Source organism: Micromys minutus (genome assembly GCF_963924665.1).
Source record: "Micromys minutus genome assembly, chromosome: 5".
NCBI classification, from domain to species: Eukaryota; Metazoa; Chordata; class Mammalia; order Rodentia; family Muridae; genus Micromys; species Micromys minutus.
This window is the reverse complement of record NC_137974.1, coordinates 29,577,363-29,649,451: the sequence shown is the minus strand read 5'-3', so window position 1 is coordinate 29,649,451 and position 72,089 is coordinate 29,577,363.

Below are 72,089 nucleotides of genomic sequence, written 5' to 3'. Positions count from 1 at the left end.
ATACTTAAATCGCAAGGAACAAAAGTTCATTTAATGTGGCAGTTTGAAGGCAGGATCAGTATTTATGGCAAAGCCCAGTGTTGTGTGGATCAAAAGGAAGAAGGGCAGAACAACTATTTGGTGACTTAGTTAGATGCATGAGGAAAAAACCAAATACAGTGTAAAGCAGGCTACATTAAGATCCACACCTAGAGTTGCAAGACATTAGGTCTTGTGTGATCATAGTTAAGGGACAAAGAGATTTCAAAATTAGAATAAATTATACAGAAGCAGGTTTGTGAAGTTAAACTTAGTGAGTTAGTAACTGGATGGACACCTAGATGAAATTTATTTATTTATTTATTATTTAATTAATCCATTTGGGTATTTTGTCCGAATGTATGTGTACACACCATGTATTTGGAGTATGCAATGAGGACAGAAGATGGTTTCAGATCACAATAAAGGTCTGTGAGCCACCATGTGGGTGCTGTGAATTAAAGCCAGGTCCTTTGGAAGAACAGCAAGTACTTTTAGCCATTGAGCCATCTTCTATCTCCAAGATTTATTATTAATTTCAACAAGTTAAATTATGATTAAAATTAATACCCTTTCCTCCAACATTTGCATTGAAAAAAATATTTTTTTGGTATGGTGTATTCTGATTATGGTTTCTCTCTCCTCATGACACTTCCTGTCTCCTTCCCATTTCTCCATCCATATAACTCAATGTCTTCTTCCTCTCTCGTTAGAGAATAACCAGGCTAATAAAAATAACAAATAAACCAGTAGTTTTAAAAGAAAAAAAACCCACAAGAAACACTCACTCACTCACACACACTCACACAAACACTCACTTGAAATTCATAGTACATAAGCAAAACCCAGTAAAATAAGAACACCCAAGCAAAATAATACAAGACAAAAAAAATGTACAAAAGTACTATTGAACTTGTTCTATGTTAGCCATTTACTGCTGGGCATGGATTCTCCCGTTATAAGTGGTTTTATACCCAGTAAGACTCCGTAAATGATTATAATTGTGAGTATTATGTTTGAGAGCATATAATATTTATTATCTATGATTCTCAACCTTCTGAAAAATTCTTGGGATGAAGAAAAAAATGTTTTGCTTTCCTTTCGTGTTGCCATACAGAATAATTTTCTGAATTTATCATTTTTATAGAGTGCTATTTAAATATGAGTATTTGATAAGTTAATGGCAAATTTCATAAGTGTACTAGTTATGGAAAGCATACTAGAGCCAAATACATTTTTGTAATTAAAGATAGAATGCAAAGAAAATACTTTTATATCTTCTCTCTTATGATGATTCATCCACATTTATTTCTTCCCGAAGTACAGCATTAATGCCTGCAGTTATTCAACGGAATGACTTCACATTCACTTCTTTCAAGATACTTTATCTTGGAACTACCAACACAACCATCAGACCCGTCATCCCCATTACCACCATCACCATCACCACCATCACTACCATCATCCTCATCACTAGCACCATTACCACCATCACCACCATCACCATCACCACCATCATCTTCATCACTAGCACCATTACCACCATCATCACCATTATCCCTTAAGCTTGTGAAGTGCAGCTTATACTTTACAAGTTCTCCTACATACCATCTTTTCCTTCAAATTAAGTGACTGAAAATTTAGGGCTGGGAAGTGGTATGCTTGAGTCTGGATCTATCCACTGACTCATTGCCTAGTTTTCATATATACATTGTTTTATTTTGCACATTGTTGACAGATACAGCTGTGCCATGTTTATCTTTTTACTAGTAATGGGTGTTACAATGTTGAATGATTCAGATAGGCAGATGGACTATTTGATATTGAAACATTCGTGATCATCACCATACAATTTACCATATTTGGGACTTGGAACCAGTCTAGATATTTGTCACCAGACAGAGGGCAAACATGCTACACACATACTATGGAGTTTTATTCCACTATAGAGAAAAAAATGAAAAAAAAAAAAAAGGGTTGGAACGATGACTCAACAGTTAAAAGCACATACTGATTCACAGCTTTTGCAAAGGACCCGAGTTCAGTTTCCAGTACCCACGTCAGATGGTTCACAACTACCTGTAACTCCCATTTTAAGGGATCCAACAGCCTGTCACTTCCTTGGGCTCCTGTAAGCCTATGGGGTGTATAATCTCATGCAGGCACACTTATGTTCACATGTTTAAAAACTTCTTTATAAAAGAAAAATGAAATCATGGTATTTTCAGGTAATTGCATGGAACTGGACATTATTATGTTAACCAAGAAAACCTAGAATGAGAAAGACAAATACCACATGTTCTATCAAACATATTTCCCTGGATTAGTTTCTGTTGCTGTTATAAAGTACCATGACCAAAATTAGCTTAGAGAGGGAATGGGTTTATTTATCTTCTGTGCTTTTATTACTGTTCATCATGATGGGAAGTTGGGGCAGAGACCTGAGTCAGAAACTGAAGGAGAGGCCATGGAGTAATGCTATTTGCCAGGGTACTTCCTTTCTGTGGCTTCCTTAGCCCCCTTTCTTCTACTGCTCAAGACAACCTGCCCAGGGGTGGCGCTGCTCCTCGGGAGCTGGGCCCTCCCACATTAATCAGTAATCAAGAAAGTGCCCTACAGACTTGTCTATAGGCCATACAATAGAGACATTGTCTCAATTTTTGTTCCTCTTTCCAGATAAATCCAGCTTGTGACAAGTTGAAAAAAGATCTTATATTTTAATTTTTATGTGGATATAAGTGTTTGTGGGTCATAAAAAAAAAGAAAAGGAGTCAAGAAAGGAGCAAACAAGGTCTTAAGTGGAGAGGAAGAGGAGGATAAAAGAACACACTTGCCATGAATGTAGATGCTCAGGAGCCTATGGGAAGAGGGTGTGGTGGAATGCAGGTGGAATTGGAGAAGAATGACCGGGAGAAGACAACATAAACTATGTATATACAAATATGCCACCACAAAACCTACTGCTTTGTATGCTGACATAAAACATGTAAAAATTGGAATAACTTTTTTAAATTAGTGCATATCAATTGAACAACATTGTAGGTTCCACCAAGATATTTTTACATATGTGAATACAATATTTTGGTTGTATTTACTAGGCCCACTTACTACTCACATTTAGGTGCCTTTTGATAAACTGAAACAACTCAAGTGTAAAGAAAAGAAAACAGGAATATCTTTTTTCTTTTCTTTTATTGAGTATTTTCTTTATTTACATTTTAAGAGGTATCCCCTTTTCTGCTTTTCCCTCTGGAAACCCCCTATCCCTCCCCCCTCACCCTGCTTCTATGAGAGTGCTCCCGCACCCACCTATCTACCCTCTCTTGCCTCCTCTTCTGGCATTCCTCTGTGCTGGGGCATTGAGCCTTCACAGGACCTAGGGCCTCTCCTCCCATTGATGCAGAGCAAGGCCATCCTCTGCTACACATACAGCTGGAGCCATGGGTCTGTCCATGTGCACTCCTTGGTCAGTGGTTTAGTCCCTGGGAGCTCTGGGGCATCTGGTTGGTTGATATTGTTGTTCTTCCTATGGGTTACAAACCCCTTAAGCTCCTTCAGTCCTTTATCTAACTCTTCCATTGGGGACCCCATTCTAACTCCGATGGTGGTTTGAGAACATATGACTCTATTTCTTAGGCTCTGGCAGAGCCTCTCAGGAGACAGCCTTATCAGGCTCCTGTCAGCATGCACTTCTCGACATTCTCAATAGTCTCTAGGTTTGGTGACAGTACAGATCTACAGGTGAGTCTGTCTCTGGATGGCCTTTCCTTCAGTCTCTGCTCCATACTTTGTCTCCATATTTCCTCCTGTGAATATTTTGTTCCCCCTTCTAAGAAGAACTGAAGTATACACACTTTGGCCATCCTTCTTTTTAAACTTCATGTAGTCTGTGAATTGTATCTTGAGTATTCAAAGATTTTGGGTTAACATCTACTTATCAGTGAGTGCATACCATGTGTGTTCTTCTGTGATTGGATTACTTCACTCAGGATGATATTTTCTAGGTCCATCTATTTGCCAAAGAATTTCATGAAGTCATTGTTTTTAATAGTTAAGTAGTACTCCACTGTGTAAATATACCACAATTTCTGTATCCATCCCTCTGTTGAAGGATATCTGGGTTCTTCACTATGAACATAGTGGAGCATGTGCCCTTGTTATATGTTGGAGCATCTTTTGGATATGTGCCCAGGAGTGTTATATCTGAGTCCTCAAGTAGTACTTGGTTCAGTTTTTTTGAGGAACTGCCAGACTGATTTCCAGAGTGGTTATACCAGCTTGCAATCCCAGAAAACAGAGATGTCTTAAGTGTCTATGTTTTACTTTTATGTTGTAGTATTAAACAGAAAAATGCAAGTACCGTTAGGGTCTTTCCTGGCAATAAGCTTATGGCCTAACTTTCTGCAACAATAATGAGTCACTTCATGTTCTAGCTCAAAGCATTTTAATACTAGAAAAACAGGAATATTTATCACTCTAAGTTATGCCTATTCATTAATTACAATTCAATTCAAATTCTGATTGATGGTGTAATCTGTGTTGAAGAGTTGTTTTTGTGAAAATATATTTAGTAGTAACTGCTCTGAGGTATATAAGAGCAGACAAAGTCAGGTCCTTGTGAAAGACCAGGATAAAGCCTGACACCCTAACAGGTAAAGTAGAAGACCCCTAGCAGGTAGAGTAAAGCCAAAAATGTAGGTTAGCCAGTTCTGCAATACTATTCTTCTATTCTAGGAACTGGTTGACCATAAAATAATTTATGGCCCTAAGGTCAGGGTGACTTTGTTTCAGAAACTGACTGACCATAAAAACATAAAAGTTAAATAACACATTATAAACAATCTTGAGAAACCGGATATTCCCCTTGTGCTTATTCACTGGTAATTTTTACCTTATAAACAATCTTGAGCAACCGGATGTTCCCCTTGCGATTCTTCACTGGCAATTTTTACCTTCTAGGCAATCTTGAGAAACCAGGTATATCCCTTACAATTCTTCACTGGTATTTTTGGTATTCTCCAATGACATACTCCCTCCCCACTCCAGGTTGTGGTTTGTTTTCCTTAAAAACCCCTTCACTCTACCCCTGCATGTGATATGAGTCTTGACCCGAGTGTACTGGTTCATTAAAAAACCTCGTATAATTGCAGCAAGAATGGTCTCTTGTGAGTTCTTGGGGGGTCATGTTATCCTGAGACTTGACTGAGGGTCTCCCCTCCTCAGGAGTCTTTCACTTGTTAAAAGATGATTTTGAGTTTGTGGAACCCTAATTGTGCTGTTACTTGGCCCCTGTTCAGAGTTGGCTATCTGTGGCCTGGCTGACCTAGCTTTGAACCTCTGGTTCACCATCTAACGAGAATTCCCAGGCTTCAGTAATGGAGTTGTTTCTATTGTATTCTGAACTATGAAGAATTTTATCCTCATATGAACATTTTAGATATACAGCAAATATTTGTTATAAAAATCACTAAATACACAATTTCTTAGCAAACACGCTCACAAGCACAGAAACAACATGACTCTTGGATGGCTGTGAAAGAGCCTGTTATTTTTCCTTATAGAGATTTCCTAGGTTCTGTGATGCACTCTGTTCGCTCCTGCATGGGTGTGATAGAGTGAGCATGAAACCCTCGCACTTACGCTTAGGGGTACTCAGTATTTCTACTGAGCTTCCCCTTCAATGGGCCAAGAGGGAAGACCAGCACCTTGTTCCCAGTGTACAAGGAACTGGGACTAGGAAACTGATCCAGCAGTGGAAGTGATTCAGTTATGGTCATTCATTAGGCTCACCAAGGAGGGAGCTTTATCTGAACTCTTGAGATGATCTTCTTTCTCCAGCGGGCTCAGAGTTTTGGAACTTGCTCACCTGGCATTTTCTACATATGCACTGACATAGGCCTAACATCTTGGAACGATATAAATTCAAATGTCCCTATTTCTTGAAAATGTTAGCTAAGCAGATCACTATTGGTTGGGAGAATTCTGAATAGCCCTTCTATATGGCCTTTGATGACCTTTCAAACTCTGCTCAGAAAGATTATTTTCAGGGCTCCAAGGTCTTTGAGGTCATTCTTGGTCTCCAAGGAAGTTTTTTTCCCCCTCACAGGCTTGTTCTTGGAGACCAGATCGTGTTTATTAGAGTCTGCATTTAGGGATCTGTGGAGATGGCTGGGTTGGAAAAATGTCTGCCACCCTTAAGTATGAGAACCGGAGGTTAGAGTTCAGAAGGCATGTGGAGCAAAACGGGCATGGGGACAGGGTGTGCTTGTGATCTCAGAGCAGAGACAGGAGGAATTGTGGCATTTGCTGACCAGCTACTCTAGCCACCTGGTGAGCTCAAGGTTCAGTGACTCCCTGTCTTAAAAAAGTAAAGTGGACGGTGATAGGGGACAGCCCATGCTGATCTCTCTACTACATAAATGAACATACCCACACATATATGTACATATACACTCATGCATAGACAGATAACAATAATTAATCTCCTCTTTAGACTCTTATTGATTAAAATAAACAAAGTATCATAAACTTTTTGTTTTCTTATCACAAGGCCATGGGTCAACCTGAAGGCAGGAGCTGATGAAGCAGATGAAGAAAGGATGTTTACAGCCTTGCTTCTCATGGTTTGCTCAGCCTGTTTTGTTTGTTTGTTTGTTTTGTTTTTGTTTTTTTAAAGAACCCAGGACTGCTAGCCCAGGGTTGTCTGTAAACCCTTATCAATCACCAATTAAGAAAATACTGTTGCCCACAGCCTGCTCTTGTGGAGGCATTTTCTCAATTGAGGTTCCCTCCTCTTAGATAACTTTAGCTTGTGTTAAGTTGACATAAAAAGAGCCAGGACAAATTTTTATCACTGTGCAGAAGGTGTATCCCGTTTATACCCCCTAGCATACTGGATGTACTTTTGATTTTGCATTTATAACATTATGGTGGGTATCATGTAGTATAAAATGTTGATACTTTGGGTCTCTACGATCCTGGAGTACCTCTGCTCTATCTTGGACACAATAGTAAATGTTCCTTAGTAAAAGAATCACTTAAGTCTTTTTTGTCTTTTATAAAGGTCAAACCTTCCATTCCTTCAAAAGACAGCAACAGAAGTGGAGTTGAAAAGAGCAAAATGAATTGAGGATTTTTTTCTTTTCCTAAAGTTCCCTTTTTGTTTTATGTAATGCTGGGCTTCATATTTAGTTATTAGACACCACACAATCCTTAATGAATTTCTCTCAATTTGATAATACTATTGGGTACATCTCCCTATTAAAATTATTTTAGATTCTGATTATGAATAAATGTAATACTTAATATTCATAAATATTTGATGATTACCTTTGGTTCACTTGTTCCATCAACTCAGGCAAAGAGGAGCTGTTTTGAACTCAATACTCAATCTGAGATGTGAGCAGAAATAATTTAGAATGTTTATTTTATACTACATAATGCAAATGTAACCTAGTTAAGTTATCTAAGGTTTAAAAAGAATCAATAAATGTTTTGAAATTCAGGGAGAATTTTAATACATCCTCTTATGCTGTTGGATACCGTGAAATCAAATATGCTTTGCTATTTCCAGGAATTCTTTTGTGGGCCTCAAGAAGGGCTTGGTTATCTCAGCCTGATGGTTGAACCCTTTTGGGAGGTGGTATGGTTGGATCCAGCCAGCTCTATCTCCTGAGTATCTCCTTATTCTCAATTAGCTAGACAGTAAGGAGAAAGCAGGTGTCCATCCTTCGAGAGAAGCTGTCCTCTCTGGGTATCTTGGACCTTCCCCTCCACTCTCTCTTCCTCTTCATTTTGGTATTGATCTGTGTCTCACTGGGTTTACTAATTAGGGCCTTAGAGATAACTCAGCTTCCTTGGTAATTAGCTGTGTATTTTCTTGGTTGTTTCTAGCAAATCATCTAAGGATACATAAACCGCTACAGTACAACCTCAATAAGAGGTAATGTTCAGGGAGTGGTTAACTGATTTGAGCTGTGTAAAACGTCGACACTTTTACCTTTGAAAAAGATACATGCTTGCATAACTGTATTTAACATCTTGCATAACTTTCCCGTTTGTGGCCAATATAATAAGTTATAGTAGGTCAACGAAGCATCCGAACGTTGCATGTAATGGAGGAAGTGTAGTAGATGTGTCCATTCAGGATGTTTGTTTAATCAAGACATGAATCCTTAAATCCCCACAGAGTGACTCACTAACAAAATGAATGAGGGGGTGAAGTAGCAATTCAGCTGCCCCTGTCCTGTTCTGAGAACCTGCTCAGAATTTGCTGCTGTTTGCTTTAAATGTTAAACCCTGGTTATCTGATTATTTGGTTTGCTCTTTACAGTGTAAGAAAAGACGGGTGCACAAAGCTGCGTTGATGGACTCATTAGTTATTTAGCCTTAAGAATTAGCTTTTAAAAAATCAAGATGAGAAATGGGAATCACAATGGCCTCTTTTGTTAATGTTTTGAGTGTGATGGAGTCCAGGTGCTGTTGCCTATGTTAATCGAGTACTTCACTGTGAATATACCCTAAGCTCCACAATTTGTCTGTTTTAAATGATGGTCTTGCCAAATTCAGCATAAGTTTAAGTTCCCTAACCTCTCTTTTTAGCTTTGGTTGTGAGCCTAGCCTTTAATAGCTGAGTCATCTCTTTAGCCCTTTGAGTCGCCTTTTTAATGAAATTCTCTTTTGTATTTATTTAACAAATGTGATGTGACTGAACATTCTCTGTTAAATGGGGCTTGATGGCAACTGTCATTGTAAAGATTAAATGAGGTAATCTAACCAATGGCCAGGACTGAGATCTGATGGTAGCTGTCATTGTCGTTAACCTCTACGATTAGAGCTCAGGACTGAGATCTGATGATAGCTGTCATTGTCATTAACCTCTATGATTAGAGCTCAGTACTTCTCTCTGGGTCAGACTTGAGGAATGACTGAGTGCTTTGTACCATGTCCCCACATTCCCATAGCCAAGGGATGCCATTAAGAGAGACATTTGACTTAAGTCATTCTAACAGAACAGGAACTTGACCTGTTAACAGATGAATCCTGGCTTGTTAAGGGTTAAAGTTGTGACATTTCACCCCTCTGCCTCACCATGGGTTAATCTCATGTTCATATTGTGGCTGACACAGAACTAAAGACACTGCTTATATTTCCTTCTCAGATTTATGGAATCTGTAGACTTACTTCAGATTCAATTATCTAATTTCTCAACTATCCTATTTTTAATTTCTCATTTGTGCTGTCCCCTGACACCACAAACCTCTTCTCCAAGCAAAGACACTAGAATCTTAAATACACACTTATTGAAGAGGGGGGGAGGGAGAGAGGGAAGGAGGGAGAGAGAGAGAGAGAGAGAGAGAGAGAGGGAGGGAGGGAGGGAGGGAGGGAGGGAGGGAGGGAGGGAGGGAGAGAGAGAGAGAGAGAGAGAGAGAGAGAGAGAGAGAAGAGAGAGAGAGAGAGAGAGAGAGAGGGAGAGAACTAGGATGTGGAAGATGTAACCGCAGACATGTATTGTTTCCCCGATCTGTGGTAGTGGTGCAGCATTTAAGCTTTGGTGATGAAGGGAACTGACCATGGTGCTCAGCTCTATGGATGCGTATAACAAGGTCCTGCCTTGATCAGAGAAGAAAATCATTTCCCCCACCTTCACATCTATAACTCTACAAGGATCATAGTCTGTTCTCTGGGGTTCTACTTCTTCCTGTTTTCAGAGATTATAGCTTTATAATATATGTGAGAAACGGCGGGGGAAAAAAACCTCTCATTCAAAAGATCGGTGTTGGAGCAAGGGACACTTGGGTAGGTGCATTCTCCTGTGCATTCTTATCCATTTCCTTATCTTTAAAAAGATTCATTCTTCACTGCTTATCAAAGACACTTTTGGAGAAAAGAAAAGGTATAATACTAACACATGTGTCATAGGACTATAAGAGCAAAACCAACATTGACACATTTAGTTTATGCATCTGTCTGTACATCTGTCCATCTACCCACCCACCCATCCATCATTTATCCATCAATTCACCCACCCATCATCTACCCATCCATCCATCTACATATCATTCATCCATTCTTCTAGCCGTCCACCCACCCACCCACCCATCATCCACTTCCACCCATCATCCACTCACTTGTGGGACTGTAATGGCCCAGGATTATAGAGGAAGGGTGGAGGAACTTCAACCAGGGTCATCTCAAATATGAGGATGGCAGTATTGACTACCTCCCCTACTAACTTGGCACCATAAAGCTGGCACCCCACCATCATCCCCTATATGACTTGTTTGACCTTATACGGTCTCCCCAACACTCAGCCTTTGAGTCGTATGTGCATAAAGCATCTTCTAACAGCCTGCCCTGGCCAATGATATTCAGCTCCACAAATCTTGCCCCAGAGACCTTGGCTACCTTCCCAAGGACATAAACTTCTCTTCCCCTCCTTCAATACACCTAACCAGTTCTCTGAAGCTATTCCCCAGTATATTAATTGCCCATGCACTCGTTGCCTACTGAGATCCTGAATTGTGCTCACTGGCCCCCTACTAAGCTTCCTTCCCTCCAGGCCTGACTGGTGTGCAACTAACTATCTGGTACCCTGATAAAGAAATGAATCTGAGGCAGCACCTACCCATCTATTCGTCTATCTATGAGGTCTAGGTCTTCTATTTTTTGATCAGTATTTCTGATATCCTACTTATGTGTCAGAGATTATGCATGGCATCCTGATGTGCAGAACAACAGAATTCACAGTATTACCTTTTCCCCTAACTCCTTTTGTAGTAGCATGCTTAAGTTCCATGAAAAAAATTATTTTAAGAGCCCCAAATAAGAAACAAATTAATATCTAGAATCTTCATCTATCTTCGCCTAACCATGTATGTTAACCTTGGGAAGGGTTCATAAGAATCAACATTTTCTTGTATTACGACAGGTCCTCTACCTTTCCTCAATTAGTCCAAGAATGACAGTAACATTGAATGGTAACATCAACAGATCTGAAATTCTCCTAGGAGTAAAACTGGGAAAGTAAGTACGCGACTTTTGAGGGAATCGATGCCCCATGAGAGGCACTGTGCAAAGGCCTGAAGCTTTTAGGCTCATATGGCCTAGGGCAAAAATGTGGATCTGACTGACATTGTTTTCCACCTACTGGCCTGGGTCTTATTTTCTGCCCCTCCCCAGCTCTCAATGCATGCTGCTTAGCATCCTTGGGGTACCCAGAAGAAACTAAAAGTGCTTTACTTCTCAGCAGCATGCTCTTAGTGAGATCAACACCTTTCAGAGTAACTTTAGGATCACACCAGTTAAAAGAAAAGAACAGAGATCTCCAGTACACTCCTCTGTGTCATAGTTCCCTCGGTACCAATGTTCCCCACCAAAGTAGCACACTTACTTCAGTTGGCGACTCTGGCGTGTAGCAAAGAAGCAAGGCATGTAGTTTGTATGAGGATGTGTTCTATGTGTTGTACATCTGTGGGCTTGGACAAATGTCTAACTACATATCTAATAATAGAGGACAGTTTTATTGCTTTAAAAAATCTGTGTTTTTCCTATTTAGTTTGCTCTCCCCATTAGCTCACAGCATCCATTGATTTTTCTTCACTTCTTCCGTATTCTTGAAATGGCCTACAATATGGTGTTGCCTCTAATCTGGATTTATTTGAGATCTTAGCATGGAATAGTAGGAAAGGCTAAATTGTCAGAAACAAGGAGCTGGGAAATGTTGGTATAGGGAGGAGCACATTCTTCCCTTTTTTCTCCTCTTCTCTGTGTCATGTAGCATATGGTCGTTTAATTGTGTTAGGATTTAGGTGACCATTACCTCCCTTAGGAACATATTCACCATCTTCCAGGCATGGTAGCTGCAGTCTCTGGCTTCCAAAGCCTGTGTCCTTCCAAAGCCTTCCAAAGCCTTCCAAAGCCTCCATCTACCTTTTTGGATGGAAGTAGTGCTAAATGAGGGAAATAAAAATAAATACTGCTCAGGATATTGCTGGATGATTCTTCCACACAAAACACTGTTGGAATAATCTCTAGGTAAATGACCCAGGGGAGCATTTAACTTTTCTTCTACATCTGGAACAAACTACCTCATGAAACGAACATCTAATAAGATCTGCCATGTCCCAGGAGAGCATTCAGAACTTCTGTCTCTACTTTTGAAGCATGCTCCCCCTGTTGGGAAGAAGAGTGGGATGGTAATTGGGCCCTTCCTTCTGTCAGCAACGGCATGCTAAGGGACTGAGTGGCTGGGGTTTTAGATTCTCCTCATTGTGCCTGGAAATGCCAGTGTGGAGCGTTTCATAGACTCAAATCTTATTTGAAAAATATAACTAGTATAATTTTTAAACTCTGAGAAAAGAAAATATTTTCATGACAACTCACTTGTGGTTTTGAAGTGTGCTTTAAGTGGTAAGATCACAGTAAGTAATTTAGCTGAAGTGTAATAATTGGGCTCTAAGTGTTATGATTGATACATTTCATTGAAAAGAGCACCCTGAGGTTTTTTTCAAATTAAAGATGAAATCTAAATACAACCTTAAATAACCCAAGTGGAAATACTTTATTGTAGTTAATAACCAAGCAAAAATATGCTTATTTTTATCTGTAGACTTGTGCCAACACATTTACCTATTGTTGTTTCCATTCAAAAGGCATAACACTGGCTTATGTAAAAATAATAGCATCCCTAACTATTAATAGCAAATAAGAGAGGCATTTATGGACATTCATACATCATTTATAAATGACCCTTATGAATAAAGCGTTAGAGAGATTTCCATTTGCATAGTTCCACAATTATGGACTGCAAAAGAGCCATGTTTTTCTTTCTTGAATACACATATAAAAATAATCTATCATTCACTTTGCTGAAACCTTATCCATAACACTTCAACGCATTTCCCTGCTACTAAATGAGTTTAAGATGAAATATGTAGACACACACATGTTCTATTGGGTATGTGGGGGTTTGCAAGGCCTTCAAAAGGTACTTGAGCAGACATGTGACCCTGGTACTATTTGCTCCTGAGATGGAAATTTGGAATGAGATTGAGGTTTCAGGACTGGCTTGGCCAAGCAGATAGGAAATTAGTCTTCTTAAAGGAATATTGATCTTGTTTTGTTTTGCTTCTTTTTTTTAAAAGCTTATCTTTATTCAGAATCTGAGGCACTAGCTTCTTCCTTATAAGGATTATCAAACTTTGTGGTAAATTTCTAGGTAATATTTAAACAGACATCTCTTTGTTATAAAGAACGGGGATTAATACTTTCTGAGCTCATTCTTTGTGACAGGTGCCGAATGCTCATGGTATTGCGAATTCTTCATAACCATCCCAAACAAGCACCTATCTATAGCAGCCCATTATATGTTTCTGTCCAGTTGAAGAAACCAGAACTCAAAGAAGTTGAATAAGTTGTTCTGGACCACATATAACACAGCAGAAAGGGTTTGATATGAACTTATACCTCTAGTCCAATAGCATCTAAATTTAGTTAAAGTCTCTTGATCTCTCTTTATTGACCCTTGGAAGCTATGATTCTTCTTTGAACAGGGGGCATTTTATACAGGACATCATAATGAATTTTTTTTGCTGTGACATGGTGACTGAGTTAGAGAGCTCAAGCTGAAAACGTTGGCAGAAAGGAAGCACATCCTCAGGGTACACATGTATCAGCTGCTGCTGGCCCCTGTCAGTCCTTCAGTTACCTAGCCAGGTCTTGTGTGGTGGGGGATGCTGTATCTGTGGCAACACCATTTTCACCAACAGCTTTGTCTCTCCATCTGTCAATTTTCTTGAAGGGAGGGCGATGGGTCAACCATGAGTTCCTTTTCTAAGTACATTCAGTGACTTTCGTATGGGCCTTGTGAATGGAAGCATTTAAAAACCAAGTACTTCTTATTCAAAACAAACAAACCAACTAATTAAAATAAGGAAACGATTCATGAAGAAGAGTGGAGGAGGACCCTGTGTGCCTAGAAATCTGAGCAACAGTGTTCAGAAGTTGAAGGCGATTATTTGTTTCACTTCTGACATTTGTACAGACAACATGCATGTAGGGTTTCAGAGACCACATGGATTTAGACCTGGATTTTGTCCTCTTGAGGCTCTGCCACTTACAATAGTGTAATGCCAAGCAATGATTCCCTCAATAGTCCTGAAATTCAACATCTGAAAAATGCAGATAACACTGGTGCTTGTCACATAGCAACTTCGTGTGGTTTGATAGAAACAATTTCTGATGGAAAGAAAATCTTTTGTATTTTGTACCTAGTAGTAGAAGTAGTATTTGCTGGTCCAATTGAGATGATGCAAACAGCTGAGTAACAACTGTGCCTAGGTCTTCTGTTTCAACCAATCTAGTTTTTCTTGTTTATTTCAAGAAGTGATCTATATTTTAATATCAGCATGAACTCAAACTGTTGAAACAGTTACAGCTGACCAGGAAAACCAAGCTGAGAGCATCATCTTTACTAATGCAGCTTTGTTAAATATCTTTTCTTGTTGCCTGGTAGCGGCCACACTTGCCATCTCAGGGTTCCAACTTTACGTCAGTATTTGACCCAATTTGGAAAATATTCATTGTTACCTATATTATCATCTACCAAAATATATTCTACATGGACCACATCACATTGGCATACTACGTAGTTCTCAAAGAATTTGTTATGCCAAAATCTTGCTTTTCCCTACCCTGGAGAAAACGAAGGAGTCAGAGAATCTTTGCTGAAGAGAGTGATGGGACAAACGAGTGTGGGTATTGTATACCCCAGGGAAACTCTGATGGTATTGGGACAATCAATTCTAACTTTACAGATAGTTGATCCTTTATTTCTGATATATAAACTTAATTCCAAGAAAATAAAGTTTTTAATGAGAGTCATGTTTTTCCATGACGTTTATTGATGAATAAAATGAGAGTGTGGACAAAGAATCACTATTTTAATCCCCTATAAAATTCAAGGTAACATATGTCTTTCATGTCCTCAAGAACCTTTAAGGCTAATGAATTCTAAAGCAAAAAACACCTCCTTTGTAAAGAAATGGGAATTGGTATGAAATTTTAAGGTTAACTGTGTTTATATGCATGAGCGATTATTGTATAAGGACATTAATAATAAATTACAGGGATTTATAAATAAGTTATCTATAGTAAACTAAGCCAGGACTTCTAAATTCCCCATTTTCTTTGCATACATTAAGCTGTTATTTAGCTATGAGCTACTTTACAATTAACTACAGATGTTTTCTAAATTTTATGGATCTCTGCTGGAGACACATGCACGCAGATATCCATTATGGAAATTATGATTTCTAAGACCTTTCTTTATAATCAACAATTTGTTAGGGATCTTGGTTGTTTCTTAGACATCAAGTTAGAAAGATTTGTCTGTGACTGTCAGACATCATAATTATACTTTTTTAAAAATCTTATTAATGTGACAGGCATTCCGTTAGCAGATCAGCACAAACCACATGCATATGACAGCAGACCTTCAAACAGTTTTCAAAAACCACCAGACCTGAAAAAGACCATTTACTCTCATAATTGAAACTGAATTGCTGGTTAACCCAGCTCCCTTTGGCTCTTTCCGATCTGATCTCAACAACTCTGGGAGAATAAAATGCCCACCTGCTTCCAGTGCATCCTGTTAACTCAGGATTTTTATAAAAAAATGTCTTAGGAAAGGGGTAGATGATCTAAAGATACTACAATTGTGGAAGCCCAGTGTCTGGTTTTTATAATGTCTCCTCCGATTTGCACTAATCGTGCGTGTCGTGCATTGGGTACAATATTTATCGTTACACTTGGATTCCTTTATGAGACAGAGGGCTGCCAATTTTGTAGTAAATTGAGTGTGTCAAAGTCTTGGATGAATGCCAGCACTGAGAGTCACAGAAAAACGTGCTCTTCCTGCAGGTGAGGAGAGACTAGACCAACTCGTATTGTTTCTGTCAGCTCTATGATAATTAATTTCAACCATATTATCTGAATTAAAATGTGACAATTATTTATTCCCCAAACTGGCTTCCTGGAAGCTGTCCAATTTTCCTATCCTATTTTGTAAAAAGCACAGCTAAAATATGAACAAATCATTAAGAATTGATGCCCGGATGATGTACATATTCATATGAAAGATGACACCTTTAAGTCCCGATTTTAAAACTACATTAGTAAGGAGGGAAATGTATAGGAGAATAGGCCGTAACTCTCCCCTGCACAGCTGGAGCGCTTAGGATGAAGAGGAGAAAGAGCCAACTATTAGCTGGCCTTTCGGGCCTGCCGTATGGATATTCGTCTCTCACACAAGTCCGTGTTGGCTCGTTTGCTGATCGCTGTGATTGACTGTTGGGTCATATTATCCCCTGCTGTTCCCATCCCTCACTTCTGGGGATATCAGCAGCAGGAATTGTCAGTCAGGGCTCAATTGATTCTTCTCAAAATTTGCTCCTGCTATTGACCATAATGGGGAAAAAAATCATGCCTCTGAATTATTCAGAATGAAAATATACACAGAAAGAAATCGATAAGGCACATCTCATATTAAAGACAAATTAAAACAGTCAGTAGAAGGGGGCTTGAGGCAGCCGCTATGTACAAAGAAGGTAGCCTTTTGTACATACAGGAAAATGTTTTTTTTTCTTTAAAAAAAGATGTTATAGCTGTCACAGCTTTTCAAAATTAACAGCTATATTAACAGAGGCATTAAGGTTTCCTGGCCAGTTTGTTCTTTATAACTGTTGGCATTGTACTTGAGACTCTGGCCCAGTAATTTCTTTATTAGAGTCCCACAGTCTTTTAAGCTTAACGGAAACCGATCACACTGGCAGAATGAATTACTAGGGATACCCCCAGGTCTAACCCCAAACAAACAAACAAACAGAACCTGCCATTAGGCCTGATAGATGTTGACAGGAGTTAGAGATTAAGCAACTGAGAAAACCCTGGCCTGCCTGTGATCATATATGTGAGATACACACTTGCTTTGCACTATTGGCCTGGAGCTTCTGGGCTCCTTCACAGTGTTGGGTGCCAGGGTGGAGGACGTGTGGGAAATTTCTGAATAGAAACATGCTTAACAGTTTAATCTTGGGGAGACAGTCATGCTGCCACGCAAGTGAACTTCTCAGTTCCCAACAGCTAGAAATCTGCTTTCTTTTGGGGGAGCCAATGAGCTCCATCTACCTCCCTTTTCCCTTCATCAAATGATGTTGCGATTCTCATTTTAGTCTTCGTTTTCTTCTGCAGGAGACAAATTTGGCTGGTAGGCCAAAGAATTCAAAACAACCCCGCCCCACCCCCACCCCCACTTCAATGGTCAGCTTGAAGCACAAGGATCTTCATTTACTAGGTGGGTGGCAATAATCTCCTCTCTTCTTGGTTGAAATGTCATTTAAGAGCCTCCCCCTGGACAGCTGACTAGAGAGAGTTCTCCTGGGACTCTTCCATTCTCCAGCCCAACTTCTGAAGTGAACCCTGGGAGGCAGGGAAAGAGTTCCTTCCTCTGAAATTAGCAGGACAGTTAAACATCACAGAGTGTCCCTTGCTCTGTCAAACCCAGCTCCTTTTCTTTGCTATAGACTCCCTTGTCTGTTCTCTTTCTGAGAAAAGACACACTCATGCACACACACACACCACGCACACGCACCAGTGCTTAGAATTAGATGCTTAACTCTGAGCTAAAATCTGAGAACTTCCCAGATAAAGAACAAAAGAGAACATCAGCCAGTTCTCTCTGTTCCAACTTCCGGTCTTGCTTTTTTGTATTTTGCCCACATACTGTTTCCTTTTGGGCATCTCCCTTGCTCTCCCTGATTCTCTCTCACACTCTGGAAGAGACCATTTCACTCTCTCCTCTCTCATTAAAATCCCAACATCCGTGAAACTCAGACACACTTGCTCTTGTTTGTGAACCTGCGTCTGGTTTGGTGGGAAATAAAGAGCGATCAGAGATTTTGCTGGTGTGCTTGCTCACAGCATCTGCACAAGTGCACCTGCCCTTCTGGTCTGCAGGCATACTTCCACGGGGGCAGCGGCTGCTGTCCTCTCCCCAGGCATGGGCCCTGCCCCAGCCATCTGCTCCCTGCACCAGCAACGTTTCTCTTCCTGATTCCCACTGGTCAACAGAGGTGGTGTTTCTTTTAGCTTAAAATACAGGAGAGAACCAGAACCAAACAGAAAACTTTGCTGGCTGGGTTTCCTAGTGCTACCACTCATTTCTTTTCTAGCTTTCCAAGAAAACTCTCCTCACCCTCCACTCCTGCAGGCTTTCTAATGTTTTAGTCCAACAACGTCAGACTTTCAGAAAACTTGCAATTAGTGTCTTCTAGTGTTAATAGTTCACGTAGCCATAGCCCAGTGATTAAAGAAAGGAGATCTCCCGTTTACCCTTGAACTCAGTTATACTCTGGCCTGCAAACAGGATTGTAATGATCTCCACATCGGTGAACTGACAGTTCACACGTGAGACCCTATCTTACTTTGCCTCCACTTGGATGTTGTATGATTGAAGATTACTTGGTTTTCTAGGTTCCCCCTCTCTTCCCCCTATTTTCTTCTCAACCCATACTCACTCTCAGTGTTATTTATAAATCTCTCGACCTTTTTAAATGGGGAGCCCCAGAGGGGAGTCCTTATCTCTTTCCAACTCTTCTCTCTTCCTCGGTCTCTACGACTCTCACTGTTTTCAGCACGATCTACACCTTGCGTACTTTTGAACTTCGGTTGGCATTTCTCCCCAAATGGTTGCACCAAATGGTTGGCTTAAAAGTCAAGCTATGCATTATTAACATTTATTTGAATATTTAAAGTTGCTATATTAAGCATGAAACTTCCAAATTATTTCTCCAACTCCATGTCTTATGTATAGCAAGAAGAACTTCAGCTTTCTAATTGGGAAGAGAAAAGCATTGGGAAAAGATGCTTTTCTTTTTCTCACGTCTCACACTAAATACCTCTGAAAATTCCAGTAACAATATCATTAAAACGTAGTTGGAGGCCAGTCATTTTTTCAGTACTTTCTCGGTTAGAACTCTGGCCCCAAGCCATTGTAGTTGCTTCCTTAGAAAACAGAAATTTCTGTTTCCTTGCTTCTGCTTCTTCTATGCCAGATCTATTTTCCACCTGCAGTGGTCTTAGTAAAGGATGGAGAGGTTAAGTTACAGCTCTGTTTGCAATGGCTTTGGTCTGCCCAGAATAAACCCGAAGCCCCATGACAGCACACAATTTTTCTAATGAGTTATATCAGTTATCTTTCTCTTCTCACGGCCCAGCCAATTTCAACTGCCTTCTCCACCCTGATGTCCGTGGAGTGCTGCAGCCTGCTTTCTCCTCAGTCTTTACACAGTGCTGATCTCTCACCTGTGGAGACCCCTTCTTTAACTGTTCTCATGATTGCCTGTCTGGTGTCCTTCAGGCTTTCACTCAAATGTCAATTCTCAGCAAAGCCTATTTTGATCATACTTAAAATTACCCCATTTCTCCCAAATACAGCCTATCTTAAGACCATTTAACTACTGACTTAACTCTTCCAGCCTATTCTTGTTGGAAGGAAGTAAGCATGTGTAACTTCAGTATAAGGAAAGGGAGTTATTCTCATCTCTTTGAGAGAACAGAAAAGCCATATACATTATTTGGGATTCTTCACAGGACATTTGTCTTTTACTTTTATCTGTCTGTCTGTCTATCTATCTATCTATCTATCTATCTATCTATCTATCATCTAATTGATCTATCATCTCTCATCTATATCTATCAATCATCTATCATCTATTTGTGTTTCATTTATCAATCAAATACCTACCAATCATCAATCAATAAGCTCTATCTATATATTGATCAATCATCAATCTATTACATCTATTGATATTCATCTTCATAATTGTCTATCATCTAAGTATCTATGTGTCTATCATTTATCTATCTATCTACTTGTCACTCTTCTATCTACTGTCTATGTTTCATCTATTGATTGTCTACCTATCTATCCATTCACTCTATATTCACAGAAAACTATTATATACATGTTTGAGATATGATCCAACAATATTTTTTTACCCAAAATATTTTATCTGTGGCCATTTTCTGATTTGTCCCTATGTTTTTTTTGACATATCTTATCATTGTGGTTTTGTTTTTTCAATAATATGATACATGTATTCACACATATGCACACACACATATATATATATGTGTGTGTCTGTGTGTAAATAAATTGTTTTATGTGGTATTTAGCATAGAGCTGTGTATCTGTATTTCATAAAAAAACTAGTGGCTGGTTTTATCACTACCAGGATCCTTTTCTTGCTTATATAAATATTCACTCTAAGAGCAAGCATTTGAAATCTATATTATCATTTAGCTGTCTAATTCCAGTTGGTATACATAGTAATTTTAGAATTATTAACCTATGTCCTTGTGTAAAAGAACTATCAGATAGCAATATTTATTATTTATCTATGGCTTTTTAGATTATCACCTTATTATCGATGAGTTGTGCTCTATTACATGAACATGTAAGTTTGTTACATATTTACCTATTAAAATACACCTTAGGTCTGGGAGTACAACTTAGTGGTAGAACCCTTTCCTAACAATATGAGGTCTTGCTTGAGCCCCAACACTGCAAAACAAACAATTACCAACAACAAAAATACATGAAATAAAACAAAGTCACACAACATGGTTGCTCTAATTTTAAGTCAATATGAGTAAGTAGAAATCCATATTTAAGTACAGGGTTCATGTGGACTTAAGTTTTCAGATTACTTGAATAAACAGCAAAAAATCATAAGGATTATGTTTAGTTTTGTAGAAATATTGGTTGGCTATGTTTTACAGTGGGTATCATTTTGTACCCCAACCCGAAGTACATGAGCCTTTCTGTTATTACATATATTACATACCCAAGCTTTCAATTGGCATTTCCAGTTTTCATTTTAGATATGCCAAAAGGCATAAAGTGGTATCTCACTATTATAATCGAATGTTTTAGATAACAACGAACATAGATCAGCTTTTTATCTACTTATTTAGAAAGACCACCCCCTACACACATGTCTTTTCTGTGTAGCCCTGGTTGTCCTGGAACTCACTTTAGTCCTGGATGACCTAAAACTCAGAGATTCATGTGTTTCTGCTTCCCAAGGGTTAAACACCCAGAGACTTATTTTTATTTTTGACCTAGGATCTTATGCATCCCAACTGGCCTTGAACATCTCATGTAGCTGAAAAGGACCTTGAATTCTGATCTTTCAGCTCCTACCTCTCAAGTGCTATGGTTCCAGTCCTATGCCAGCACTGTTACGTTCAGTGCTAGGGAATGGAATTAAAGCCCTGTGCCTGCTAGACACTCTGCCCACTGAGTTACTCCTCAGCTACCAGAGGGCCAGGCTCACAGGGTATCAACAGCCTTACCTGATGTGAACTGCTACTCTTGTGCTGCGAGTTCATCACTATTGAATCTGAGTTTGTAGAAACTGAGAGATGAGAGTTTTTTTTTTTTTTTTTTTTTTTTTTTTCAAGATACTTTCTACCTTGAAATTCAAAATGGCTGAAAAGAATTCTAATATTATTATAAAATGAGCAAGGAAGAGATGACAATGTCCTAACTGACAATGACTCTGTTCTATATCATGTTTTATAACAAAGTATATTTGTTGCCTAGATAACATTAATTCATTTTGGGGGGTGTTGAGGTCATCAATTTTCAAAGTTCCCCGCTAACGATTTATACAACCCCACCTCACCTCAACCTGTCCTTATCACTCAGATTAAAGAGCACTGGACAATTTCAAGGGCCACTTTCTAGACTCATAATGCTTCTGGCTTTAATATTCTGAGCTAGATCCATAGAACTCTCTTAGAGATGTTCAGCATTCAATCCTGAAGCTCCACTTCATCACCAGGTAATTAGTATTTTCATTAACTTGCTTATTGTCAAGGAAAATGAGCCTTGATCATCTAATTTTTCCTCAATGAGTTGAATATTGTAATATATCTATAATTAATGTGCTTTATGCCACAACCGTGTAATGGAGTGGAAATCTCAGGCTGCTCCCAGCAGTCACTGTCAGTAAATGTTTGATGAATAAACAGAGGCTTTCTAATGGGAAATGGTGGTGACTTTTATAAGCAGACACAATAAAGACTTTATTAACATACTTAAGAAGCATTCTGGGAAATAGAATGGAATGCATTATTACTGTTGGCTCCTTTCGTGAAAAGTAAACTTTACTGTCCCCATAACAAATGTTCACTTGTTTGTTGCAAGTTGTAGTACTAGTATTTTATGGTGTATTCTTGGGTTTAATTGAATGAAGCTTAAATTAGATACACATTCCTTAAGGATCTGAGATTTCCAAGAGAACAAAAACAACCAACAATTCTTTTAGTCACTCATTTGCATACCTGGCTTATATGGAAAAGAAGGGGTTCCAATATCAGAAAAATTTAAAAGTTCAATGATGAATTTCTAAGCAGTAGGCTAGCTAATAAATAGAAGAAACAATAAATATGCTCTCAGTTTTTCATGGAGTTCAAATTGTAAGTAGTAGCTTAACAGGGGAAGGGAAAAATGAGAGTGTATGTGCCTTTTAATGTCTGCATCTTACTGTTTTCTTTGCTTACAGAAGCATAGAGTGGTATGGCATGGGAGTTATTCTTTCTTTATGATCTGTTTAGACAGAATCAGAAAATCAAAGGAACTGCCCACTGCTTGATCTTCAGGATGACAGTGAAGGCATTAGCAATAGAATGGTATCAATTTATTTTTTCATGGTTTCATAGCTCTATAGTGGTTGCATGGTAACTTAGGCCTTGGTGACCCTGATTGTCTTACTGAGCACATTGCACTAGGTGTGGGCTTGCCTGTACTTGACCTCCTTACCTCTATCACCTTCTACGAGGGCATAAAAAGCTGAACCTTACATGGCCATACAAAACCTATGCCCAGCTTCATACAGTCATGGTGCTAAGCCTTCTGTAAAGACAAAAAGAAAATAAATCTGAAGAAGGAGAAGTGTAGAGAGACATTCTAATTATGGATACCAGGGAACTGACCCACCCTTAGTCCTTACTTTTCTGAAGACAAAAACTTCCTGAAAGGATTAGGTGATCAAATCATTTTCAGCTTAAGTCCCTTGATGGCTTCCCATTTCTCTTGGTTTAAAGGCCATAGTTTTTATAAAATTTATTCAGGTCTCTGCCTGTGGAAAGGGTGTCCTAACACCCACTCGGTACATCTTCCTAGCCACATGGTTCTTCGCTGGTCATTTGATATGCATGCTTCTCTTTAGCAGGGACCCTTGTCCTGGTGGCTGTTACAACCCTCCACACTTTGGTTGTTTTCCTGGAGATGCTTCCTCCTGGACAAGTCAGTTTTTTTTTCCTGTGCTATTAGAACTCCAAACTGTTTTCTTCTCTTGGAACCCAGTCTTTTCTGTGTACTCATTTACGTGCTATCTGTCTGCTTACTAGTAACCAGAGAGTTTGTTTGTCCAGATTTATGTGTATCTGTAAGAACGCTGGGAGTAAAAAGATATATCTGGTTTGAATGTTGTCTTCTTAGTGGTAACACAGTTCCTGGAACACTGGAATTGCTCAAACATGCATATTTGAGAGCGATGGTGCCATGACTCATGGATTATTGAAATGTGTCTACATTTCAACATCAATTCAGAATCTGCAGTGTGCAGAGAACAAGACACTGGAATGGACTTTTGAAACCCCAACCCCTCCTCCACCAAAGCACCGCCTATAACATGGCCACACCGCCTAATACTTCCCAAACTGTTTGACTAATTGGGAACCATGCATTCAAACCTCTGGATCTATGTGGGCCATATTTTTTTTTCAAACCATCCCAGACCCTCTGACCAAAGTTAAAATAAAGAGATATTTATAGTCCTCAGTCTCCAGCTGCTTGTGTAAGAGTTTCATTGGACTAGTTCTACCTTTGGCATGCAGAGGAGAATATGGTGTGAACACAGGTAATAGATGGCAAGAATTAGCTGCCCTTATTTGTTACTTATTTAAAAATGCATGTGAGCGTGTGTATGTGTGTGTGTGTGTGTGTGTGTGTGTGTGTTGTGTGAGCATGTGTGATGTATTGTGTGAGCATGTATGTGTGTGTGCCATATGAATACAGTGCCTGCAGTGGTCAGAAAAGGGCAATGGAGTCCTTTAGCTAGAATTAGAGTTGATTGTAAGCTGCTCGTCACTGGTGTTGGGGACTGAACTCCATCTGCTGGAAGAGCTGCGACCACACTTAAGCTTTGAGCCCCAGCTCCCTCCGCCCCAAATTTATTAACAACTGAGACTTATAAAAAAATTAAAATTTTTATTTTATGTGTGTGGTTGTTCCACGAGCATCCCTAGTGCCCTTAAAAGACAGAGAGGATGTTAGATCCCCTGGGGCAGGAGTTATTTATAAACAGTTGTGAGCTGTTACATAGGTGCAGGGGGTCAGAGTCCGATTCCCTGGGAGAGAAGCCAGTGTTCTTAATCAAGGAGCCAAACTCCCATCCTCAGATGAGATCTTCAGATCAAGGTTTCCAAATTAGTTATGCAACACAAATATATATATGTATGTATGTATGTATTTACAACTTGCTTTACACCAGCACACACTGTAGCCCAAGTAGCAACATTAGCAATTTCAAATGTATGATGCTAACTAAATTAATTTTATTGGCTTTTAGTGCACTGAAAAATAGTATGACAACATTTAAGAAGTTATTGTGTTTCCCTTTTCCTCTCTATATGTGTATATATGTGCACTTGCATGCGATTATTTCACATGTTTGAAAGTTAGAGGACACCTTTGTATTCTGCCGTTTACTCTTTTCTCTAAATGACCCATATTGATTATTACAATTATGTTTATTTTAGCCAATATTTTTGAACTGTTATTTTAATTATTTGAGAATCTCATATATTTATACATTGTATTTTGATCATATCTATCTCCTAACCCTCTCTAATTTCTCCCAAGTCCCCAATATCCCCTCCCAGCTTCACTGTAAATGTTTATTTTATTCCCCTGCAAATAATTGTCATCTCGGAGGCTTCCTGCCCCCTACTGCTCACCTAGGTCTAATCCCGGGAACTCCCAACCTTCATGTACTCTTATCTAGGCCTAGAATATTTTCAGCCTCTGAGACTTGCTGCTGAATAAACTCATCCCTTCCTAGTTCTTTCTGAGCTCTGGCTGGCTCAGAACACTTAGCTTTTCTGGTTCAAACACCCCTCTAAGTTGACTGATTCAATCTGGATTCTCTCTTGGCCTCTGACTGAATTGCTCTTCTTGGTCTTAAGTAACCTCCTTTTCTCTCTATTCTTGTAAGAATTGGGCATATCCTATTTTATCAAATCTTTGTCTGATTCATTGATTAAACACCACCACCACTCAATTAAACATCACTTTTAAACATGGTGCTTCCTTTTACAAACTAACTTTAACTTCATTTTAATTTTGGATTAAATGTGTATACTAAGGGTATATCTGTATTCCAGTCAGAGGAATGAAAGGTGTGTGCTAAAGGCTGAGCCACACTACAACTAGAAACAGTTTTTTTTTTTCCCCCTCAGTCAATAGCACAATCTCCGGGTTCACAGTGTAATCATTCCTGCAACATCTCATGTCATCTTTTATTTCTGTAAAACACACTGAGTCCAATTAGAGCTGCTCATAATTGCAATGGGTGAAGAATCATTCACTGGAACATGGGCAACCTGCCAGAGGTCACAACCCTAAAGAAAACTGACTCCTCCACCCTCAACCCTCTTAAACTGGCAAGAGTTGTCAGCTGGGGTGTTTTCACTCTTATTTTTAGGACTTTATACCCTTATTCACCATGATCTGTTGAAGACACTAATGCCCTATGAGGGTATTATGATGATAGAAGGCTCTCAAATGCACCTGGGTTAGAGTGTGTGAAATACAATGGGAAGAGGTGTCAACACGTGGTGTGTGTACTAGGATTGTAACACCTGTTAGTGCTAACTTTCTCTTTATCTCAGTACTTGGTAATTAAGGTCTAATATTTACTTCCTAAGGAGTAGATGGCTGTGTGTGTGAGTGTGTGTGTTTGTGTGTGTGTGTGTGTGTGTGTGTGTGTTTGTGTCTAGGGTTGGGAGATACTCATGAAGCTCTGAGTTTGACAGTCACAGTTCAACTGTAGCTCTCCCTCAGTGGTTAACTAGCCAGAGATACTGTTTTCTTGACTGTAAGGTGAGACTAATGGCATGAGCCTCTTGTACAAACAAACATTCTGAGAAAGCTTTGGGTGAAGCAAAGGTGGATGCTATCAAGAGTGCAGGCCTGGAGAGAGCTCAGTAGCTGTTCTTCTCAAGAATCTGAGTTCAATCCCTAGTTCACCACCAACCTAATTCCACTTCCGGGGAATCTGATGCCCTATCCTGACCTCCGAGGTCACAGAGCATATACATGGTACATAGACATAAGTGCAGGCAAAATGAAAAAATACACGGGCAAAAATTTTAAAACAATACAAAGGAAAATTGATATTTACACACTTATTAATAATATGCCTGATTAATTTAGAAGAATGATAATAGTTAAAAAAACTTCCATAGATCAAATATTATTCCAGCTAATGTAGAGTTAAGTTTTTCATTGTGTCTATTTCCTCTGAGATGCTATCTATACATTGATAGAAGCACGGGAGATGATTTAATGTCCCTGTAGTCTCTACACTGTAATCTCTTCCTAATAAATGATACCATGTTACTCTTCCTTGCCTTCCGTTTTTCTTACATGCAACTAAGAACTGTATTTATTTTAACAGCTTCACTTGAAACAAGCATTTTAATAATTAGACATTATGAATATAGACCAAGAGAAAAAATAGATTTCTATTCATGTGAAACGAAAACAAAATCTTGAACATAATCATAGCTGGAAAATCAACTGAAAATTTATACATAGAATTTCAAGGAGCAAGAGAAGTTTCTTTTTCTTTTTTTTAAAAAAGAAAGAAATATTTTAAATATTTGCTTGCTTCCTAGAAATGCAACTTTTGCCTCCTAAGGTGAGAATTAGATGAAAAATGCATCACTTAAAAATCACTAACTCGATTATAAAATTTTAAAATAGTGCTCTGCCTTTTTGCTCATTTCTGTGTAAATATCTTACCGGATACACAGAAAACATCTTACATTCATGCAGTTAGGTGCAAAGGTGTCACCAATTGTCCTTTCTCTCCTTCGGCTCTACACAATACAGTTCTTGTGCTAATAAAACATTGTAACTAAATAGGTGAATGATGTAAAGCATATCCCAACAATGACCATGGGCATATTTAGAGCAGGTCGTGCTGTCTATACAAATGGTAACGTCACTGTGGACCTTTGATGACAAAAGACCACATGCGTTGTTCCTTTCTAATGCCTTGCTAAATGATGGCCCTAGATTTTTATTGATTGCATCTCTCTGCTTTAACTTTTGAAACTTAAACAAGCCCAGGAACACCGAAAGACTTCAGGAGAGTCGCACCAAAGAGAGCCACAATTAAAGAACAAAACTCATAAAGTCTTTTTTGAAAACCTGGAATTAAAGTTCAGAAACCACGATGCTATTCTCCTGGATGAAGATAGAGAACAAAGCAGCAGAGCCATCCATGTGAAGAAGTCTGCATCCTAAGGCGTAGTGACACTTCCTTAATGGACTGCAGAGCACATAAAAATAATTAATCATGTGGGGGAGGCACTGCCAAGGTTAAGACTGAGGTCTCTGGTTTTTAATGGAAATGTTCCGAGTCTGAGCTAAAAGAACATCTTCCCTCTCTCGAGCACTAGGGCATCTGTCATACTTAGCTCAGAATAGTTCAGGAGTTCAGTAAAATATCAGATAGAGTTCAGCACTTTTATTTCTCAGGGTATTAAAACTATATATAATAAGGAAAAAAAGGGGGTTATGATGAACTACTCGACATCATGGGTGGAACATCAAAGAGGTTAAGCTTAGAGTTTCTGAAACAGAAGGAAAAATATTCTCCTATTGTAGCTATTTTTGTGTGTTTTTTAAAAGTTCTTTTATTTGTGCTTCTGAAGGCACTGACGGAGACTCTAGGTGAACACATAAGGAAAGACACAGGCTCCATCCAAAGAAGGGAGAACTGTGTCATTGTCATTGCTCAACTTAACAGACCAGGTTAATACACACATTTATTTCTGCTCTGGGAGAGAGTGTCAACAGGTAGAAGCAAGGTCTCTGAGGGAGCAGCTCACTCTTAATTGAATGATTCTTCTCCCTGTGACTATTTATGGAAAAACACATCCTCTTAATCTCTGGGTGCTCATGGGGAATATGCTTGTCCAGTGACCAGGAGCAAAAACAGTAGAATGGATCCCTGGAAAAGCATGCCCTGTTATCAGGGGGCAAAAGACACACTTACTAAGACTGGCTTTCCTTGGTCCATGAAAGCCAATGAGCACTCTATCATCATGCAATAACAAATCAAATTCTCTCCATCTGTAGATGATTTGATTCCTGCAAAAAGCTAATACACGTATACTCGGAGATTGTGTTCAAAAACAAGATACTGTGGAGATAAAACCAAAGGTGGAATGGAGGTTGTCATAGTTAGGGTTTTACTGCCCTGAGCAGACACCATGATCAAGGCAAGTCTTACAAAGGACAACATTTAATTAAGGCTGGCTTACAGGTTCAGAAGTTCAGTCCATTATCATCAAAGCGGGAGCATGGCATTTATCCAGGCAGACATAGCGCAGGTGGAGCTGAGAGTTCTACATCTTTACCTGAAGGAAGCAGGAAGAGACTGGGCATCCTCTGGCATCGAGGAGGAACATCTCCAAGCCCATCCCCACAGTGACACACTTCCTCCAACTAGGCCACACCTTTTAATAGTGCCACTCCCTGGGATGAGCATATGCAAGCCATCACAGAGGTGTTAGTCAATGAAGGGCTGATGGCACTTAGGGTCCTCAGCTATAAATTTGAAAGAGGAGTATGGACAAATTCTTAACATGGAGGTTATAGTATCTGATAGTTACTGTGCTAGTAGATGTTCTAAGTCTAAGCTGATTTCATGAACCTAAACTGTTAACCTCAGAAGTACATATCACGTTTGGATGAAAATAATTAAAGCTTTCAGGACTAACCTTGGTGATTTAGAGATATTTTTCCAACTGAGACTACGCAGCATGTCTGTTTCTGTATCCACAACCTCTCAAGAGGTGGAGAGATGCAGGTTGGAGGAACTCTGTGGTCACATCCAAGTGGTCACTTCAGTTCATAAGCAGTTTCGTTGACTGAATGGTCTGCATCCCTAGGGCACGAACAGTCTTCCTTTCTTTATAGATCTCTGACTCTTGCCTCTCTGTGGTTTTGTTGAGATTATTGATGATTATAGTGGGAAGGAAAAGTGTTTCTTTTTAGAATCAAAGGCACCCAGAGAATAGCACATGGTTCACATACACTTTGATTTGAAGAACTAGCAAGCCCCAAAGTACATCTACGAGGAAAGAGAAGGCGTGATCAATCCTTCCACCCAATAATCAGCCACATTTCTGTGGTTCCATGTCTCCCTGTATGGCCATATCTTTAGCTCAGTGGATATTACAAATTAATGTCTTGCCCGGGCTATGGAGACCTGGTTCAACGATCCAGGAAGAAACACAAGAGGATTGGCCTGGACTTTCACAGCCTGGGTCTTTGAAATACTTTGAGTTTTCCAAAGTGTCAATTAGCTCAGATAAAAATGCAAATCAAAGAAAAACTTTCCCAATCTTTCATAATATGAATTCATAACTCAGTTTCCCGGCCCATCTTTTAGGTGCTCCCACCTCTGGTACTCCTACAAGCATGGTGCATTTTAGTTTTCATTTACATACCATTTTTAGAAATGGTTTAGAGTTTTTTTTTTTTAAATAGTTTTTTATTGGCTATTCTCTGTATTTACATTTCAAATGTTATCCCCTTTCCTACCACTCCCATTCACCCTCAACCTCCACTTTCTTTCATGAAGGTGCTCCCTCTCCCAATCATCCGCTCCAGTGCCTTGGCATTCCCCTACACCGGGAGAACAAGCCTTCACTGGACCAAAGCCTCTTCTTCCCTTGATGCCAGACACTGCCATCCTCTGCTACATATGTACCTGGAGCCATGAGTCTCTCCATGTGTGCTCAGTGGTTGGTGTTTTAGTCCCTGGGAGTTCTGGAGGGTTTGGATGATTGATAATGTTCTTCTCATGGGGTTGCAAACCCATTTTGCTCCTTCAGTCCTTTCTCTATCTCCCTCATCGGGATCCCCGAGCTCAGTCCAATAGTTAACTGTAAGGATCCTCAACTGTATCTGTATGACTCTGGCAGAGCCTTTGAGGAGGCATCCATATCAGGTTCTTGCAAGTAAGCACTTCTTGGAATCATAAATAGTGCCTGGGTTTGGTGACTGCATTGGGGTGGATCCCCAAGTGAGGCAGTCTCTGGGTTTTTTCTTCAATCCCTGCTCCTCTATTAGTCCCTGTATTTCCTCCCTTGGGTGTTTTGTTCTCCCTTCTAAGAAGGACTGAAGCATCCACATTCTGGCCTTCCTTCTTTTTGAGCTTCATAAGATCTGTGAATTGTTTCTTGGTATTCAGAGCTTTTTGGGACAAGTATCCACTTATCCATGAGTGCATACCATGTGTGTTCTTTTGTGACTGGATTACCTCACTCAGGATGATAGCTTCTAGCTCTACCCCTTTGCCTAGGAATTTCATAAAGTCATTATTTCTAATAGCTGAGTATTTATCCACTGCATAAATGTACCACATTTTCTGAATCCATTCCTCTGTTGAGGGACATCTGGGTTCTTTTCAGCTTCTGGCTATTATAAATAAGGCTTCTATGAACACGGTGTAGCTTGTGTCCTTGTTATATGTTGGAGTGTCTTTTGTGCCCAGGATTGGTATAGCTGGGTCCTCAGGTAATATTATGTCCCATTTTCTGAGGAACCACCAGACTGATTTCCAGAGTAGTTGTGCCAGCTTACAATCCCATCAACAGTGGAGGAGTGTTCCTCTTTCTCCACATCCTCACCAGCATCTACTGTCACCTGAGTTTTGATCCTAGCCATACTGACTGGTGTGAGATGGAATCTCAGGGTTGTTTTGATTTGCATTTCCCTGATGACTAGGGATGTTGAGCATAGAAATGGTTTTTAAACCCCCCACCCCCTGTGAATCAGCTTCTTGAGTCTGCACCAGGTTCTCAGTGTTTTAGCATGGCATTTTTATGGGACTCTTTGCCTCCTGTTAGGTTGCTGTGTCCAGATTTATCATGTATTTTATTTTTCCATGTTTGGTTGTTATCTCTTAGATGCCTGTTCTTTTCTTATGAGAGACAAAAAGGGGGTGGACCCTGGGAGGTTGAGAGGAAGGAGGAAGAGGGAGGGGAAGCAGCATATATTGTATGAGAAAATCTATTTTCAATAAAAGAGAGAAATGAAAAACTACTATTTTAAATATGGATGTATGTAGAAAATTTTTACAAAGAACCTTGGCATGCTAGGTGCACAACTCTTTATATTTTATTTAAATCTTACTGGGATAAACACTACAGTCCCTTTCTCGGAACTAGCAGGAATTTATTTCTCTGACTCTGCTTTTCATATGTAAGACAATGTGTTCCGGTAACACCATTACAGGCAGACAAGGAGGGGTAAATCTGAAATGAGCGGCAAGCTTTTAAGTTCCTGCGAATAGTTTTCGAAGTCTCAGATATTGTTATGATTGTAATTATTTTTATTTCTCAGATCTGCTGCAGTCATTTCTCTATTCTCAACCTTAAAAACAGTCTTCAGTCCTCCAGTTCACTAGAGAGTAAACTGAGCTGGTCACAGGCATAGTCCCTTCCCCATTATTATTGCTAAGATCTTCCTCTGACTCCTACAGTCTCCTTTCAGAAATTTATGCTCTGCTGTCTACCAGCCATTACATAAACTATCACACATACTCTTGCATGGTAATTTGAACAGTTTGTATTTTTTATGTTTCCTTCTCAAATTCTTAATTTTTAAACTTTTTTTTGTCTCTCCAATGCATTTTTTTTTTTGATTGAGAGTTTGTTTTCTTCCACAGTTTTATGGAATCTATAATGAATATTTAATTTTCCCCTTCTTTCATCTGAATTCTATTAATTAAGCTTGTATATATCTCTTTTTTCCCTTGTGTTCCCGAAGTACTCTTTTAACTAGTGGCTACATCCCATTAAAACCCTCGTGCATGCACATGCACACACACACACATGCGCACACACACACTTCAGTTTCCTCTTCCTCACTGTTCTCTCTTCTGCCTGCTTTCTCTGTGTTTCCAAAATAAAGCAATGGAAATATTTGGCTCTGTGCTCCATGCTGCCAGGATATACCAAGACACAGCATCATGACAGAGTAGATGGCCAGAGACTTGTTTTCAGCACAGCAATATCCCTTGTAATCCCTTCACATTCTGCAAGCATACCAGGTACATTTTCTGCCTTCCCTGGGCACATAATGACTTCCCCTCCTGTGGCCGGGCTTCCTGTAGGATGACCAGACAGCCTCCGCATCCAGAAACCAGACAATGAAGAATGCTTGCCAGCAGCCTCCTTCCATGAGGCTATTATCCTGGAGAGCTTTAGCAACCTGAGCATCAGCTTTAAAATGGCAGGTTCAAATTCTGACTTGGCCATTTGTTCCCATGTCATGTGGAGCGCCTGCATGTCGGTGTATTTGGGAGCGGCTGTGTTGCCTGCACGAATACTGTTCCTACTCTTTCAAAGGACCTTGGTGTCCAGAAGAAAATATAAATTATGCTTTTATCATGGAAATAATAGCTGGCTTGATATTTTGTATTTTTAAATAATATTCACCCATCTCAGAGTTTTATTATTTCTCTTATAAAGTCAGTAATTAGTAGAAGCTATTATGATGCCAGTAATGAGAACCAAGGCCTCGGTTATTCTAAGCACCATCTTCACCCTTAGCTCTCTTATTATCCCATGACCTATGTGTTTCAAGAGAAAAAAAACCTTTACATTGTGGGATAACTCCTCTAATTTTTCTCTGGTTTTTCTTCAGTTCAAAAATGTGTTTTTGGAAAAAAATATTCCTAAGAAAATTTAGACTGCCTTAGAAAGTTGTAAAAGTATCAGGAAGAAGAATGAGGAAACTCGCAGACATCCCAAACTGTTGACCTGCTTTGCCTTTGAGATGCACTTGTGTTTTCGTGTTGTAATAAAGATGTTGTGTGAGGTCTTGTAAGACATGATGAGATTTGAACTTAGCCTGTGTGTGGTCTTTTTTCCTCCTTGTGCAGCACCGAATGGGTTGCTTGGAGAGACAGTCATGGGCTCTTGGCACTGTGCCTCTAAGTTTTGCTGTAGTCCTGTGTTGCTCTATGGATCTGGAATCCGGAATCCCAAGCCCAGCAGCTGCTCACTCAAGCATGAAGAACATCCTGAGTCAGGGAGTCTTCTGCTTGGAGCCCTGCCCTTTCCAAGGACGGGAACTACTTTTATTTGCATTTTAGCCTTTATGTTAATTAATGGGAATTAATATGTGTGTAAGAACTTCAGAAATTTCCCAAAGGTTCATTATAAATTTAGTGTAAAAGGAGAAATGGATATATATTTTAAAGATAGGGCTTTCATTAAATTTTTAGGTTATTAATAAAAACATTTTTATCATAGCAAGTTTAGAGCAAACTTGGGATGAAGCTATCAGTGAGTGAACTCCAGATATATAATCACTTGGGTTCTATAAGATATCCCGTGTGTATGTGTGCATGCACGTGTGTGTGTGTGTGTGTGTGTGTGTGTGTGTGTGTGTATGTGTGTGTGTGTGTGTGTATCTGTGAAGCTTGAAAGAGAGGAGTAACAGTAAAAAGTGCTAAATGATGCCATAAAAGTACATAATGACAATTTCTTTTTATTAGTGAGAAAGCTTGCAGTGTAATCATTTGCATATTTCATCTCACTACCTTGCCCCTTCCATCACAGGATGCAGCAGGGAAAACTTATATCCAGTAAATCTAAAAACACAACCTACTGCTGTCTGCTCATGTGAGAATGTGTATCTGCTTATTTGTTTATGATGGCTGGCAGGTTGGAATAACCAACAGTAACAGGAAAGCTTCACCAGTACCAGTACATTCACTAGCTGCACAGTCTCCAGAGAGCATAGTATAACATCTTAGTACAAACAGAAAGGTGTATAAACCCATGCTCTCACGTTGACTCTAAATTCAGGCCATCCTGATCATGCTTCTCTGGGCTCTCTTTAGGATTAGCAACACTGGCCTCAGAACTGGAAGGGACTATAGAGTACCAACCTACCCCTGCATGTGTCTCTCGTCCATACGTCCAGATGTCATACTGGATATACATGTCTTCACCAGGAACAGTATAAGTCTCTATTTGCCAGGGAGATCATTTGGTTTTGTCAGACTAAAGAGAAATAATAGGTCTATTGAACTCATCCTCATCCTTTGCCATCAGCTTGTCCATTCCAGCCTTGTTCAAAAGAGTTCTAATGGAACATGTCACTTTAAGAATAAGTGAAGATAGTATCTTGACTCTCAAATAATCTATATCACAAGGCTATATGCTTCACTTCTCTTAATCACTATTTAACATGTATTATAACTTTAAAATTCTGGACATGCACACTGCTACCTTTTGGATACCTCCTACAGGATGATACCACATCCCCCAACATATAACTCCCGAAGTAAATTCCTGTATCACAAGGTTCATGGATTTATAGGTTACCATTGTATCTGTTCCATATTATACCTAGATCCTCTGCCCTCCATAATAAGGCTAAAATACAGGACTTCATTTTTCTTGTGGACAGGAGTTTGTTTATATAATAGTAAGTGTTCTCCCTCACCATCAGGACCACGTTTCATAAGCCACTAGTAAGTCAATACTTCTATTGGCAATTAGATAATCTACTGAACTTATATATTAGCATTCTCTCCACCCTTACCAGTTTTAACAATCTATCTTTAGCTTCAACTCTCCTGTCCCTGTAGACACCAGAGATAAGCTAAGTCTCCCATGTCCTTCCAAGCTCCAGCTGCATCTCCAGGTCATATTTCACTTGCATACTCGAATATCATGGTTTGTAGTCTTTGGGAAAGATACTGTCAAAAGCACTGAAAAGGATATATCCTTCGAGCATTTTTATCAGTTCTGTGGTCTTCCCTTCTATTCACTCTGCTCCTAACATGTGCTAGCACAGCTACATGGTTAACTTATCCTGATTGCTATGGTCCCCTGGAAAGTAAAAGTGTTCAGCATTTAGTCCCCCCCCCCAGTTAGCCTTTGAGCCTTTCTCAACTATCCCATTATATTAAGTGCTGAGAACTAAAAGGAGAGCAAAGTGGACAAAACCATTGCTTTTTGTGGAGCTGACTTGTGTGAAGAACAAAGCCGAGTTATAACTGAAATTGGTGTTTCTAAGGGAATAGTGATGAGAAAGAAAGGTCTAGAACCAGGAACAATGTCTCGTGTGAGAGACTAGAAGATGAAGCCTGAAAGGTGAGGGGAACTCCAGGTATCCAGGTAGAAGGGATAGCTAAGACATGAGCGGGAGATTGATAGCTCATACAAAAGGTCAAGAGCACCAGACCTGGGTGTTTGAATGGAGATTAAGGTCACAGTAAAAATTTGAAGTCAAGAATAAGTAGCCAGGCAGAGCTTTATTTCCGAGAAGAGAGAAAATGCTGGGAGGCCTCTGAGGCATCTTTTCTAGATGTGCACCATGGTCTAAGCTTTCATTGTTTGAAGGACAATTTGCTGAAGAAAGAATGCATCAGAGATGCATTGGCAGACAAAGAGCAGCAATGACAAAACCCAAGAGAGACAAGAAAGACTGTGACAGTGGGGATGGGAGGACTGATTCAGCAGAAGTTTAGAAATGAATTCTGCATAAAGACTAGATGTCTGGTATGAAGAAAAGAGGAGAATGAAGGAGACACAATAGGAGACAGTTCATCACTGTGGTTCAAGAGTGCTTACTGGGTTTCACTCCACCAGAGCTGGGTTTCTCCTTCTCTTTGGTGAGTCTCTCCTGCCTGAATGGTATTGAGAACCTTTTTGATCTTGCTGGTCATAAACATTTTTTTTCTGTATTATGGCCTTTCTTTTCAATCATTTATGAAATGATCTTGTTTTCACTAGGAAACTCTGAATCCGGCCTTATAGATTTCGCCCATTTTTTCTACTTTTTCTTATTTCAATCTCTTTGTGGCTCATTCAGTATATTAAAAAGTCTGAGTTCATGAGGGAGATGATTTTGTATCTATTTTGAGTGCTTTGACCTTCAATCTCATTTCCTTCTCATTTAAATTAGCTTCAGAAGCATAGTCAGAATTACATATTTTTTTAAGGCTTCTATTCTCTGTAGAGACATATTCTTTTAAAGATTCTGTCTTGAGATTTGTTTTAGTTTTGGAACTGTTTTCATAGGAGACAAAACAGTGAAGGGAGAAGAACGTGTACTTTACAGTCCGAGCAGTCTAGTAAAATTCTAGTCTGGTAGGCAGAAAAGCAAAGACCCATAAACAACGATCGGATAAATAAGTGAATTGTGACCAGAGCAACTGATTTGATTTCAGTGAGCCCTAGTTTCCCATCTGTGAGGTGGTAATGTCAGTGCCTGACCTCATGTGACTGCCTATAGAACAAATGGCCTGTGGCATTTGTGGTGTCAGATCTGGTACATACTCACACTTGGATTTCTTGTAGGGTTCATTGTCTTTACCGCTGCTACCTCTCTTATTCACTATGGTTTGTTGGAGAAGGGATTGGCCGGAGTAGTGGGCAATGAAGGAATTTACCTTTTAGCCCAGAATAGAATAAAAATTTTTATTGAGCACACCATAGGACGGTCAAGGTATAGATAGATTCCACCTATAGTCTCTCAAAAAGTTCTAAATGTATGCTTCTACTGAATGTATTTATGTACAGACTGTAAGGAGTACTCTATGTTTCTAAGTATAGTTAGTAATTGGCTTCTTTATTTGCTTTTAGAAACCATTTACACTTCCCTTCCTTCAGAGATAACCATTCTACCATTTAAGTTCAGATCTGTAGGCAATACTTTGATTTCTAAGTACTATTCTTATATTAGTGCATTTCGATTCTCCCAGATTTAGGCACCTTGAATTGATTACCATCTGGAACTATCTAGAATTTCCTCATCTGCAACATACATACATTCCTATTTTCTGTGCATGGTCTTCCTGAACCAGTTATTTTAAATTTTGGTGAGATTGATATCCAGCATGGAATCATTCTGATAATGTGTAACCCAGGACTAAGGCATGTTGTGCCTGTAAAGATGGCACACTGCTTGGATCAATTGTGTAGTTTTAAAAACATTGAGTACTGCATTATTTGGAAATCCAGCCTATTTTTCACTTGAAAAGCTGTCTTTCCACTAAAACAATTCATGTGATAAATCATGGTAAAAGGTTATGAACCTCTTCCTTCTTTTCTGTTGCTTTATTCTTCCTTTCTTCCGTTGTGCTGATCAAATTATCTGTATTGCCACTCACTTGATGTTGTGAGTAAACACTCCATCTTTGGGAAAGCGGGGAAGAGTCTGGCTTTAGAGAATAAGCGATAGTATTATCCCGAATATACTGAATTTCTATGGTTAAACATATTCATTTTTTTTTCTTGAAGGTAGCATTCAAGGAGAATGTAGCAAGTAAGTCTGAAACCTAGGCACTGTTGTAGGACAAGGGAAAAGATTGGGGATGGTCAGGACAATTTTGAAGAGCTTAATGAACAGAGATTTGTTGGTCCCAGATAGACAGACAAGGGTATTTCATGAATATTTGTGGGAAAACCCAGCAAGATACTTGAGAAACATAAAACAAAACAACTTGTCCTGGTGCTAGAGGTAAGAAAGCTTCATTAGAAACTCTTCAGTGACATTGGCTTCCATTCATTAACTTGGACAGTATTTACAGAGGTCCCTGCTCTGGGAATAATGATGTGCTAGCATCTGAGGGGATGGCTTCCAAGCTGCTTGCAGAGAGCTGAAGGACACAGGCTTTCTCCCTACATTCATTACACAACTGGCCAAGCTTGTCTAGACAAGGTGGAGCATACAGTGCAAAGGACACGGACTCTCCTGAGGACGCGGGATGCTCTTGAAGCCCTCAGGTCATTATGATGGACATTGGTTCTCATTGCTGAGATGCAGATTTGCACAAGTGCCAACTATTAATAGACAGCCGAAAGCAGAATTTACTGTAAGAGCTGGAGAAATATAGATTTGGGGTATCATTACACTGCTGACTTCTCTTCAGCCCACAAGAGCACTGCTGGCCTTCACACTTCCCCTTTGCTTTGGTCTTTGAACAGAGGCTGCAGACGTGAGACTGTCCTCAAATAAAGAACATAAGATGAGGAATGTCCATGGTTAGTTTCTTGCTCTCACTTGTTTATTGTCTGAGCTTTCCCTCCTCTCTCCTCTCTCTTCTTCTCTCCTCACTCTGATACGCTCACAGTATTCACAAGTAAATTTATGTCCACACTTGGTTCACAAGCATTTGCTTTGAGAATCTTGAAGGTAGGTTTTCTCTTCATAGAGAATTCACAAGGACCAAAGATACACCTTTGTTTAATGGGGCAATAAACCACTTACGAAATTGCCTTATAACTAGAGAAAAACAATTACAAATAATTGTTTGAATCGATCCTAAACCCAAGTATGTCTTTTCCAGTTTTTCATAATTATTGAGATGTGATCACCTCAGTGATCAACTCATGCAGATCACTTCAAGAAAATGAACAAAAGACTTTTAAAATGTACATTGCAGACCCTTAGATGCAAGATGATGAGACAGAGCTACACATGGTAGTGCTGGTCTGTGATCCCAGGACCAAGCTGCTGAGGCAGAAGGATTACTGAAGGACAACCTGGACTCCATACCAAGACCCTGCTGCACACAGTGAACTAAAAAGCAGCAAAGGAATAAGATGATTCAAGGTTTTCAGCTGTGGCCTAAAAACAAACCTCAGTGTTCCCTACTTGTAAAGATGTTAAAATGATTTCAAGACCTATTTTTCAAAAGCAGTGTGAATTTATGTTGCCCATTGATACAGGGATGTAGTAATGTAAAGTTTTCAGTGAATCGTGCATATCAGTTTACCGTCCATGATAGAGCTTGTTGAATTGCTTGTTCGGGTATGGTTTGAGACTTTAAACACTTTTCTCCTGATGGATCTACTTTCTATGGCTTCAACATTGTCCTCTTCTTATTTTCTTCCTTTCCTTTCCTTTCCTTTCCTTTCCTTTCCTTTCCTTTCCTTTCCTTTCCTTTCCTTTCCTTTCCTTTCCTTTCCTTCCCTTCCCTTCCCTTCCCTTCTCTTCCCTTCCCTTCCCTTCCCTTCCCTTTCCCTTCCTCCCTCCCTCCCTCCCTCCCTCCCTCCCTCCCTCTCTCCCTCCCCCTCTCTTTCTTTCTTTCTTTCTTTCTTTCGTTCTTTCGGATTTACTTGTTTATTATGTATGTGAGTACATTGTCACTGTCTTCAGATACACCAGAAGAAAGCATCAATCCCATTACAGATGGTTGTGAGTCACCATGTGGTTGCTGGGAGATAAACTCGGGACCTCTGGAAGAGCACTCAGTGCTCTTAACCACTGAGCCATCTCTCCAGCCCCCGTCCTCTACTTTCTTACAAAATATTCTATTTAGTTTTTCTCATCGACTTTCTTGCCTGCAGGCCTTTGAAAACATGTGACCATAGTCCTCCCCCTGTTTGCTGACCATCTCTTAGTGTTCAATTAGGTAAATTTGTTTTTAACTCACTTATACAGCTCTAAATGTGTTGACCTGAAGCTCTGCTTTCTTCACAGAAACAGTTTGGATGTAGAAATAAAATGCCATGGTTGGCAGTAGTATGAACATATCTCTGTCAGAGTATGATGAAGAAATAATGGATCAGAGATCTGCAATCAGAGGACATGTGAAGAACCGCACTTGCTAGTATATTATACGTGTCCGAGTTATCATATGTGCTTGAATGCAAGACTGGGTGAAAAATCCAAGAAGATAATTTAGCTCTTAAAGCTTATTTGTTGACAGCAGTGCTGTTTCTGAAAAAGGCCATTTGAATACTAATTGCTGCCATTTATCATGTGCTGAAGGAGTGTCAGGGCTTTGAGGGATGTTGGAAATACTGCGGTGGATGATCTAACATTGCTGACAGAGGGATTAACCTATGGAGGGTGATAAGCCATTACCACATTGGGGGATTCATGATGGATACCTTACAGAAAAGTATCTGGGAGCTTAGTGTAACTCAATTGTAGGGGCTAGGAAACAGTTCCTAGTGCTTGTAATGCTAACACTGGTGTGTGATACAGAGTTCTAAGATAATCCTTGGTGCCTAATGGTGTTTTATAGTTCTCCCTTCTTGAGTATGAATGATACCCATAACTCACTTCTACCTGCAAAACATAGTAAGGACAATATAATATTATTTTTTTTTTTAAATGGGAGATTGTCTTGGATGGGCCTGACCTATTCAGGTGAGCTCTTGGAAAGCCAGCAAACCAGAGAGATTTCCCATTAGAATTCAAAGAATCGAGCAGCTATATTTTAAGAGGGTTTGTGAATGGACCACAAGGCAAAGAACTGTCAGTCCCAGACTGACAGCCAATGAGGAAGCAGAGACCCGAGCTCCTATGATCATGGGGAACAAACTTGCTCCAATCATGGGAATGTTGGAAAGAGTGTGACCAGTCAATGCAGGGACACTCTGATTCAAGGACTCACCTTCCTGGATTCAGACTCCTGACCCTGTAGACATTAAACTTTGGGGTCATTTATCCTATGGCAATAGCAAGCTAACAGGTCAGTTGAGATGGTGGAAGGAAGGGTGCAGGATGTCAGCAGAGAGTCTAAAAGCATGTACTTCCAGTCACCTTGCTACATAGTTTTGCTAAATGACCAAGCTGCTCATTTAACTTCACCATTACTCATCCACAGACATCAGCATCCTTCCAACTCCATCTCGGTCCTCCCTCCACTGACCACTGCTGTTACTGCCTCTTTCTTATCTCCGTTCTCGCTGATCATCTTCATCCTCATCCCCCTCCCTTCGAGGGGCTACCAGTGACTATTAAATAGAAAAGTGCCAGGTCAAAGGGACGATCCCAACTTTGTCCGAGTCCCACTGTTTCCTGATTTAGGATGCATGTTATGTTTACTGTTTGCCAAGAGTTTAGGCTTTTGAGAGATCCAAGTTTAAGTCTTAATCTTTGAGATTTAAGGCTCAAGACTTTGTTTCCCATAGGTGAGATTTGAAAGAACAGTTCCTTAAGTATAAAGTATGCAGAACCAACAGGATGATGTATATGAACTGTGTATACATCTAACAAGTTTTGAAATGACTGAAGATGAATCAATAGGCATGAATACTTGTGCAAACTTCCTTCTGGTACATATGACTCACATACATTTACTCTACTATGTTTGTGCAAAAAGTTTCCCAGTACAATTAATAGGTAACTGAGAGAAACGACTAAAATCTCTCTATAGACCATTGAAGTGAAGCTACCTAAATTGGTCTGTGGTGCTTTGATTCAGGTAAGGACTGACAACTAGTTGATATGTTAGACATCTTGCAATCATCTTTATTCTAAAAATTCTTCACCTTAATTACTTCCTGTGCATATGAATACAGCTGAGCCAACCTATTCACATCCCTGAGGTCCTTCCTCACAATAACATAATTATCTGTTCTTTGATTTTCCAGGCTGAATCACCGTTTTCCATTTTATAGCTCCCTTTTTGAAAAGCATTTCTCTTGCCCAGTGAATGCTTTCGCTTGTCAAGAACAAGCTATTTTACGTCCTGAAGCTCCTGGTTATTGACTTCCTGAATGGGACTGTTGCCGTAGGTAGTTCAGAACAAACCGGAAGCTGATAATACTGGGAGTGAGGAAGGGGGCTGAAAAGATCCATTTTATTTTATTTTTTCATTGCATAAAAAGCACTTCTCCCCATGGCTGCTGTGCCTGCTCTGTTACTCCTGCTTGCCCGTCTCTTCTGTCTCAAGGTGCGTATGTTTGCTGTTGTCTTATAGATTACTCTTCCGTTTATTACTCTTCCGTTTGGCATTTGCCATCGCTAATTGCCCACTAACTTTCTCCTCATTGGAGTAATGAGTGCCTATTTGCTTGCTATCAGCTCCACACAGCCATTAGTTTCTTATCACTATCACGCTGCTTCCATTTCTCCCTTATACTCTGTTTGACTTAGTCTCATAAATGCTTCTTTTTTTTTTACATGAAGGATACAGAAACCATTTATGTGAATAATTACTCCCATCTTCAAAATCGAAGAATGAGCACGCACTCCGTGTGTTCCCCACAGCACTTTAGGTTGGGAAGTTGAATTATAGTTACTGATCTTTTTAATCAAGTTGGAAAATCATGCAAACATGCAACTGTGCAGACATATCAAAACATCTTGTTTTTATGTTGGTTTGCAAAAGCTCACTTTGTAACCAAGGCTAGCATCGAACTTACTGTGAATGTCAGGTTGGTTTTGAACTTGTGGCAACAGCCCTGTTTCAGCTTCTTAACTGCTGGGACTACAGAAGTGTGTCAAAGCACTCAGCCTTTTCTTTTTAGATTGGTTATTTTATTTATTTACATTTAAATATTGTTCTCCTTCCCAGTCCCCCCTCTGCAAACCCCCATCCTGTCCTTTCTCTCCTTTACTTCTAGGAGGGTGCTCCCCCACCCACCCACTCACTTCTGGCACACCCCCTAACACTCCCCTACACTGGGGCAACAAGCTTCCACAGGGCCAAGGGCCTCTCCTCCCATTGATGCCAGACAAGGCCATCCTCTGCTCACATGTGGCTGGAGCCATGGGTCCCTCCATGTGAGCTCTTTGGTTGGTGGTTTAGTCCCTGGGAGCTCTGGGGTGACTGGTTGGTTTGTACTGTTGTTCTTCCTATGGGGTTGCAAACCCCTTCAGCTTCTTCAGTCCTTCCCCTAGCTCTTCCATTGGGTTCCCTAGGCTCAGTCCTATGGTTAGCTGCAAAGTGCTCATCTTTCTCCGAGCATCTTCATCACCTCTGCTAGCAGAGACCTGAAACTAATGCTTTCATGAGAAAGATGGTCAGGTATTTCAGGTACATGGTGATGATAGGTCAGCTGAGATCTCTTTGTCATTTTTATTTTACACCTTTAAACATGTATTTATATTTAAAAAATTCAGTTGTATACAAAAGTGTTTCAAAGTTTTTCATCCTCAAGACAAAGAGACAATCTTCTACCCACAGCCCCCACCCCACACTGTAGTATTTCTGGATTAAGCAAGATTCTTTTCCAATGAGGTTAATGGAAGGTCCTGCAATGGCAGTAACTTCCACGTGCTCCAAATGCAAAATGCAAAATGTGTCCCTATTTATTGATACATCTCTCTCTCTCTCTCTCTCTCTCTCTCTCTCTCTCTCTCTCTGGGATGGTATTTTACCTTGGAGAGACATGAGACAAAGAGAAATAAAGACAGATTTCTCTGACACAGAGAAATTATATAAGTCATGGCGACACTATTTTCCTGTGTCTTACTTGAATAGGCATTTCTACCTCCCAGTGCCTGACTTTTGAAGGGCTTTTCATCAGCATCCTCTGGCATCGGAGTGTTCCTATAGTCATTGCTAACATTAGTTTAAGGTACAAAGTCACTCTAACCTAAACTGAAAACATCTCGCACTTTTCTATTTTTAATATGTGAAAAAGAGGAAATTTATTTAAACATTTATTCAATTTGTCACATAGAAGCAAAGATCTAAATATATGAATTGATAATTAAATGGACTCTATATCATTTACATGTGTAGCAGTGTACACTAAATGGTACTTTAAATAATATAGTTTCTTTGGTTTTGAGACTTCTGCAGGTAGGTACATGCACCTCATGTATGCAGTGCCAATGGAGGCTGGGAGAGAGCATCAGATTCCTTAGAACTTGAGTAAAATAATAATTTTTCAAATCTCATAATCAAGTGGAAGACACTATATATATACATATGCATATATATATGTATATGCATATGTATATATACACACATACCCAAATATATATATATATATACACACACACACATATATATATATACCCACATATACATACATTTATACACTTATGAATATATGTATGTGCATCTATTATATAGAGGACTCAAGAATGCTTCCCTGGGTGATTATAATCCTTATGCCAAACAATCTCCCCTCTCTAGCTCTTTAATAGCTACAAGGAAATGAGGTCTCCCAAAAATATTTAAAATACAGATCCCTAGACGACTTCCCAGATTTTGATTCAGGAAACGTGCGGATGAAGGGATGGGAATCTGTTGTATTAAACATCCTAGGTAATACTTAGGGTCTAGACAGTGAAATCAGGCAGTACTTTGTGGGTTGGTGATTGTTCCTTACACACTGATCCTCAGGTGAGTCCCTTTCTCATTAGACAGACAGACACACAGGTTTGGTCTCTCCAGGAGAGCCACTTGACTACAATGCTTCATGGAGTAGGGCGAGCCTAATAACTGCCACCATGCCCAGTTTTTGTTGTTTTTCTGTAAATACCATTTTCCCTTGGCATCAGTCAAGTCTAGGACCTTCTCACTTATATTGGGCAAGTGCTCCAGCCCTTTTGAGCCCTTAGGACACAAAGTGAGTGGTGATTCTGGTCTCGCACTTTCCTGAAATCCACACTCCCCCCACCCCCCACTGCTACCATTATTCCTTATCATAAACAGGAAAGTGGCTGCACCACACACTGCTGAAAGCCTCGGCTGTCTCCCAGCTGTAACTAGGGGGTGTCAATTAAGTACATACTTTGGAGCAAGGGGAACGAGGCTGGGTGTCAGTCTCAGCTTCCTGGTGTAGATGTGGCATACTGATTTCTGTTGCAGAGGGTCGTCATGAGGGTCAGAGATGACAGCAGAAGTGCTTAGTGGAAACAATCTGCACAACACGAGCTTTCAAGAAATCCTAGCTCTTAGCTATGTCTTAAACAGACGTGATTGATTTAAAGTCAGCTTTCCTTTCAGAAAAGCAGACAACATCAGGACAAACAATCCATGTCATTTGGCTTCTTCCTCCAGCCCACAGATGCAGTCTGGAATCCAGTTATAAAATAACTGTAACCCATGGCTTCCCCCCCCATTCCAATTTTTTTTTTCATTCAAGTGATCATCGCCATTAGGAGAGTATTCTGTTTTCAGAGTCTGATTTCAAGGGGTTGACAGAATTGTCAACATAACATGGCCAAAACGAAACATGTAAACAATCATATCAAAAAGATTCAGCCAGAGGAGAATCTTATTCAGAGCAAGAGAGGAAAAATACTTTCATAGGAAAATTAAAGAGGCTGACAACAAACTAAATATAGTCATTTTCCCCCCTAAACCTGCATTTATATGAATATCGTTGCATTTTCTGGCTGGTGTGGGATACACTCAGTCTCTACCCACACTACTCCTGGCTTGAGTTGCCGTTCCTCTCACAGTTAACCTTCCTGACCATTCCATCCTAGAATCTTATTGTGTTATATTAAATGAGTTCCTGTGAAGCAAAGTGAAGGCCCACGTTCTCAAGAATTAATTAAAATGTCAGTGTTTGAGATAGAATCCAGGGCCTTGTATATGCTGGTAAGCATTGTGACGTTAGCGCTTAGTCTTTCTGAGGCAAGATAAGGTCTCACAATGTAACCTTTGCTACCCTTGAATTTAGGATTTTCTAGATTAGTCACTTGGGGGATTAGAGCTCAGGTCCTTGTACATTCTAGGAAATGGCTCTGCCACAAAGTTACATCTGTATCTTTTTAAAAAACTATTCTAAAGTTATTATCTTACTCTGTAAGTTGTTAAATAATCTTATTTCTTGTAGACTTGAACTTTTTCCTGAACAACCCATGGTCAGAGTGAGCTATTTAGTCACCAATTTTCTCTTCAGATAATGCCTATAATTTTCTCAGTACAGGGTAATGTATATGTCAAACATATTAATGACCAATTATTACTATAAGCATGGTAGATTCAAATGTGCTTTCTACTAACAAATAAGCATTGGGCATAGTATTCACAAATGTGTCTGTATCCATGTAGCTTTACCTCTAATCAGGCTTATGTAACCACACTAGGATTACTGCTGTGCAATAGGTCAGGAAGAGCAACCAGCTGGAGCATGGTGCTGATCATGGCAACAAACTTCAGTGACACAAGATGCAAGATCTGGAAATACGCCGTGCATTGCATCTGTTGGCCACAAGACTGCACTGAACATGGAAAATCTGCTAAGAGGGTAACATGTCCCTACCATGCCAACTCTCTCTTTAGAAAACTACAAGGAACAACAGCAGCAGAACCCCATAGCCCCTATCCCAAGGTTCCTCCTTCTTCTGAAATTCTGCATCCAGAGTGGAGTTCTCAAAGTTCTTCCCCCTTCCCTTCAGCATCTGTGGGTCGCACTGTGTACTGCTCTGCTTGGAGGAAACACAGAAACAGCACCTATGAGCCAGAAAATGTGGGTTCCTGATTCAGCCCAGCACTATGTGCTCCTGAATAGCTATTACGACATCATCTTCCGCTAACTTCATCTCCCGAGTATAAATGGGAACAGTGCGGGCTGCCATCCACCAGCACAGCAAAACACTCTCAGAATAAGCAAGCAATATGTAACAGTAACATTGTATAGTTCCCCTTTGAGTCTACTACCAGACAGAATGGGAGAAAGAGGGGAAACCTTGCAGTTATTTCAATGTGCAAAACCCAGTGGGCTCCACATTAGGGATTCTCGTCCTATCTCGGTAGCAGCTATAATGCCACCGACTTCCTACTGCTGTGTTTTTATATCCATTTAGAAATGTAAATATAAATTACAGATTGAGAAGATAAGGACTGAGACCAAGAGAAAAACCAGAAGAGATGCTACCAATATATTCACATCCATAGCAGTGTGTGTTAGCTAAACGTTCACCGGAACCATTTTCCCCAGCTATCTCCCTCCTTTTCTCTGCTCCCCCCTCAGCTTGGTTTCATCACAGATTTCTAAACTTTGCCTTCCCATTTTGCATATTAAACTTAAGTCGCTTAACAATGGAAACATAAGCAAACTGTATCAAAGCTCCTGGCTCAACGAAAGATAAATTGTATCACTGAAATTGTTATCTTACAAAAAGCTATTATGCAAATGTACAGGCATATGTACCTTTAAATGGTCCGAGTCAAGGATGCAGAAAGGAATGCATATCTACCAGTGCAAGGCTCGGGGCAGCCTGTCTCTAACAGACAACTCCATACTCTCACTTAAAGGGCTCAGGAGAAGGCATATGTCTGTTTTAGTGACTCCGTCTTGAGAGGCAGTCCTCATTTCTTTTATTATATTTTCAAATAAATACATATGGGACCCGTCAGATGTCAACAGTGGCTCAGAAAAAGAGTAAGAATTAGTCACGCTGGCACATGGGGGCTCAGGAACAATGAGCAGTGTTCTGGAAGACCCTTGAATACAAGCCTATTTCCCTCTTAATCCAAATGAATAATTAATGATAATTATCATGCTGCAGTTATTATCTGTGATAATAATATATCCGTAAGGTGAATAAATTCAATCTGCTACTATGCAGAAACGGCAACTCATAATATTCTTAAGAAATACAGACATAATTATCAGTATTAATGGTCAAGGGGAAAAAGGGATTTTTATATAAGGAATTACAACAAAAGGTCTAAAGTGAGGTAGAAATGAATTTTCCTGGTAATGGTTTTTCACATAACCAACACGGCTGTGGGCCTGCCGTGGTGACGTCAGGGTCTTACTTTTGTGGGTAGGAACAATTTGAGTAAAAGTGTAACCACGCAGTGTGCACTGAGATCTTCTGGTGGTAATTTTTCTATTCCTGTCCTGGGGAAAATGAGGCCAGTTATGCAAGGAGATCCTATGAAGGGGTGTTTGAACACATGTGGAGTGTTGGGAGTGGCAGGCCACCAACTGGACAATGTCACACTTAGAGGAAAAATAAACAAAAAGTAAAGAAAGAATTGGATGTGAAGAACTTGTTTATTGATGAGCTATGCTGGTTCACTGTGGTTGTGGATGTGTTGCTGTTTGTAAAATTCTGTGATTATTTAGATTCAGCAAGTGATGAGGAATGTAGTCATAGCACATGATATAATCACCAGGATTCCCACCATCACTGAAAGAACAGCTGCTTGGCTTTGTGTGTGTGTGTGTATGTGTGTGTGTGTGTGTGTGTGTGTGTGTGTGTGTCCCTGTGTGTGCATGAGTGTGTGAGCGTGTGCCTATGTGTGTGTATGCATATGTGTGTGTGAGTGTGTGCCTATGTGTGTGTATGTGTGCATATATGTGTGTATGTACCTGTGTCCTTTTTTCTCTTTGTGTGTGCAAGCACAAAGTTGCACATTTATTCAGATATATAGAACTTTTCTAAAGGAGAATCTTATCATCAAATAGATCTATCAAAGTAAAAATTTTAGAAAGTAAACATTATTTGACTTCCCATTTATAACTTTTGAAGTTATAAAAATATCGTACATAGCTTAAACCTCAAATTTGGTACACTGTACTTTTACAGTGGTGGTATACCATCACTCCAAAATCTCCCATGTTTCCATACAGTCTGCCTGCACTTCTTCTCTCTTTTAATTGTTTTATGTTTTTATAATTTTGTTATTTAGAACAAAATCAATCATGAACACTGGATGGCATGTAGATTTTTGTGTCTGACTTATATTTTTGTATGTTATTTAGAATTCCTGTAGTGTTGTATGTATTACTAATTTGTTCCCTTTTCATTTCTCAATTACATTCTATTTTTAATTTTATTCCAATCTTCCTATTAAAATATGTCTATGGGCCTTTTAATTGAGCTATTGTTTTCATATCTGTAGAATAAAATTACTACAAATATGATTCATAGGTCAAACATGTGATCAGTAGGTAAGCATATTTAGATACTTATTTTAAATCTTGCATATTTGTGTGTCTGTGCATGTGAAAGCCAATGCCAGGAGAGGCCAGCAGGAACAGCTTACCCTGGAGCACAAGTGACAGACAGTTGTCAGCCTGCTGATGTGGTGCTGGGACGTGGTGTCAGGTCCTCAGCATAAGCAGAACACGTTCCTTCCTGCTGAGCCAGTTCCCCATCCCCTGGGAGGAAGATACTGTAACCTGTTAGGCAGTGGGCACACGGTTTTCTGAAGAGAGTGAAGCATGGGTCCTTTCAGGAACTAGAAGAGAGTTCCAGTTGCTGTGTAGCAGCACTTGGCATTGTCAGCCAGATATTTTTGCCATTCTCACCAGTCTATCATCAGACAGATCTCCTTGCTTGCTTGGTTTGTTTGTTTGTTTGCTTTGTTTTTTGACATTTATTAAACAGAGTTTTTGTGATCTCAAAAAAAAGATAGTCTTTACTATGTGTAAGTCAAAATCCAGATTAATTAAATAACTCATGCATCTGGGAACTAACTGAAACATCAATGTGCTGGAAAAATGGCTGAGAGCACAAAGAAACAGCAGGCCAGGTGAGACGAGCCTTCTTCTGTTAAGGAAACAAAGGGGCTCTGCTTGTTTATTTATTTATTTTATTATTTTTTTGAAAATATGCATGACAGTAAAGCTTTGGTTAACTAGATATTACAGAAAATGCATCATTGCTATGTACCTGTCTGCCAACACAGTGAAGGAAACTTGCCAGAAGTGTTTTGCTTTGTAAAAATGTCTTAGCATCAAGTCCCTTCAGCATTCCATGCTCATTTGACATCTTGCCAACAATTTATTTGCTGACGTCTTAACAATGTGATGAATTGCTGTGTGTTCTCTGTTCCTTAACGAAACCCTTGCAAGTTGCTGAGCTCATGCCTGACAGTAGCATCTGACTTATGTGCTCTTTTTCCTGCATCAATGTGTGGACAGTCAAGTTGCAATTCTTCATTTTATTTTATTTGTTCTTCTCTCCTAGATTATATCTTGACTACAGTTTCCCTCTCTCCTTATTGTTTTTATTTAGATCTCTACTGACCACAATGAACATCTTTGTCACATGTGTGGTCTTCTCTTTTATCATCTATAAACCTTGTTTGGTAAATTATTAATGTATTTTTCAATTACAAAAAAATTTTTCAGGGCCATGTCTTCAAGCTATTGAATTTGGGAAGGATTTTATTTGTTTCTAAATGTCTGTCTTTTAACAAATATGTTTTTCAAACTCTTTATCCTACTGTGGAGTTTATATTATCTTTGAGGATTCCCCCTTGACAATTGTGTTTGGTTTTGGTTTTTGAGTTTGAAATTCTAAAGGACTCTATTATGACATAGCATCTTAACTGCTCACCATCCCTTAGTTTTTCTCCGTGTCACTTAAGAACTTCCTGTGGCTCAGCACACTTGGGTGCTTGGGATAATGGTATGTATCATTGGAGTAGAGTGTTATAGTTTTGGCTGGCTTTATTTAGACAATTTTCCTAGCATAAGACAAACTTTACTTATTGTGTTTAGTAAAACTAAGAATTCATTTTAGGGGCTGTATACATGGCTCTTAGCAGTTCTGACCTTTTGTTGTTTTGCAAAGGGCCTGGGTTTGGTTCTCTGCACCCATAAGGCTACTCACAAACCACAGTTCTAGGGGATCTGATGCCATCTGTTGGAAGCTGCAGGTACTGCACACACACACATATATGCAACACACATAAATAAACCCTAAAAGGTTCATTTTAGTATTGTTTTTTGTATCATTTCAAATTGTGTTATTATTCCATTGAGAAGTCATTGTATCAGCTATCTCAAACATTGCTATCCTCCCCAGAATCCTTTAAATAACTTATATTTTATTATATTTTTTCTTAATAGGGTCACTCAGGAATGAGATAATATCTTTCAGTGTCTTAGCAGGACTTGGTGGGTTGGCAAAGTTGTCTTAATTTTACTCTTTATTTTTCAGTACAGTCTTTTGGTAATTCAAAACTCAGTCTTCAAACCAAAGACAGGGGCGGGGAGGAATCTAGAAGAGTTGCACATACTGCTTAGGGCTCTGGCAATGGGGAGATAGAACCAGTGTGTAAGACAGCAGCATTTTATAATAGGTACAGAGGGAAGATAGACTACTAGAAAAGAAGAGGAGGGTCTGGGGAACCAAAGTGCCCATGACAGAGAGATCTATAAAGGCATACTAACTTGGTTGTTAGCGTTTTAAACACTGGCTTAGTCATCTCTTTATATTCTCTGATATTTTTCAAACTATCATCTTTAACCCAATTAACACATGTGCTTGTGTAGCATATTTAAATATAATTTAAATTCTAAATAGTAAGACTGACTGATATTCATGATATTTGTTCAGGTTCTCTGGAAAATCTATAACATTTCCAGAATGTTGCAAGAATACAAAAGCAATAACCATGAATACCCGAGGGACCATCTTAAGACGATAACTTTAATTCACAAATATTAAACATTCTTCCTATTGTTCATGGGGAGAGTAATATGGTGGTCCTGATGATCTGATCTCTTGTGATCTTTTTACTTTAGGGGAGTGTGTTTGTGACCAAATAAACTCCCAAAAATGCTGAGCAAAAGACAGAGGGACAGATGAAGATTTGAAACTACTTCTGTGAAACAGACCTATATAGGTTCAAGCCAGATGTGGTCCTAGCAATGAGTAGGGGAAAGGGATGTGGGACTCTAACCCAAGAACCAAGAACCTATTTACAACTGATCCTCGTTCAAAGGGGAAGTCAGTTTGTTCCACCAGATGGTCACTGGGTACACCACTCACACTGCAGCATATATATATATATATATATATATGACCCCTTGCCCAGGAATAGTTGTTTATCATAAAGCACACCCCATGGAATATGTGTTGGACTTTATATTTAATTTTGGTCATTTTTTCTAATTGTTATTTGTTTGTTTTTAATTTTTGTATTTTTTTGTGATTTTTTTTTTTTTTTTTTTGCCCTGAAAGACTGATAGAAAGAACATGAAGTTAACTGGGAAGGAAATACAGAGACCCACATCCAGACATTATGCATACTGAGAGACCATGGAACACTCAACCCTAAAAAGGATGTCTCCATCCTTCCTCTCATGGCTCAGGAAACCTATGGAAGAGAAGCTGAAAGAGCCAGAGGGGATGGAGGGCACTTAGAAAGCAAGAACCTCTAAGTCAACATGATCAAAGCTCTCATGAACTTACAGAGACTGGAGCAGCATGCACAGGGCTTGTGGTGGTTCATCATTGTACTTATTATCTCTTAGAAGCCTGTTTGTCTTCTAATGAGAGGCAGAAAAGTAGTGGATGCAGATGAGAAGGGAGGTAGAGAGAAGCTTGGAGGGGTAGAAGAGAGGGAATCCATAATCAGCATCCACTACATGAGAAAAATAAGTCCATTTTCAATGAAAGAAAAATTATAGAAATTCTCTCCCCTCAAAATTGATACACACACACACACACACACACACACACACATGCATGCACGCACGCACACACACACACACACACACAATTACACATTATTGTCATCTATTCCATAATAACTGTATAATATAATATAAAAAGCACAATAATACACATCCAAAGAACTATGTCATCTTTTTCTATGTAATGGTCTGAGGCAAGATGATCTAGTTTTAATTTTCCCTATAGTTGGCTTGAGTCAAAATGAGCAAATTCCGACGTGACTTTTCTTTCCTTTTTTCTTCTTGGCTCATCTACCCAGACCTACTTGGTTATCCTTGGTCCTTAGCATTCTCCAGCTGCATGTATTATGCTTAGAATTCACCACAGCAACACCTTCGCTTGGTCTGCTCTCCTTCCTGGATCTTATATTCCAGTTCTGTCTGTTGGCTCATCTCAGTGAATATGAACGGCTTTCCAGAGTGAGCATTCATTCCTACATGATGGGAGCTCATATGATTTCTACAGAAAGGCATTCCATCAAAGTCTTCACCCAATGGCATTGCTATTTTGAGATTTTTAGATAGTCCTGCATGGAAGAGATGTTTGGGGATTAGAGTGTGATTTGGGTTTGTGCACATGGTGCTTTTATGTCCATGTATTTACTTGTATAAACTTGGCTACCTCCATATGTTGGAGACTATAGCAGTAAAAGAAGCACATGCCACTCTAAATCATCAATGGCCACTCGCAGTGTAACATCTATCACAGTGACAGTTAACACCATGATTTTGTAGTCTGAATCTGAAATGTCCTCCATGGGCTTACAGTTTGAATGCCTGTGCCCCAGGTTGTAGTGCTGATTTGAAAGGCTGTGGAGGCTCTCAATGGTGGGGCTGAGCTAGTGAAGTAGACAGCAAGGATGGAAATTTGAACATTATACTAGGCTTGATTCCTGATGTTATTGTGGTTCTCCATGATGGGAAGTCTCCACTGCTGAGAGCTGGGATGCTCAGCCACACCTTCCCAACCATGAGGGACTGAAACCATGAGCCCACATAAATATTTCCCTCCTAAGTTGTTTCTTTCAGGTATTTTGGCCACAACGATGTAGAGGCAATGGACACACATAATAAAAAAGTCTTGTAGAAATCAGAATAATAAAGAATAAAGTCAGCAGGTGGGAAAGGGCCCATGGTCTTACTCCATATTAAATAATTAGGTGGGCTCCATCTTGACCCAAGCCCAAAGCTGGATTTCCTGGTACTGGAACGTAGAATAGGTTCTAGGCTAATAGTGAGGCCAAATGTTAATTAAAGCTAAGTTGTTTTGGAAATGCCCAGAGTCCCAAAAGGTTCACAGACAGCATCTGTCTGTTCAGAGAAGGAGTCATTGAAAGCAGTGTTTATCTTTAAAGACGGCCATGTAGAGTAGGCACAGACACCGAGGACATCAAGCACAAGAAGGATAGAACCATCTACTTGAGAGGGTGTCCGAGGCTTTTCCTGAGGAGACTGGTATTTGGTGTAGATTTGATAAAAGACATAGAGACTGGAAAGTGTAGGGCAATGTTGTAGATGAAAAGATATCAAAATCTAAGGTGAGGAGTTGAATGTTTAAGGTGTGTAATGCTGTAGATGCATCTACTAGCACGGCAGAAGGCAGGTGAGAGTATGCAAGTCATCTACCTCCAGAACTTTCCACAAATCAGCACAGTAGACTGATTCTCTTCCTTCTTATCTAGAGACATTCTGGTCACAGTACTGAGCCCTTCATAGTATTTATGAGTGTGTCAACATTTTTATATTTTTATAAAATTTATAGTATTAATATATGTAAAACTCAAATATAATAGAGTATTAGCACATAATATATGATATACAAACAAGTATGAAAGCACTTATTAATATAATATATAATATAATATAATACAATAAAATATGATTATCTCTTTGGAAGACTGACTTTTATCACCCAGTCAAGATTCCAAAATGCCTTAGGAACATAAGCTTCTATGCTCATGAGCACTTGAAATGTTACACTTGAAGTTGCCACTGTGTTCTGTTCCCCTGTCCCTACAGTGTGTTCTTCAGAGGTCTGGATACAGAAATTCAAGGACACATGTGGTTCAGAGAATTAGATGGGAATATCACACATTGACCCTTTGCCCAGAGCATTATGACAAGCTAGAAAATGGGACCCCAGTGTGTATCAGAAAAGTGTCTGTAGAAGTCTACAGTCTCTTTTTGATGGTCCTGAGTGTCACATTTTCTTCTCTTTGGAAAAACTAAACAGGTCTTTCATAACCTTTCAAATACGTATTTGCAGCATTTGATAACCCTGGGAATTTACACTCAGTACAATGGAGTTTTCCATCTCTTTTCTCAAGTCTTGCTTCTCCACACACCCTCTGTCTCTGATACCCTTTCCTCTTTACAGCCTCTTCTTTGTTCTGAGCCTATCATCCAGGAACATCTAACCTGCCATTGTCTCACAACATCTTCTCATTTCTCTCCATCCAGTATTTCCTCTCCTATTTCCCTTTGGTTCTCCTGATTTTATAGACCCTGCACTCCTCTGGCTTTCTCATCATTCACTAATTAGCATGTCTCCATGGTAACAGACAGTTGCAGAGCAGGAATCATTCTCTGTACCAGCTACTGCTGAGCAACCTCTGGGCCTAACAAGGAGGGGCCTTGACCCGATTAAGACAGGAAGACTTTTCTCTTCTAGGCAGCAGAAGATCCATACATTTCAGAGAAGGCTCTGTTTCCTAGGGGATGTAATATGTCAATTTGCTTGAAACTGAGTGTGTACTTGGGCTCAGGCATGCAGAAATCAATGTATGAAATAAACTGAGAAGATATTAAAGAAGACATAGGAAAAATTCCTAATACTGAGTATATGCTCCTGGTTTGTAAAGATTAGTAGTTCTTTGATCTGGAGGTTCATATGAAGCAACTGGTAGTAAATATTTGGTCACATTTACCTTTTTCTTTAAATATGCAGCCCTAAGTATGCCTCGTGGGCTATGTTGTTAGTAGAGAATACTCTGCATTATGAGATTCATTTTTACTTACTTTTGGGTTTTCCCCTGTCTTCTGCTAGCATTCAACCCATACTACAGACTCACAGGCAGCCCTAATTGCTTTAATTATTATAAGTGCTTACTTAGACAAGTTTGCTTTACACAAGTTGTAAGACATTTCCCACATGTTTTCCTGTGGCTAGTAATCTCGGAAATTTATTGCATGCAATAACTGATTAAGTTATTGCATGCAATAAATTGATCTAGTACATATCATGTACTAGACTTTATCCTGGGTATTGTTTTCTGAGATTCACAAGGTTAAGTAATTTTTTTGCAAGTTCAAAAAGTTGAAAAGAACCTAAATTCATAGATACCTGAAAATCTGTCTGTGTTTAAGTATGTATTATCTGGTCATAAGACTGGGTGTTCTTCCAGAGGGTTTGGGTTTGATTCCCATTTGTATGTTCACAACCATTGGTACCTTCAATTCTAGGGTATCCAAAGACTTCTTCTGGCCTCTGAGGGCAAAAGGCATGCATGTGGTACAGAGAAATATGTGTATACAAAACACTAATACACATAGGATAAAAATGAATAAATCTTTAGAAATAGATGCATTGTTTATACCTTATTCCATAAAGATATTTATACGAAGACCAGAAGGCTACCTTGATGGAAAATCTCACACTTCTGTCTTCATAGAGCCATTTTGATCAATGGGAAAGGGGAATGTTAGAAGCTATAGGAACTTAGGCAATGAGGACTTCTTAGATGAGCTTCTGGAATATGAAGGAATAAAGTGTTTTAGTAATGTGTGGAGCCTGCATTAGTGGGTGCGTATTTCATGAAAACATGTAAGCATAATGTAACCTTGCTGGAAACATTTGGCCCTCATGCCTATAAATCTGGGCTGACATGTTATAACAGCTCTGCTCTGGAGGTTGAGTGTGGAAGAATACGGAAATTTCCAAACCCAAGTGAGAAGTTATTAATTCATATATGGCATTCCAGAAATTGAATGTATGGAAATTGCCACAACACTGAGATGGCATTTATTTCTTTTATAAAGATTTATTTGATAGAGAGAGAGAGAGAGAGAGAGAGAGAGAGAGAGAGAGAGAGAGAGAGGCACAGAGACAGAGAGAGAGAGTGAGAGAGAGAGAGAGACAGAGAGAGACAGATAGACAGACAGGCAGACAGACAGAGAGCGTTGAGAGAGTTGATGTCTATGGTATATGTTGCATATGCGCACAGAAACCCATGAAGGCACAAAGAGTGCCAGATCCTTTGAAACCAGAGTTATGGCTGCATGGGTCGCTACACAGATGCTAGGAATCAAAACTGGAATCTTTGCAAGAGCCACTCTTAACTGCTGACCGGCATTGCTAGTCCCTGAAGACTTTAAAGTTTCTCCTCAAATTCGTTCAAGTGTGGGAGAGCAAGTCATCATAGAATCTTTGCTCCTGCTATGTTCCAACATCCAGCTTACTATCTATCAGATGCTACTCTTTTTCTTTTCTTCAATTTTTAGTTTTTGTTTTAAAAATCCACTTCAGACCCAGAGTCATGCCTGACTAAAAGGAACACAGGGACAAAACTGGAACCGAGATGGAAGGAAAGACCATCCAGAGATTCCCATGGGTGGGAACCGAACCCTGAAGCTATTACTGATGCCATGTTATGCTTGCAGACAGGAGGCTAGCATGGTTGTTCTCTGAAAGACTCTACCAGCATCTGATGGAGATAGATACAGATGTATAGGATTGAGGTTGGGGACCCTATGGAAGGGTTAGGGAAAGGACTGGAGGAGCTGGAGGTCATGGCAACCCCACAGGAAAACCAAATGTATCAAGTAACCTGGACCCCTGGGAACTCTCAGAGACTAATCCACCAACTAAAGAACATATATGGGCTGGCCTGTGGGCCCTGGTTACATATGTAATAGACAACTGCCTCTTCTGTTTAATCCTGTAAGGATTGATGTCCCAGGGAAAGGGGATGTGGGGGAGGTGATCTGAGGGTAGGTGGGCAGGTGAGAAGTACGGTGTGGTGTGGAGCACCCTCTCAGAGGCAAAGAGGAGGGAGAATGGGGTGGAGAACTCTTAGCGGGGGAACTGGGAAGGGAGACAGCATTTGGAATGTAAATAAATGAAACAATAAAAAAATCTCTGAGTGTTTTCACGTGAAGGTGGAATGATTCAGAAGGGTTTGATCACACATTATCCTGGCAAAGGTCTACTCCACAGTGGGAGACACCAAAACCACTTTCGTGTGAGCCGGAGGATCAGGTTCTGAATCTCCAGCACCCACCACATTGGAATAGCCTGGCATCTGTCCACCTAGCACTTGGGAGGCAGAGGCAGCACATTCCTGGAGCTAGCCAACCAGGTAGACTGACTGTATCAGGCATGTCCAGTGGGAGCTCCTGCCTCAGAAGTAAGGATGGAGAGTGATGAAGGAAGACACCAGCTTCTGCCCTGCACACACACACACACACATACACACACACACACACACACACACACACACACAGACGCACATGTGCTCATGGACTTATGAACACATGCACACATGCACACATGTGCTCATGCACTTATGAACACATGCATACTTACACACATGTGCTCATGCACTTATGAACACATGCATACTTACACACATGTGCTCATGCACTTATGAACACACACACATGTGCTCATGTACTTAGGAACACATGCACATGTGCACACATGGCATTTCTTTTGCTGTCACTAACATTGGCCTTTGTAGTCTCTTGACCTTCATTTTCTCTTTGTGTTAATTTTGCTATTTCCTTGAGACATTTTTTTTCCCACACAGGGAATGTTTTATGATTCTCTGTTTATAGTTGTTTTATTTGCATACTCCTAGAAATCACAGCTTATGCCCAAACCAATTGTCTTACCACAACCAAAAGGGGTTCTGAAATGAAATGCAAAGGTTAATCCTGGCACAGTCTCATGTATTTTTTGGCTACATTGTCATGAATCTCTGTCTGGGCACCATTGTCTTCCCAGGGTGAAGGAGTTTGATGACCATTTGTTTCCCCAGATATAGTCAGCTGTGAACTTAGCCTGGATAGTCACCAAGCCATTCATAGTGGAGCCAGATTAGCAAGAAGCCATGGAAAGAAGTAGTTGAAATAATTTGTTATAAGTGGCATCATTTTTGCTAGATGTAGAAAAAAATTAGAGCCAGGAAATAATGAAGACGACTTTATCCCTGCCACCGTACCGTGTCAACGGTTTCTGAAGATTCCATAACAAATTGCTTCCTGTTCAGTGTCCATCTCATACTTGAAAGTCTTACACACATTTCTATAACAAAATTTATCTTCCACATCCTTTATGACTGCTGCGACTCAGAGTAAGATGTTGCCTACCAAGCATGTGTCATTAACAGGATAACGCTGACTCCAGCCTTGATTTTCCAAGGCTGATGGACTTTATACCCAAGTAAATAGTCAGCCTCTCACTGCTTCAACCTCTCTGAATATGTGCATAATTTCCTACTGAGCAGAGATTTCCATTGCTGTTATTCTCAGACTCAATCTTTCCGGAATGTTCCATTTAGTTAAACAATGATCAAGTTGCAACTTTAATTCAATTTAAACTATGTGTATGATGCTTGTCATTCATACCAACAAAGTATCTGAGATTTAAAGGGAAAGGGTACTTTCAAAGAATGGTGCCCAGAGGAGGGGTTATGGGGAGGAGTGACCGGGAGACAGGCAGTGAGTGGGATGTAAAGTTATTAATAATAATAAATTTATTATTATTGTTGTTGTTATTATTATTATTTTGAAAATGAATAGCTTCTCTAAGCCTATTAGTAGTGTCAAGTACTTTTCATATATGTTGGTCCAGGCTATGAGAATATAGCTCAAAGACCTTTCTTAACAGCAAGCATAATTGTCTTCTGCCAGTGTTAGGCTTGGAAATCCATCACGACTGATATAAGTGGGCTACAATTCCCACAGGCTGCTCTAGCCAATGAGCGAGCACAGCTCAGATGTTTTAGTGGGCGTGTCCTGAGGGATGGAGGTTCTTTGACAAGGACATTGACTTGAGAGCTACCTACTGAGCGTCACAGCTTGCCTAGACCTTTACTAAACCTTGTTTGCTTTCTCTTTCCTTCACAGAGGCCAGATGGCCACCCTGTCTGATGACTCTGCCAGCGTCCCTGCTCCAGCCCAGCCTGCTTCACAGGTGTTTCCCCTAATGAACACTTCTGATGCCTTTTTAACAGGAGGTGCTAAATTAGTACATCACCTAATTTAGCCTTGCCAACCTTAGGAGCTACTTACCATGATCAGAAGCCAAGAATTACAGAGTTTAAAGTATTTATGTGTCACCCAGCTGATTGCTCCTTCTCCCGAGTTCTATTGAGCCTTCCTGTTGCTCTTCCTCTCTGTGTAGGATTCTGATTTATACTCACTGCAACTTTATGATCACTTTCCCTGTTGATATTTCATTATCCAAAAAAAAAAAAAAAAAAAAAAAAAGAAGAAAGAAACAAAAAAATCATTCTAAAGCTACTTAAAATATTGTATGGGAGAGTAATATACTGTGCTCTCTGTTTCAATCTACTCACTGACTCACTGTTTTGAAGCTTTCTCATACAAATCACTGGCAGGAGGCTGTTTGTTAATATAAATATGGTTTTATTTTTTTCTAATGCTCCTTTCTAGTCTAACATAGCTTCGGGTTACATACATACATACATACACGCACACACATACATATATACATACATATGTGTGTGTGTCATATACGTGTCTCTTTTTCCTTTAGAGATAGCATGCGAATTTGTACCATTCTCTAGGGAGTTTGAGGTCTGGGAACCAATGAAGAGATCACAATGAAACAAGCATCCTGTTTTCAAGCATCGAGTGCCTATTGCGAGAGATTCTCCGCATTATTTAAAAGGCAGCACTTCTCATTTGGATCATGTGGCCCTGTGAGCTTTCTGAAGGCAAGATGGCTCTTGCTTCCATGGATAAAAGGCTGGGTAGAGTTTGGGGCTGCGGGCTGCTTGTGTTACTCTGGAGGCCAGGAGCCAAAGCCATGGCAGCCAGCTCCAGGGAAGCCTTAGCAAGTGGAACTGATTCCTAACGAATCAAGAACCCAGTGGGAAGTGAGGAAACAAAGGGAGACTTCTTTCCCTCCCCCCATCCCCTTCCCTTTCATTCTTGGCAAAGAAGAGCACAATTTTCTATAATTCCCTCCCAAACCTGGTGAGAGTTCAAGAGGACATGGGGCCCGAGGATCTGCACCCGAGTGGCGTCTGGGATGATGCTGTGTCTAAGATCTTTCCTGCAGAAGAACAGGACTTTCCCTCTGTACTTTGCAGGGTATCTTTTCATGTAATTAGGGAAGCTGATCCTTCCCAGAGCTGTGACACCAGCGCAAGGTGCTGCACACACTCCTGCTGCGTAGCCATTCTCTTCGGATCTCTGGTCAAGGCCCCAGTAGTAAGTGCACGGTTTATTTCCCCAGGACAGGTCTCCTGTAGGATCTGAGCTATTGACGGAGGCTCCCACGGGTGGTCTTACTTTAAACAATACTTTAGTTCCACCGCGTTCAGCATGCCTCTCCTGCTTCATTTCCTATGTCTTCTTCACATGACGCATTTGACAAAGCAATGCACTTTTCATCCTGGAAGCCAGAATGCCTTTGCAGGCGCAGGGCCTACTGCTGGTACCATTCTCCTGTGCCTCAACGCAGTCCTCTGTGATCCCATTAATACTGAGTTACAGCGTCCGTCATGGAATCTTCCCATACTTCAAAACTTGCATTACTTTATCCCCTGCACTTTTTGAAGTCATTGTTGAGCTGTAATTAATTATATTTTTCTATGTACACGCACCTTCAAATTCAACATCTTTATCCCGAGTGTCTATGAAATGCCCAATACTGAAAACATCATTTTATGTATAGAATTTTAAAAATCCATTTTACAAAAGCTGTGTGAAGATGATTCCTTTTGGTTGAGATGGATTATTACTTCATTCCGATATTATTGAGCTAGTGACCCTTTAAAAAATAGGATGACCATAGAGGTGAGGAACATTTTTTAGTTACTGTTTGTTAAGGTTTCTGGTTTCCCCAAAACTTTTGAAAATTGGTTCTGGGAAGTTGTAAGGCCTTCTCCTAGTGGCTAACCCTGTGTCATTGACAGGCATGCTTTGATAATAATGTGTCCTATTGGCTTCTTTGTAAGCAGTATTTATTTGATCACAGGTATTGTGAGTTCAGAAGCCTTCAGGATCAGCAGGTCACACACTCTACCTTGGTTAGGTGTCAGATTATATATATATATATATATATATATATATATATATATATGTATGTATGTATGTATGTGTATGTATGTATGTATGTATGTATGTATGTGTATATATATATATATATATATATATATATATATATATATATATTTTAAATTGTGGTTAACAATATGGCTGCATCATGTAAGCTGTCACTATACTTTGCTTATAAGAATTTAGGTTCACTTTTTGTACTGGGCGCCAAGCAACAAGAAGTACTTGGACAGTCACGCCATGAAACATTAATCTTAAATATAATCTTCATTATTTGTGTTTTTGTCTAATACTCCTACCCAAACCAACAACTTTTGAAATTGACAGTCCTATTTGTAATTGACACAGACCCCAGCCTTTGGGCCAAACCAGTTTAAATGTCTGTTGCTATCTCCTATTTTTAAAAGCTCCTTGGGAGGGTTGGAAGTATTATTATTCAGTGGTTCATATGGGTTTGAGTTTCAGAATCAGCTCAACAACCAAACAATTCAACTAAACAAACAAGCTGCAGGGATTTTGAATATTTTGTAATAAGTTTTAGGTGCTTCTTCAAAAACAAAAACAAAACAAAACAAAACAAAACAAAACAAAAAAACCAAAAACAAGTTTTCACAGTTGTTGGCATCTACAATATAAATAAAACAAAACTGTCTTTACAAGGAATCTAAATTTGATTCCTGCGCTGACAAATTCACATAGTTTTCACTATTTTACTAATAAAATATTAATTGTCATTATTTATTAAATGTCTAACATTTTTTTCCAGCTCATTGTTGAATTAATTCCTAGAAGCATTGTGTGATTTGGTCTTTATATTTCCATTACATTGTGGTGTTAATGACACTCAGGGTGAGATCATGCCTCTCATGGAAGTGGTGCTCAGAGTTTGGGACCATCAAGAGTGAAGCAGGAGAAGGCGGTGAATGGCCAAGGTGACTGCAGGATGCAGTCATGGGGACAAGTGACTGCACCTTTTTCATAAGGGGACCTGCCACTCAGTTTTGACAACTGCTCTTAGGACCAACCAAGAGTCAGCTAACCATCTGGGATTTCCAATGTTTCAGAAATTAGAAATTCATACTTTCAATGAAATATTCCAATATGAAAGTCACTGCCTAATTTTATTCTTCTACACACGGATGTCCAATTTTTTTAGCATCATTTATAAAAGAAAACTTCTTTTCTGCAGGGCATTTTTTAAAAGTCTGTGTCGAATGTCAATAGTCATGTGCACTCCTGCTTGGGTGTTCCGGTTGTTCTATCACTCTATATGTCTGCTTTTCTGTCCATGCTATACTATTTTGGGTATTTTAGGTTTGTAATATGTTTTAAAATTTTGAATGGTAATCACTTCAGCAGTCCTCTCTTTGCTCAGTCCTGGCGTCTTTTTCAGACTTATATGTGTTTTAGGATGAATTTTTCTATTTCTGTAAAGAATGTTGTAGAAATTTTTTTCTTAGAATAGGGCTGAATCTTCAAATACACACACACACACACATACACATATATATGTTATATTACTATATACTATATTAGTATATATATTAAAGGACCATAAATTTCAGAAGGTGGAAGACACAGAAGGAGTGGGAGGAAAGCAAGTGAGGGAAAATGATGTAAATACAATTTGCATTATGAAATTCAATATAAATTTAACAATTTTGTTATGTCATTCATATGAAAGTAAAAGTTTGCACTGCTATTTCAAGTACCCACTATTTGGCTTCAACAATGGTAGTAGCTTTGAATTTTTTATCCTCATGTTTAGCTTTAATAATTTCACATAACATTTTTACATTTCTGTAAAAAGCATCAAACTACTTCTGAGCCATGAGAGTTTTATTGTTTTTAAGGTCATCTACTTGCTTACTTTCCATGTAGCATGGGCTGCTCCCGTCATCTCCAATGAGAAATAACAAGTGTCCTTCGCATGCTTGTAACCTGATCGAATTTTTGGTTTTATGGAATGACATTTATGAACGATCATTTCTTAGGCATTTGAGTAAATTGGTATATCAATGCCTTAACTAAACACAAACACATTTTACTAAAATGTTTATGTAGGTTCAGAAATGCTGGTTGTAAGAAAAATCAACTCCAAACATTAAAAATCATTGAAATCTTGTGAACAGGTGCAGTATTTATATTTAACATTAGAACATTTAAATGTGACTCTCAGGGTTTTTCTTTTGCTTATTGCTGAAATATCAGGGCAGGGAGGCAGGAGGGGGTGGGAGGGGAGTACCCTCATAGAAGCAGGAGGAGGGGGGATGGGGGTTTATGGAGGGGAACCTGGGAAAGGGGATAACATTTGAAATGTAAATAAAATATATCCAATAAAAATATTTATGAAAGAAAAGTCTTACTCAAAGAAAGCCAACTACCAATGGGAACATTTGTTTATATTTCAGCTTGTTAGAATGTTTTAAACTTGTTTATGTAGGAAACAAATCGCAACTCTGACAAAAAAATCTGCCTGTCAGGGAACTTCCCATTTCTAGCTATAGGCAGGCAGTGGGAAACAGAATTTCTAACTGTGGGAATTAAATGCTTAAAGAATTTAACACTTTATTCAATTTTATTTTATTTAATATTCCAGGAAGTTCACAGCCACCAGCAATTCAAAGTAATTTCAGGTGCAACTGGGAGTCTGGCGTCCTCGGTGGAGCTGTTAGTTAGGCAAACCTCGTAGATGAAATAAGTACATTTAGTAGCACATGTGAGGGATTGTTCTAAAATTGATGGTGAAAGCTCCATCTTCAACAACTGCTCGGCTATTGATGGTCCTGATCTTACTGAATAGTATCTAGTTAGAGTATGTTTGTGACAACGAGAAGGTGGCAACGTGGCACAAACGGCATCATGGCTTTCCTGACTGCTGTAAGAGACCCTCTTTCCCCTCCCCGATTTTTCCCTGCCTCCATCTCTCAAAGATACTTCTTTGTGTACTTTTTTTACCTGCCCATCATCAATTTACATTTATCATGATTCAAGTGTCTTACTTAGGGTTTTACTGCTGTGAACAGATACCGTGACCAAGGCAACTTTTATCAGGACAACATTTAATTGAGGCTGGCTTACAGGTTCAGAGGTCCAGTCCAGTATCATCAAGGTTGGAGTATGGTAGCATCCATGCAGGCAGGGCCCAGGAGGAGCTGAGAGCTGTATATCTTCATCTGAAGGCTTCTAGTGGAAGACTGTTTTCCAGGCAGCTAGGATGAAGGCCTTAAAGCCCACACCCACAGTGACATACCTACCCCAACAAGGCCATACCTCCAAATAGTGCCACTCCCTAGGCTGAGTATGTACAAACCAAGACATCAAGTATGTCAATGTGTGAACTTTATGAAATGCTCATTACCGAAGCCTGAAGACCTACCTGTGTTTGAACCTGTGACTTGACTTGTGTAGTAGAAGAAGAGAATTAATTCCTACTATTTGTCTTCTGGTTTTGACACATGTATCATGGTATGAGAGCCTCCCTCACCCCAACAGTAAATAATTAAGTAAGAAATAAAATAAAAAATAAACAGATGTGAAGTTTGTCAGACACGTGATCACAATCCCAGTGGTACAAGCAAGGTTTTAAAAGAGCTGACAGCAGGTTGCCATCCTTACAGTTGTAGCCCACTTAATGGGAAAGGAGAGAAAACGCTTTCCTTGACCTCTGAGGACCTCTACCAGATTATGGAAGAAGTGAGAACTGGCTGGGGGTAATGTTGACAGGCATGGTGTCCAATAATAAATTTGCAAAAGCACTGACTGTTCCTAAAGATGGTAGACCAGTCCTTATTAAGACATCCTGCACTTCAGACACTGGGCTAAGAGGTTTCTGAACTGAAACTCACCTGAATATGTCCTTCCTGAGGACTGGCTCAGGATACCACCAGGCAACATCCAAGCTTCCAAAGGAAGGAAGCAACTCAGCTGTGATTCCTATGATCCACAAAAATGACCAGCACTCATGATAACCTTAAGGCTACAACAGTGGCATGCATACCTTGGGGGTAACTAATAGTTTTCTGATTGGTTTTAGTGCCCACACAACCAGAAGGAAATTATGCCTGGTGTGGGGAGAACAGCCAAACACTCATGATTAGAAAAATCATGGCTCTTGGAAGAGAACCTACAGCCATCACTTTAATAAACCAGTTTAATTCTTAACTACATTCTAAATATCCAGCCTTATGACCACAGATAAGTGTACTTTGGTTCCCTCAACAAAGAAACTTATCTTTGAAATAGATGGAGACCATTACAAAAAAAAAATACCTCACAACTAATCAAAATGTATGAAGATACTTTGTGGTAGGTACCTGTCCCAACAGTATATCTACAAGACAATTCCTATACCTATGGTTTAGGAATCACTGAGGAAAGGGGGTCATTGTTAGAGCTAGAGAAACAGGAAGTTTGCTGTGAGATTATTGTCTCTTAGAAATGTCAGGGAAGAACTACCAGATTGATTTCCAAATTGTTTTTATCAGCTTGCAATCCCACCAACAATGGAGGAGTATTCCTCTTTCTTCACATCCTAGATAGCTTCCACTGTCACCTGAGATTTTTTTTATAAATTGAACGACTTTATTACAAAAAAAAAAACAAAGATAAATGTACAGATTTTAAGCAATTTTTGCATAAAAGTATATGAATACATTTTTGTCAGTACTTGATTTTTTTAAGTCACCTGAGATTTTGATCTTAGCCATTCTGACTGGTGTGAGGTAGGACTCAGAATCTCAGAGTCGTTTTGATTTTCATTTCTCTGATGACTGAGGGTGTTGAACATTTCTTTAGGTGCTTCTTGGATATTTGAGATTCCTCAGTTGAGATTTCTTTGTTTAGATATATTCCCCATTTTTAATGGGGTTACTGGGTTTTCTGGTGTCTAACTTCTTGAGTTCTTTATGTATTTTAGATATTAGCCCTCTATCAGATGTAGGATTCGTACAGATCGTTTTTCAGCCAATTTGTCCTATAGATATTGTCTTTTGCTTGACAGAAGCTTTTCAGTTTCATGAGGTTCCGTTTATCAATTGTTGATCTTTGAGCCTGAGCCATTGGTGTTCTGTTCAGGAAAATTTCCCCTGTGCCAAAGTTCAAGGCTCTTTCCCATTTTCTCTTCTATTAGATTCAGGTTTTATGTAGAGGTCCTTGATTCTCTTGGACTTGAGCTTTGTATAAGGAGATAATGATGGATTGATTTGCATTCTTTATGCAGTTAGACCAGCACCATTTGTTGAAAATGCTGTCTGTTTTTCAACTATATGGTTTTGGCTTTTTTAGTTAAGGATCAAGTAGATAGACATGGCCCTCAGTGGAGGGATGGGTCACTCACTCATCTCAAACATTTTAACCCAGAAGTTTTCCTGTCTAAAGAAAATGTAGAGACAAAAAATGGAACAGAGATTGAAGAAAAGCTATCCAGATACTTCCCCACCTGGGGATCCATTCCATCTGCAGACACCAAACCCAGATACTATTGCCAATGACAAGAAGCTCTTGTAGACAGTTGCCTGTTATAGCTATCCTCTGAGAGGTCCTATCAGTACCTGACTAAGACAGATGCAGATACTCTCAGCCAACCATTGGACTGGGCCTGTAGACCCCAATGGCAGAGTTAGGGGAAAGGCTGAAGGATCTGAAGGGGTTTGCAACCCCAAAGGAAGAACAATATTAACTAACCTGAGCCCCTAGAGCTCCCAGGGACTAACCCAAACTGTATACAAGAGCCTGGCACATGGCTCCTGCTACACATGAAGATGAGGATTGCCGTATCTGACATCAATGGAAGCAGAGGCGCTTGGTCCTGTGGAGGCTTGTTGCCTCAGTGAAGGGGGATGCTGGAGGGGTGAGGTGGAAATGGGTAGGTGGAGGAACACCCTCTTAGAGGCAAAGGGGAGGGGAGGAGGGGGATTTCAGAGGAAATATCTGGAAGTACGACTATATCTGAAATGTAAATAAATAAAATAATATGAAAAATAAAAGTAAGTACCATTCATGGAGGAAAACAATGTCAGGAAAGTTGTGCTCATGAAGTGTCACAAACATGTCTTCTTAAACAAGAGCTGAGTAATGGTGACAATTATGGACACGCTAACATGAAAGAGGGAGAACTACCGGATTCTGGGAACAGGAGGAATCGCTTTTCCTCAGGAAGAGACTCCCAATTGGTTATCAAATTCCAAGTTGTCATCCCTGAGATTATGTACATGTAAGTAACATACAGACTGAACAGTTTGTATTTACATATTTAGGTGTATATGTAACAACAATTAAAGGGAAAAAAGGCAATGGAATTGAGAGAAAGCAAGGAGGAGCATGGGAGGGATTGGAGGGTGGAAGGGGTGAGTTAATTATATTATAATTCAAAAATAAAATGTAAAGTTCCAATTGTGCCAGTGCTACCACCTTCCCAGTCCACCCTCTTCTGTCCATTGCAGGGCTTCGCTCATTGTCTGCCTTCCCTCTGTTGTCTGTTGTCTATTTTCCCTTCTGCAAGACAAAGCAGAACAGCATCTGCCTCTGGATGAGAAGAGTGTATTGATGGGGAGGGAGCGAGTGCTAGGCTGCTGTAGACCTCCATGTATGTATTGGTGATGCTGGTGCAGATGAAGATGAAACTCACTTGCATTTTATGGTCCTCAATCTGCTCCCTCTATTCTAATGTATGCATACTAAACATCCAAAAAGTGGAAGGAAGGAAAGGAGTGAGGGAGGGAGGAATGAAGAGAGGGAGGGAGGGAGGGAATAAGGAAGGAAGAAAAAGAAGGAGGAAAAGAGGGAGGGAGGAAGGGAGGGAGGAAGGGACAGGAAGGAAGAAAGAAAGGGAATGAGGAAGGGAGAAGAGAGGAAGGAAGGAATCAGGAACAGGGACATTCCACTTTACTGCCCTCTGTCCTGCAAGAGTTACTTATGTCAGCATTCATTGGTTACCAAGTATCTTTGGTTTATATTTTCTTTGTTCATTTTCTGCTGAAGATTCCCATGTCCAGAAACCAGACCATAAGTGACACTTTGTCTTAAGCTCACATTTCCTCTTCTAATAGGGAATCTCCGTTGTCTCAAGCCAGAAATACACAGGCTTCCCACCCGGAGAGCAGCTTATTTTAATTTTAGACTCTTGTTTTGCACAAAACCTGTGGAGCATGCATTTTTGTTTTTCTAAGTGTCTTTTGGAATGAAGTAATTTTGCCATTTCTCTCTATCATGTCTGGGCTATTGCCTTCCCTGCACAGCCATATCTTCTGTAAATATTGCCTAAAGAACTGGAGTGTGGAAAAATCTAGAAAATGTTTGTTTCCTTTTTGATTTATGAAGTTCTTAGAGAAAAGAAGAGAAAGACCTAAATGACACAAAGGATGATATTTCTTCCCTATTCTTTAAACATATTAAATAAAACAGTCTTGAAGGTTGATTGAGGGATAAAACACAGAGCAAATTTGACTTATTCAACTTTTATGAATCTCTAAATGGCATGTGTAAGTAGATTTGCTGGAGCTAGATATGTGTCTGCGAAGCAAGATAACTTTTAAAGAGAACAGTTCCTTGCCTTTTTCTCGGGTCAGAAAGTGGGTTTCCAGCCTTGCTCTTAGGAAATATCAGGTGGAAATAAAAATACCATTCATTTTTTGATGGCGACATAACCTCCCTGAAACATCTGGTTTCGGGAAGGCAGCTCACAGGTCTGCAGACTGTCTGTTGAGTGCAATTCTGAGCTTGGAGCTCCTTCACCCAGCTTTGGGTTGGGGGAAGTTGAGGCCATGAGTGTTTCTTCTCTTGGTAACACCATTGCCTGGCTCTTAGGGCTTCCACTGGGCTGCTTCCCAGCATCTAGGACAGTGGTAGTCATTTGTTATCTGGAGTCTTTTTAATGCCTTTGTTTCCAGATTCTTTGCTATTCCATACAAAGTTGATTCCTTGATCCTGGAATTAAACAATGGGTATTTGCTCATTTGGTAAGTTTCCTTTTCTTCTTCTTCCTCTTCTTCTTCTTCTTCTTCTTCTTCTTCTTCTTCTTCTTCTTCTTCTTCTTCTTCTTCTTCTTCTTCTTTTTCTTTTTCTTTTTTTTTTTGCCAAGGGAAGATGTTAAACTGCTTGGCCCCTTATCATTTTTACTCATTCAATGTTTGGGAAATGCCTCATTTGTAGGATTATCGAAATTTTCTTGAAAAGGAAAATACTGTGAAATTTTCATATTTATTTTGAAAGCAAGGTTTTTAGACCTACATTATAAAGTACTAACATTTAAGTCTATTTGTTGTTTTGATTAGTGATGGTTGTAGATAAAAAGAGGATGAGACCTTTGTAATATTTTATGAATTAAATTGCTTTATGTTATGGTTATAACTTCAGGAATGAGTCAGAAAGCACAAAATAGACTCTTTCCTTCTCTCCTTTCTTTCTTCCTTTCCTTTCTTTCTTTCTTTCTTTCTTTCTTCCTTCCTTCCTTCTTTCTTTCTCTCTCTCTCTCTTTCTTTCTTCCTTCCTTCCCTCCTCCTCCTCTTCCTTCCTTCCTTCCTTCTTTCTTTCTTTCTTTCTTTCTTTCTTTCTTTCTTTCTTTCCTTCAGCTAAAGGACATACTTTATTAGCTCCTGAGCTCTCATTCTTCTTCTCCTGTACAATTTTGGTTCCATGTAGCCGTCTAGTCCAGAAGGCAGCAATGAGACCCACTTTGGGCTCAATAGGGGCATCTTTTCACATAGTGGAGGGTTTGCCAATGTGCTGGTGGTTACCACCTCCAAAGGGATGCTCCACAGGATTCATGGCCACACCCTGCACACGTGACCAGCAGCAGAAAACAATTCTTGATGCTTGACTACTCCCTATTTATTTTGAACCAGTTTTACATGTACTGTCAGTTAATGCTGACAGAGCCATATCAAGTTAGGACAGCACAATTCTAGGTATTAAGTATGCAGACAGGTAAGGGAATGTAAGTTAGATTACTTGGTAAAGTATAGAAAACCTTAGTGCTAGTGTACTCTGTGGCTAAGGAAGAAACAAAGAATTGTGCAGATCTTTGCCATAATTAGTCCTACAACTAATTAGGATTGTTACTGCTGTAACTCTACTACAAAGACAGACAGAGATAGGAAAGGGCACCTGATCTTGGACCCGAGAATCTACAGCTTAGCTGATGTTACTTCACTATTCATCTTGACTGGCATTAACCTCTGACCTACACTGAGTGTGCATCAGATGGAAAGCAGTGAAGATTATATTGTGTTATGAACAAATTACCCTGTTAAATTTTTAAATGTTTACTAATAGGACATTGGCCTCTTAACAAACATACAGAATAATTAGACGATAATAATTAGGTTATATTGCAGCATATTAAACTACAAAATGCATTTGACCAGAGATTGATATTTGAAACTTTTTTTTTAGATTAACAAAGAGTGAGCAAATGTGTCAACACTGGGGATGTGTGCTCAGCTTTAAGGCATTTCAAAATAGCAAAAAAATAATAAATTTGAGAAAACCTGTTCAAGTAATCTAACATGGTTAAACCTGTTTTATGTTTTCTTGTTAGAAGTGAAACTCTTACATTTTATATGCATTTTATATTGCTAAACGTACAATAAATATTTTATATTTCATATTACTATGCAGTATTTAATAACTATAAAATTAGTTAATGGCATAACTCGATTAGAAACTTCAAAAATAAATTTAGTCAGGAAACATTTTCACATATGCAGAAGGCTTTTCTATTGCCCACAAATATTTACTAACCAACTTCTTGTTTTAGTTCAAAACTTGAAATCTTCCTTTGTTTCTGAGGCTAGAGCCCAGGGCCTTATGCATATGAACCATGTCTTCTATTACAGAGCCAAGCCTGTCCTCAGTGTAATCTAAATCACATTATATCTGTGTTACAGACTTATGAAAACACACATACACAAGTGCACAACACTGACGTTCCAATGAATTTTGTGCATCCAAAATAACTCTGGTTTCTGTTATTATAAATGAGAAATGGTTGCGATGCTGATTCCTCTATCTATCTATCTAATCTATCTATCTATCTATCTATCTATCTATCTATCTATCTATCTCTGTGTGTGCATCCATATATGTATATATATATATATATATATATGGGGTTTGTAAATTGATAATTATATAACGTTATTCTTTAGATTAAACATAGCAGGAAAACATACAGGCAATTTCTTTTATACCATTTCTAAATGAACTTCCATCTAAAAAAGGTGTGTTAGGAA